The 72,089-nt window shown below is 42.5% G+C and overlaps 1 protein-coding gene across 1 annotated transcript; it reads left to right on the top strand.

The window, feature by feature from the left end:
- The first annotated feature begins 17,128 nt into the window (after positions 1 to 17,128).
- On the top strand, positions 17,129 to 63,360 carry scn4aa (sodium channel, voltage-gated, type IV, alpha, a). Its single transcript, XM_036946594.1, has 23 exons — positions 17,129 to 17,374; positions 17,575 to 17,703; positions 18,298 to 18,389; positions 19,163 to 19,435; positions 19,546 to 19,609; positions 19,917 to 20,058; positions 20,303 to 20,500; positions 33,575 to 33,760; positions 34,567 to 34,675; positions 38,452 to 38,690; positions 38,960 to 39,133; positions 39,319 to 39,675; positions 52,271 to 52,702; positions 52,995 to 53,124; positions 55,185 to 55,339; positions 55,449 to 55,622; positions 55,914 to 56,036; positions 56,771 to 57,052; positions 57,380 to 57,433; positions 57,772 to 57,909; positions 60,065 to 60,166; positions 60,631 to 60,901; positions 61,140 to 63,360. Exons 1-23 carry the CDS (start codon positions 17,295 to 17,297, stop codon positions 62,561 to 62,563), a joined length of 5,328 nt encoding a protein of 1,775 aa, XP_036802489.1. The 5' UTR covers positions 17,129 to 17,294; the 3' UTR covers positions 62,564 to 63,360.
- The last annotated feature ends 8,729 nt before the right edge of the window (positions 63,361 to 72,089 follow it).

The raw sequence follows: 72,089 nt of genomic DNA, 5'->3' as shown, positions 1-72,089 counted from the left end.
GTGGCAGGGTCTACAGTCAATCACGGACTACAAGAAGAAATCCAGCCCAGTCACGGACCAGGATGTCCTGCTCCCAGGCAGACTAAATAACTTTTTTGCCCGCTTTGAGGACAATACAGTGCCACTGACACGGCCTGCAACGAAAACATGCGGACTCTCCTTCACTGCAGCCGAGGTGAGTAAGACATTTAAACGTGTTAACCCTCGCAAGGCTGCAGGCCCAGACGGCATCCCCAGCCGCGCCCTCAGAGCATGCGCAGACCAGCTGGCCGGTGTGTTTACGGACATATTCAATCAATCCCTATACCAGTCTGCTGTTCCCACATGCTTCAAGAGGGCCACCATTGTTCCTGTTCCCAAGAAAGCTAAGGTAACTGAGCTAAACGACTACCGCCCCGTAGTACTCACTTCCATCATCATGAAGTGCTTTGAGAGACTAGTCAAGGACCTTATCACCTCCACCCTACCCGACACCCTAGACCCACTCCAATTTGCTTACCGCCCAAATAGGTCCACAGACGATGCAATCTCAACCACACTGCACACTGCCCTAACCCATCTGGACAAGAGGAATACCTATGTGAGAATGCTGTTCATCGACTACAGCTCGGCATTCAACCCCATAGTACCCTCCAAGCTCGTCATCAAGCTCGAGACCCTGGGTCTCGACCCCGCCCTGTGCAACTGGGTACTGGACTTCCTGACGGGCCACCCCCAGGTGGTGAGGGTAGGCAACAACATCTCCACCCCGCTGATCCTCAACACTGGGGCCCCACAAGGGTGCGTTCTGAGCCCTCTCCTGTACTCCCTGTTCACCCACGACTGCGTGGCCACGCACGCCTCCAACTCAATCATCAAGTTTGCGGACGACACAACAGTGGTAGGCTTGATTACCAACAACGACGAGACGGCCTACAGGGAGGAGGTGAGGGCCCTCTGAGTGTGGTGTCAGGAAAATAACCTCACACTCAACGTCAACAAAACTAAGGAGATGATTGTGGACTTCAGGAAACAGCAGAGGGAACACCCCCCTATCCACATCGATGGAACAGTAGTGGAGAGGGTAGCAAGTTTTAAGTTCCTCGGCATACACATCACAGACAAACTGAATTGGTCCACTCACACAGACAGCATCGTGAAGAAGGCGCAGCAGCGCCTCTTCAACCTCAGGAGGCTGAAGAAATTCGGTTTGTCACCAAAAGCACTCACAAACTTCTACAGATGCACAATCGAGAGCATCCTGGCGGGCTGTATCACCGCCTGGTACGGCAACTGCTCCGCCCACAACCGTAAGGCTCTCCAGAGGGTAGTGAGGTCTGCACAACGCATCACCGGGGGCAAACTACCTGCCCTCCAGGACACCTACACCACCCAAGATCATCAAGGACATCAACCACCCGGAGCCACTGCCTGTTCACCCCACTATCATCCAGAAGGCGAGGTCAGTACAGGTGCATCAAAGCTGGGACCGAGAGACTGAAAAACAGCTTCTATCTCAAGGCCATCAGACTGTTAAACAGGTACCACTAACATTGAGTGGCTGCTGCCAACACACTGACACTGACACTGACTCAACTCCAGCCACTTTAATAATGGGAATTGATGGGAAATGATGTAAATATATCACTAGCCACTTTAAACAATGCTACCTTATATAATGTTACTTACCGTACATTATTCATCTCATATGCATACGTATATACTGTACTCTATATCATCGACTGCATCCTTATGTAATACATGTATCACTAGCCACTTTAACTATGCCACTTTGTTTACATACTCACCTCATGTATATACTGTACTCGATACCATCTACTGTATCCTGCCTATGCTGCTCTGTACCATCACTCATTCATATATCCTTATGTACATATTCTTTATCCCCTTACACTGTGTATAAGACAGTAGTTTTGGAATTGTTAGTTAGATTACTTGTTGGTTATTACTGCATTGTCGGAACTAGAAGAACAAGCATTTCGCTACACTCGCATTAACATCTGCTAACCATGTGTATGTGACAAATACAATTTGATTTGATTTGAACCTGGTTGGTTAGCTACCTGCAGATTCATGAAGGGTAGTAACGTCATGAGTTGTGATTATGGTTCATTGTTTACCTAGCTAGCTAACTAATGTTAGCTGGCTGGCTCGCTAGCTAACATTACATGTATGATCTTATTATTTGTATCTTAGAGCTATGTGCCTGGCTAGCTAGAGCCTAATGTTAGCTAGCTAACTTTGAACTTGGTTGGTTAGCTACCTGCAGATTCAGGCAGGGTAGTATCGTCATGAGTTGTGATTATGGTTAATTGTTTACCTAGCTAGCTAGCTAGCTACATGTCTTAACAAAAGACTCCACTATGCAAGTAACCATTTCGGGGGAAGTAACCATTGCGTTCATAAATTCAGTCTGGCCATCTATTCCGATTTCAGAGCACTCTCGTCTGAGTGTGCCAGAGACCGCAGAAAAACTGATGAATTTACGAATGCTCAACACCCGTTGAATATGGCTGGTGTCAGTAAACTCATCGGCCAGAGCGTTCGGTGTGTGCTCAATGCGAAACGCTCTGAATTTACGAAAGGACAATCTGAGTCACCACCACTCTGGATAACATGAAAGCCTAACTAGCTCTGCTATGGTGAGTAATGTTCAGTGTGTTGTTCTCTCTCACTTAGATGACTGAAAGTAGCTAGCAAGTTAGCTTGACTGCTGTTGTTAGTACATTTGGATCAAGCCTTAAAGAGATGGGTGTGGCTAAAGCTTAAGAGGGTGTGAATGATACTGAATGGGTGTAAAAAAAAGAAGGGCTCAAAAGTGAGTTTGTAAGTTTATCAACTCAACTGTAGTGTATGATATACAATTTTGTAGCTCTGAGTCTCTACTTTTATCCAATGTAAAAAACACAATTTCAAATTTTGAGCCGGTCGGTCACATATGGACTTGGTCTTTTACCAAATAGGGCTATCTTCTGTATACCTTGTCTGTATACCCCTACCTTGTCACAACACAAGTGATTGGCTCAAACGCATTAAGGAGGAAATAAATTCCACAAATTAACTTAAGGCACACCTGTGAATTGAAATGCATTCCAGGTGACTACCTCTGGTTGAGCCAATTTGAAGCTGGTTGAGAGAATGCCAAGAGTGTGCAAAGCTGTCATTTAGGCAAAGGGTGCCAACTTTGAAGAATCTCAAATATAAAATATATTTTAATTTGTTTGACACTTTTTGGGTTAGTGCATGATTCCATATGTGTTATTTCATAGTTTGTCTTCACTATTCTACAATGTAGAAAATAGTAAAAATAAAGAAAAACCCTTGAATGAGCAGGTGTGTCCAAACCTTTGACTGGTACTGTATATACAGTGCCTTGCGAAAGTATTCGGCCCCCTTGAACTTTGCGACCTTTTGCCACATTTCAGGCTTCAAACATAAAGATATAAAACTGTATTTTTTTGTGAAGAATCAACAACAAGTGGGACACAATCATGAAGTGGAACGACATTTATTGGATATTTCAAACTTTTTTAACAAATCAAAAACTGAAAAATTGGGCGTGCAAAATTATTCAGCCCCTTTACTTTCAGTGCAGCAAACTCTCTCCAGAAGTTCAGTGAGGATCTCTGAATGATACAATGTTGACCTAAATGACTAATGATGATAAATACAATCCACCTGTGTGTAATCAAGTCTCTGTATAAATCGATCGATCGATCGATCGATCGAAAGATCCAATGTTGACCTAAATGACTAATGATGATAAATACAATCCACCGGTCCGAGATACTGTTGTGAAGAAGTTTAAAGCCGGATTTGGATGCAAAAAGATTTCCCAAGCTTTAAACATCCCAAGGAGCACTGTGCAAGCGATAATATTGAAATGGAAGGAGTATCAGACCACTGCAAATCTACCAAGACCTGGCCGTCCCTCTAAACTTTCAGCTCATACAAGGAGAAGACTGATCAGAGATGCAGCCAAGAGGCCCATGATCACTCTGGATGAACTGCAGAGATCTACAGCTGAGGTGGGAGACTCTGTCCATAGGACAACAATCAGTCGTATATTGCACAAATCTGGCCTTTATGGAAGAGTGGCAAGAAGAAAGCCATTTCTTAAAGATATCCATAAAAAGTGTCGTTTAAAGTTTGCCACAAGCCACGTGGGAGACACACCAAACATGTGGAAGAAGGTGCTCTGGTCAGATGAAACCAAAATTGAACTTTTTGGCAACAATGCAAAATGTTATGTTTGGCGTAAAAGCAACACAGCTCATCACCCTGAACACTGTCAAACATGCAGAACTAGGATTCTGTATTTTTTTGTGAAGAATCAACAACAAGTGGGACACAATCATGAAGTGGAACGACATTTATTGGATATTTCAAACTTTTTTAACAAATCAAAAACTGAAATTGGGCGTGCAAAATTATTCAGCCCCCTTAAGTTAATACTTTGTAGCGCCACCTTTTGCTGCGATTACAGCTGTAAGTCGCTTGGGGTATGTCTCTATCAGTTTTGCACATCGAGAGACTGAAATTTTTTCCCATTCCTCCTTGCAAAACAGCTCGAGCTCAGTGAGGTTGGATGGAGAGCATTTGTGAACAGCAGTTTTCAGTTCTTTCCACAGATTCTCGATTGGATTCAGGTCTGGACTTTGACTTGGCCATTCTAACACCTGGATATGTTTATTTTTGAACCATTCCATTGTAGATTTTGCTTTATGTTTTGCATCATTGTCTTGTTGGAAGACAAATCTCCGTCCCAGTCTCAGGTCTTTTGCAGACTCCATCAGGTTTTCTTCCAGAATGGTCCTGTATTTGGCTCCATCCATCTTCCCATCAATTTTAACCATCTTCCCTGTCCCTGCTGAAGAAAAGCAGGCCCAAACCATGATGCTGCCACCACCATGTTTGACAGTGGGGATGGTGTGTTCAGGGTGATGAGCTGTGTTGCTTTTACGCCAAACATAACGTTTTGCATTGTTGCCAAAAAGTTCAATTTTGGTTTCATCTGACCAGAGCACCTTCTTCCGCATGTTTGGTGTGTCTCCCACGTGGCTTGTGGCAAACTTCTTGGCTGCATCTCTGATCAGTCTTCTCCTTGTATGAGCTGAACGTTTAGAGGGACGGCCAGGTCTTGGTAGATTTGCAGTGGTCTGATACTCCTTCCATTTCAATATTATCGCTTGCACAGTGCTCCTTGGGATGTTTAAAGCTTGGGAAATCTTTTTGTATCAAATTCCGGCTTTATACTTCTTCACAACAGTATCTCGGACCTGCCTGGTGTGTTCCTTGTTCTTCATGTTCTTCACGCTTTTAACGGACCTCTGAGACTATCACAGTGCAGATGCATTTATACAGAGACTTGATTACACACAGGTGGATTGTATTTATCATCATTAGTCATTTAGGTCAACATTGTATCATTCAGAGATCCTCACTGAACTTCTGGAGAGAGTTTGCTGCACTGAAAGTAAAGGGGCTGAATAATTTTGCACGCCCAATTTTTCAGTTTTTGAATTGTTAAAAAAGTTAGAAATATCCAATAAATGTCATTCCACTTCATGATTGTGTCCCACTTGTTGTTGATTCTTCACAAAAAAATACAGTTTTATATCTTTATGTTTGAAGCCTGAAATGTGGCAAAAGGTCGCAAAGTTCAAGGGGGGCGAATACTTTCGCAAGGCACTGTATATTAGCAACTGGGACTGAGGAGCAGGCCGTTTACTCTGGGCACCTTTCATCCAAGCTACTCAATACTGCCCCTGCAGCCATAAGTAGTTAATGTGAGTTTACACTCTAGCCAGACACCTCGGTATTTGTAGTTGCCCACATATTCTAAGTCAGAACCGTCCAGAGTATTGATGCTAGACGGGTGGGCAGGTGAGGGCAGCAATCGGTTGAAGAGCATGCATTTAGTTCTACTTGCATTTAAGAGCAGTTGGAGGCCATGGAAGGAGAGTTGCATGGCATTGAAGCTTGTCTGGAGGTTAGTTAATAGTGTCCAAAGAAGGGCCATAAGTATACAGAATGGTGTCGTCTGCGTAGAGGTGGATCAGAGAATCACCAGCAGTAAGAGCGACATCATTGATGTATACAGAGAAAAGAGTCGGTCCGAGAATTGTACCCTGTGGCACCCCCATAGAGACTGCCAAATGTCCGGACAACAGGCCCTCAGGTTTGACCCACTGAACTCTGTCTGAGAAGTAGTTGGTGAACCAGGCGAGGCAGTCATTTGAGAAACCAAGGCTGTTGAGTCTGCCGATGAGAATTTGGTGATTGACAAAGTCGAAAGCCTTGGCCAGGTCGATGAATACAGCTGCACAGTATTGTCTTTTATCGATGGCAGTTATGATATCGTTTAGGACCTTGAGCGTGGCTGAGGTGCACCCATGACCAGCTCGGAAACCAGATTGCATAGCGGAGAAGGTACGGTGGGATTCGAAAGACCGTGGCAGCTTTCCAATCTTTGGGGATCTCAGACGATACGAAAGAGAGGTTGAACAGGCAAGTAATGAGGGTTTCAACAATTGTGGTGGATATTTTTTAGAAAGAGAGAGTCCAGATTGTCTAGCCCAGCTGATTTGTAGGGGTCCAGATTTTGCAGCTCTTTCAGAACATCAGCTATCTGGATTTGGGTGAAGGAGAAATGTGGGAGGCTTGGGCAATTTGCTGTGGGGGGTGCAGAGCTGTTGACAAGGGTAGGGGTAGCCAGGTGGAAAGCATGGCCAGCTATGGAAAAATGCATATTGAAATTCTAATTTATCATGGATTTATCGGTGGTGACAGTGTTTCCTAGCCTCAGTGCAGTGGGCAGCTGGGAGGAGGTGCTCTTATTCTCCATGGACTTTAGTGTCCCAGAACTTTTCGAAGTTTGTGCTACAAGATCCAAATTTCTGTTTGAAAAAGCTAGCCTTTGCTTTCCTAGCTGCCTGTGTATATTGTGTATATTAAGATATTGACTGTGGTTCATATGCTATCCCAAAACAGCATAGTGGGCTAATCGCAAACATGTCCTAATACACTTTTTTTGCAGACAAGATTAGCAAATGTAGGCATGAAATGGAAACAACAAACACTGAGCCTTCATACCCATGCACAACAGACCAAATAATTAAAGTGCAACTTAATATTGGAAAGGTGTTCCTAATATTTGGTATATTCAGTGTATATACTGTATATTGATGGGGGGGGGGGGGGGAGTAACACCTGACTGAATAGTTTTCGGTTGGTTGAATTAGTTTAAATCCATATCATCTAATATCATTTTTTTAACGTTCAGAGACGGTTGAGAAACAAATGAACATATTACTGGTCCTATCAGGAGCTTAAAGGTCAACTGCCCCTTCTGTGGTTTTAAATGACTTTATGTACCATCGATATGCGGCAGAACCCTCGACCTTCAGGCCCGAAGTCCAGCGCGTTATCGACTGTGCCCCAAAAGCTGTGCCCCTCCGCGCTTGTAAACCCAGGGTCGTTACAAAATTATAGTGTCAAAATGTATTACAAAGTGCAAATAGGATAATTATGGTCATAAAGTCAGTCTCGTCCAAAACATAGTTTTGTAATTGAATTCGTCATGATTTACTGGATGGTTGGGTATGGATTATGATCATGCCCACTTTTGCCAATTATGCCAAATTGCAGAGAAAACTAATTGTAGTCCGCATCCAGCTGCCATGTGGACATGTGTTGTCAAGGCTGCATATGGGTGGAACGCACATTTCGCTCTGCAATTATGAGTGAAAATGGGCTTCCATAAAGTTGGTGCAAACTTCCAATACATTTCAACAATATTGCCAGGAGTGGATTACATTCGACACGGTCACTTCTGCTGCCTGTCTACCGTCGAACCACTGCACTGGTGTTGGTGAGTACGTTAGCTAAATTAGATAATTGGTGCTAGTTAGCTAGTAGCTACTTTTGGTTATTCAACATTATTTGATGATGCTAGCGAACCAGGCTAGCTAAAATGCCACAGATGAAAGGGGAATGGTACTGTAGCTAGCTAAATACAAGAAGCTAATGAGATGTAGCATGTCAGAGGAAAATTGTGCATAGCTCACATTAGCTAGCTACCTTGCTAACAACAGCTAACTGTAGCCCATTGACATGTAGGGTCAATACAGGGCAGGCACTTGGATACTAGCTTGCTAGCTAATCATAGGATGTAGCCAGCTTACTTTCGATAATGTTTCAAATCTAGCTAACACTAGCCAAGTCATTTCAACTCAGACAGATATAAGTACCCCGGATTTGCAAGTTAGGTAGCTAACTAGCTAGCATTCGGGGGCTTCGTCTGCTTAACCAAAATCAACAGGCCTGTTCTCTTAAAAGTTTGTATTTTCTTTGGCAAAAATAAATGAATTATGTTACTTGCCTACTACAAATATGGCTCTGTCAGCGAATACAAAACGTATCAGCAAGCATTCAGCATCGTACACAGCTGGTTGCATAGTAACACTGTCAGATTCACCTGCCTGAATCTGTTCTGTAGTTGCAGTCCTTCTATTAGCATATAAATTACTTCCAAACGATAACTTTTTTTATTCTCTCACTATATGTTTATTGAGTGATGATATTTGATTTCATCCACAGGCTACGTACAAGACCTGGTTGATTTGTAGTTCAGCAATGTTGTTGGAACCCCCTCTGCCATATCAGGAGCTGTTACAGAAGGCTGAGGCCCATACACCAGTCCTGCTTGAGAGTAATGGAGGACACTTGAATCAGGTTGGTCACATTTGATCTGGTCAATGGTCAAAATACTATCAGTCCTGGAATTCACCTAACCACCATTGATAATGTAATCAGTGCTCTGTGTATATGTGTGTCTTGTACTGTACGTTGTAAGAAAGCTGCCCCCTTCCAATGGACTATTGGGCCCAGAGTGAGTAATGCCAACAAGTCAGTGACATGCTGGCACGTGTCCCTTGTGAATCAGGATCTCTGATTGGCTATTTCAACTGTGTATTTACTGTTGGCTTCCATGACTGTATGGTGACAGTATTTCTCTCCCTCCCTCTGTGATATAGGAGCTGGGTCGGATATAGGAGCCGTAGTCGGGCTTCTGCATGACCAGTATCTGTGATGAGAGGGACCTGGAGCTGATCTACGCTGCCATGCCAATCAGGCGTTGGCAAACGCCTCAAAAGGGACAAACAAACAGTGATTACTAATAAGACAGTACATCATATCACCCTTTCAATGTGTCACTCATCAACTCTTCCTTGGTTTTCTACAGATGGGAAGAAGAGTTGCTTTTCAGATGGAGTCCTCTGACTGAAAGACAGGTTAATACTGATGTCAGAATTGGGAGAGACCTTGCAACTCAGCATAACATTTTTACAAGACATCTATTACTTTTTGTCTTTTTTTATTAGATAATCTATTGGTACTAGCAGAACACTGCTTCTACAGTATTATGTAAAGTAAGGTTTATTCTACATGGAACTGTTACACTTGAATGTTATCAAAATACTTTGTTTAGAATATCTACAAAAGTTCAGCAATTGAACTCTTCTCATATTACTCTGTAGGCTACTGCCTGATGAATTGTCAGTTACCTACTGAGTAGTATGAGTGCGCCATCCTCCTGCATCTCACATCTGCCTGTACTGTAGTTATTGAACTGCTGGACCCATTGGTTGAGGCAAAATCTGTCATATCCAGGTTGGAGTATCATGCACTCCACCCCTCCTGCCACCTGACTTTACCTATCCATAACCTGTAATACATTACATAGATGGAAGGAACTTCATCACCCAGAGAGCTGTGCATGTCAGTGTGTGGTTAGATAGCCAAATCCTTAGATATGGCTAAATAGAATGCTGTTCTGGTTAGACAGCTGAAATTGTACTCTACACACAACTTTTTTTATTTGCTAGGTAAGTGTAGGCATACTATCTTTATATGCACATCAATATGATATTTACAGCATAACATGTTTTGTCTTTGTAACATGAACACCCATCGGTTTTTGTTGATTAATGCATGTACAGTACACTCAAGCTGGGCAATGTTTGTGCAATATTCACATGTAGCCTACACCTGTTGTAGGGATATTAGTAGTTCTGGGATTTGTCCCCTGGGAAAGATCTAACAGCGGACATAAGGAGAGAGGAGACAACTAGTCAGTTAGAATATTGTGTTGTAGGACAGCTGAGCTGACTCAAGAACGGGCCTTCAACACGCTGTTAATATAGTTTCCATGGTAACATGTATCTACATGACGTGATGAAACTGCTTTGCAAGCTACTTTCGTAGCAAGGTGTTATAGAAGGATTGTCTCATGAAACAAATTCCAGACACTGGCTCTTGCTATCTTGCCATAACTGATTTGACAGAGAAATATCAGCTAGATAGGATGGCCAGCTGCAGCTATCACCAAATCTATGCTAGCTAGCTGCTGTCAGCTTGGCACAGGGTTAGCGCTGACTCTTGAGATGGCGAGTCAATCAGGAGGGGAGAAGTCCTCAACTTCAAAACGTTCTCTCCATAGCAACGCTATCTTAGCTAACCTTTCTCTACCCACTACTGCCCTTGTTTTTTTTGTGCTTGAATGGCAAAGAAACAAGCATGTCAAACCACACCCCTAGACAACTCTCATTTGCCCTCAGCCATGGCCGCTTGCATTTCCTAATGACCATTGATGGAACACAAGGCCAAATCAGGAAGTGCAGTAGCTCTTTAACCTTAGCTTCTCCAGAGAAAAGCAGACTGGCCGCTGAACACGATGTTGTGCTAGCATGTAAGCAATGCCAATTGGCCTGGATACTGGCCGCCTGCTAAGTTAATAAGTAATATGAGGGGGTGGGGGTTACATTGAGACTGGATCTAGATCAAGGCAATGAAGCCTGGGATCGTTACCAACTCGCAGACACACACACTCTTAGAAAAAAGGTGCTATATAGAGCCTAAAAGGGTTCTTTGCCTGTCCGCACAGGAGAACCCTTTGAAGAACCATTTTTGGTTCCAGGTAGAACTCTTCTGGGTTCCATGTAAAATCCTTACCGCAGAGGGTTCTACATGGAACCCAAAAGACTTCTACCTGGAACCAAAAAAGGTTATCCTATGGGGACAGCCAAAGAACCCTTTTGGAACCCATGTTTCTTAGAGTGTACCACATACTGTACATACAATCAGTGCTTAACTTGTGCCCCTAGACAACTCTCATTTGCCCTCAGCCATGGCCGCTTGCATTTCCTAATGACCATTGATGGAACACAAGGCCAAATCAGGAAGTGCAGTAGCTCTTTAACCTTAGCTTCTCCAGAGAAAAGCAGACTGGCCGCTGAACACGATGTTGTGCTAGCATGTAAGCAATGCCAATTGGCCTGGAACCCTTTGAAGAACCATTTTTGGTTCCAGGTAGAACTCTTCTGGGTTCCATGTAAAATCCTTACCGCAGAGGGTTCTACATGGAACCCAAAAGACTTCTACCTGGAACCAAAAAAGGTTATCCTATGGGGACAGCCAAAGAACCCTTTTGGAACCCATGTTTCTTAGAGTGTACCACATACTGTACATACAATCAGTGCTTAACTTGGGCCCCTAGACAACTCTCATTTGCCCTCAGCCATGGCCGCTTGCATTTCCTAATGACCATTGATGGAACACAAGGCCAAATCAGGAAGTGCAGTAGCTCTTTAACCTTAGCTTCTCCAGAGAAAAGCAGACTGGCCGCTGAACACGATGTAGAACAGAGGGTTCTACATGGAACCCAAAAGACTTCTACCTGGAACCAAAAAAGGTTATCCTATGGGGACAGCCAAAGAACCCTTTTGGAACCCATGTTTCTTAGAGTGTACCACATACTGTACATACAATCAGTGCTTAACTTGGGCAGGAGCTGAGTACCAGCACCTCACATTTTTTACTGCTTAAATTCCTTCACCTCTTATAGAATATTAGCTCAAAAGTATTGTGGAGTTCCTGCACCTAAATAGAATACTCTTTCCCACACGGGCTCACGCTTATACACACATACCTCCCTGCACATATACACACAATCATGATACTTACAAGTGTGTAAGTATGTAACTAATCTTTGTATTTGGTTTCTCAACTACAAAGAGTATCGACGCCAATGGTAAAGGACTTGGCAACCATGGATCCCAAGCAATGATTAGGAAACATTTCAGATTTGATGTTCTGGTTGTGTGCTGTTAATGAAAGGTATACTGAAAATAATTGCTACTGTGAGAGTATGCATAAGATATATGTCCAGACTGTGGGACATCTACATAAGTACAGCAATGGCCTCAGTGTCATGTTTTAAGGTACCAAAGAGAAGTTAATGTGTTGAATAAAACAGTGTAACAGAGGTGGTTCAGTGAAACATGCTCATGTGATCAGTACACCATTTTTATGGGGACTGGATCTAGATCAAGGCATTCAAGCCTGGGATCGTTACCAAGTCGCAGACAAATATACCACATATGCTCAGTGCTTGATTTGGGCAGGAGCTCACCGGAGCTGTGTACCGGCACCTCACATTTTTTTTTACTGCTTGAGTTCCTGCACCTCTTATAGAATATTAGCTCAAAAGTATTGTGGGGTTCCTGCACCTAAATATAAACAGTATCGGCACACAAAATGAGTACCAGCACCTATTTCAGTCCAAGTCAAGCACTGCATGCACTCTTTCACACATGGGCACACACTTATACACACATATGTCCCTGCACATATACACAGATAAGCATGATACTTACAAGTAAGTGCGTAATTAATCTTTGTATTTTGTTTCTCAACTGCAAAAAGTATCGATGCCAATGGTAAAGGACTTGACACCATGTATCCCAAGCAACGATTTCATCCCAAATGTGGATGGGCCTACCCATTAGGCAACATTTCAGATTTGATGTTCTGGTTGTGTACTGTTAATCAAAGGTATACTGAAAATAATTGCTACTGTGAGAGTATGCATAAGATATATGTCCAGACTGTGTGACATTTACACAAATATAGCAATGGCATCAATGTCATGTTTTAAGGTAGCAAACAGAAGTTAATGTTTCGACACTAGTGTAATGGAAGTGGTTCAGTGAAACATGCTCATGTAATGAGTAAATTTGCCTAAGATCTAAAGTCTTGCATTAACTCCCTGAGCTTATAGGCTTAAGCCCTGCAGCTAATACAGTCATGTGTCACACAGACGACCCAGGTTCAATAGCTGATCAGTGGCATTGGTGGGGTGACCGGGATTTGGTCAGCTGATGTCTGTCAACTCCTTGGGTTGTTACGGAGAGAAGGAGGAGGTCAAAGGGGGAGTGAAGTGTAACAAAGACGGAAGTGGTTTTTCTCACAGAAGACTGGCATGCTGATACACACACTGTCTACCCTAGCATAATCTAATGAGATGGTATGTCCTTGCCTGAAGTTTACTCCCCGAGCTAATTCCTAGGCTCAATCGGCTAATGCAGTGGTGTGGCACGCAGACACAGGTTCAATAACTGGTCAGTGGCATTGTTGGGATGACCTGGATTTGGTCACTTAATACCTGTCAGCTGCTGGGGTTGTTCTGTAGAGGAGGAGGTCAAAGGTGGTGAAGTGTAACATAGGAGGGTTGGTGAACCACGATCGTGTGATGAGGAATCGTGTCTGAGACTTTACAATTTGTGTTACATTTTTGAGCCAATACCTAGGATTTAGCTCAGCAGCCTTTGTCGTTTTATGGCATGCAGACAACCAATGTTCGATACACCACACTTTGCTAGTGTGAATGACTGGGTATCTAGTGTGCACTAGAAACTGAACTGGGTTCAGAATACTACTTGAAATCATTTCAAATACTTTCACTGTGCTCGATTGAGCGTGCCTGTTGGAATGGAACTAATAGAGCCGGTGGAAAAGTTCCAAAAGTTCCAACCCCTTCCCCGCCCCCCTGGCACTCCTGGCTGGCTGAAGCAAACGCTCAAATTATTTAAATGATTTCAAATAGTGTATGAACCCAGGTTTGACTAGAAACACCAGAGTGTTGCAATCTTGTCTCTCCCTCTCTTATCCTGGCTCACTATATAGAGACCCTTGTGTGAAAGTATCTCTTTTCACTGTCTCTCCTTCTCTAAAAATACCCTTATTGCATGGTTTCCTCCTGTAAAAGTTCCCCCTCTGTTTCTCTGCTCACTCCAGGACAGTGTTGTTCAACTCCTGGCGACCCACAGTGTTTTGTTCCAGCCCAGTTCCAGCCCAGTAACACCTGATTCAACTAATCACCTAATTTAAGACCCTTAATTAGTTAAAATCAGGTGTGTTAGCACTGGGCAGGAACAAAAGCATACATACCTTGTGGGTCCTCAGGACCACGATTGAAGAACACTGCTCTAGAAAGAACCAGCTATGGCTATGACTCCATAGAGATGTGTTCTATTTAATTCTGTGGATGACTCTCACCCTCGCTCTTTCTCTTTCTATAGCTCACTCTAGACTAGAGCGATTCTGGTGTGGTGGTATCTCTTCGCAATGCGAAGATGGCACCCCTGCTCCCTCCCACAGGCGCTGATGCGTTCCGCCGCTTCACCCCGGAATCCCTGGCAGAGATTGAGAGGCTCATGGAGGACAAGAGAATAGCCGCGGAAGTAGAGGGGTACGTAGGTGATGGGCCGTCGGAGCCCAGCAAAGACCTGGAAGCCGGCAAGAGTCTGCCCATGATCTTTGGAGACGCCCCAACAGAGATGCTTAACACACCACTGGAGGACATAGACCCCTTCTACAAAGCACAGAAGGTCAGTCCAGGACACCTCAAGCTCACCTAGCAATTTCACTGGACTGTAATAAATAAACATATTTTTGTTTTAGTACCTTTAAAAAAAAATGTTATTTACATAGTCATGACTCAAGCAAAGCAGACTTATCCCGAAGATACTATATTTAGACATATCATGACAGCTGACTTAACATAGTCGTGGCCAAAAATGTTGAGAATGACACAAATATTAATTTCCACAAAGTTTTCTGCTTCAGTGTCTTTAGATATTTTTGTCAGATTTTACTATGGAATACTGAAGTATAATTACAAGCATTTCATAAGTGTCCAAGGCTTTTATTGACAATTACATTAAGTTGATCCAAAGAGTCAATATTTGCAGTGTTGGCCCTTCTTTTTCAAGACCTCTGCAATCCGCCCTGGCATGCTGTCAATTAACTTCGGGGCCACATCCTGACTGATGGTTGCCCATTCTTGCATAATCAATACTTGGAGTTTAACAGAATTTGTGTTTTTTTGTTTGTCCACCCGCCTCTTGAGGATTGACCACAAATTCTCAATGGGATTAAGGTCTGGGGAGTTTCCTGGCCATGGACCCAAAATATCAATGTTTTGTTCCCCGAGCCACTTAGTTATCACTTTTGCCTTATGGCAAGGTGCTCCATCATGCTGGAAAAGGCATTGTTTGTCACCAAACTGTTCCTGGATGTTTGGGAGAAGTTGCTCTTGGAGGATGTGCTGGTACCATTCTTTATTCATGGTTGTGTTCTTAGGCAAAATTGTGAGTGAGCCCACTCCCTTGGCTGAGAAGCAACCCCACACATGAATGGTCTCAGGATGCTTTACTGTTGGCATAACACAGGACTGATGGTAGCACTCACCTTGTCTTCTCCGGACAAGCTTTTTTCCGGATGCCCCAAACAATCGGAAATGGGATTCATCAGAGAAAATGACTTTACCCCAGTCCTCAGCAGTCCAATCCCTGTACCTTTTGCAGAATATCAGTCGGTCCCTGATATTTTGCCTGGAGAGAAGTGGCTTCTTTGCTGCCCTTCTTGACACCAGTCCATCCTCAAAGTCTTCACCTCACTGTGCGTGCAGATGCACTCACACCTGCCTGCTGCTATTCCTAAGCAAGCTCTGTACTGGTGGTGCCCCGATCCCACAGCTGAATCAATTTTAGGAGACGGTCCTGGCACTTGCTGGACTTTCTTGGGCGCCCTGAAGCCTTCTTCACAACAATTGAACCACTCTCCTTGAAGTTCTTGATGATACAATAAATGGTTGATTTAGGTGCAATCTTACTGGCAGAAATATCCTTGCCTGTGAAGCCCTTTTTGTGCAAAGCAATGATGACGGTGTGTGTTTCCTTGCAGGTAACCATGATTGACAGAGGAAGAACAATGATTCCAAGCACCACCCTCCTTTTGAAGCTTCCAGTCTGTTATTCGAACTCAATCAGCATGACAGAGTGATCTCCAGCCTTGTCCTCGTCAACACTCACACCTGTGTTAACGAGAGAATCACTGAGATGATGTCAGCTGGTCCTTTTGTGGCAGGGCTGAAATGCAGTGGAAATGTTTTTTGGGGGATTCAGTTCCTTTGCATGACAAATAGGGACTTTGCAATTAATTGCAATTTATCTGATCACTCTTCATAACATTCTGGAGTATATGCAAATTGCCATCTTGCAAACTGAGGCAGCAGACTTTGTGAAAATTAATAGTTGTGTCATTCTCAAAACTTTTGGCCACGACTGTACATGTGTTGCACACTAAGGCCCCAATTTAATCACTTGCCAATAAAGGAAAACCACACTACGGGTTCACGAGATTCACAAGGTTCTCAATCGTTAATGCTGCTTCTGAGGTGTTAACTTCAGGCATTCAAAGAGACACACCCCACACACACTGTTCTTTCAGGGACATTGTCATTGGATATTGCCACCAAACCAAGCCTGTCCTTTAAAATTCTGGGTGAAACCTACAGTGTGGTTTTCCTTTATCTGTGATAGAATGAATTGGGGGCTAAAAGGGATTAGCGAACTAGGATGCTAGCCTGGATTAGCTTGCTGGAGTGTCACTGCAATATGACAGGTTGGATGACTTGACAAATATGATTCCATAAGTTGTCCGGAGTGCATGTAATATCCTTTACCACCATGTAAGCTTTGTGCAGAGTTTAATCGTTATTATTTACAATTTGTTACTTTAGTCCTTCACTTAGCAGTGCGGTAATGTCTTTTCATGTTGTGTTTTTCCAGACCTTTATCGTGATCACCAAAGGAAACACAATCTTCAGGTTCAATGCTGAATCAGCTTGCTACATTCTAAGCCCCTTCAATCATCTTAGAAGAGGAGCCATTAAAATTCTCATACATTCATATCCTTTTTAATGTAGGGACTCTAGCTGCCCTGTGTAGGGAAGGGGGGATTGTAAGAAGGATGGTCTTATATTGTTGTGTACTGTATATAAAGCTGTACCCCAACAGGGTTTCGCAACCTTTGATGTTACTATTGTATTTTTCAGTACAATCAGTGTGCCCGCCGGTTTGCCTTGACTCTATATTAAGTTATTTAGCATGTTCATCATGATTACCATTCTGTCGAACTGCTTTTTTATGACGATGAGCGACCCACCGTCATGGAGTAAAACTGTTGAGTAAGTATACCAACCTGTGCTGAATTTCAGAATTGATTCCTGAAAGGGCTATTGCACGCGTCACTGTTTTACCACGATATCTAATGGTTCAAAGTGTCTTAAGTCATGTAAACAATGAATTATCTCTGAATTACAATGTAGCTCACCGAGAGAGAATTGCAGAAGTAGTGCATTGGAAAGATAGTGTTTTCTCATTGCAGGTATGTTTTTACTGGTATTTATACCTTTGAGGCCTCATGCAAAGTGTTGTCAAGAGGCTTTGTTGTCGGCCCTTTTACATTCCTTCGAGATCCATGGAATTGGCTGGATTTCATGGTGATCAGCATGGCGTGAGTACCTAAACACCCGACTGGCTCTCAACCCTCTTTCACTAATGATATAATTGTTAGCAAACTGGAATGGTTAGTAAATGTTTTATAACACATTTTATACATCCAGCCTTTATTTATCCAAGTAAGTAAATTGATAAATTCTTATTTTTGCAATGACCCCCCTGGCCACATTATATTTAAGAAATACATTCTGTGCATTTTTGCCAAAAACATTTAAATACATTCATGATTAAATCTTAGAAAAACAAATGTAAAACATTTGAAAACATACCCAATAATAATGCTAAAAATAATCTAATAGTTTGTATATACAACACGTCTTGTTGCGAGATGGATAAATGGTTTTGGCCACCCTCTCAAGCAGTGCGTCCATTTGGCCCAAGAATTGGACCAATATAAAAATAGACTCTATAAAAAAAAAAAGATATCATATACCACAGCAAACACCATGTCTGATGTTTTGTGTACTATTTTGTAACGTTTTTTAACACACAAGACGTTCTTCAGTGACAGGTCCACTGTTGTCCACTGTCAGTCAGTCCACAATTAAATCATGTTAATATATTGCTTGTACTGTGTGTCTCTCCACAGGTACGTCACAGAGTTTGTTGATCTAGGCAACGTGTCAGCCCTTAGGACGTTCCGTGTACTCCGAGCCCTTAAAACAATCACTGTGATTCCTGGTATGTTTTCATCCAGCCTGGTCTCATTGTCCCAGATTTACATGTACTATCTTAATTAGTATGATATGTTGCTTTCGGAATGGTTACATGAAACAGAAGGTCACTGAAGGAAAAAACTAAAGTAGGGTGGTTGGTCGAGGTGGATGGGCAGGCGTATAACGCGAACTTCTAGCAACCCCAAAGGTTGCGTGTTCGAATCTCATCATGTTTCAAATTTAGCGTTTTAGCTAAGTAGTAACTTGGAACTACACAAATGTTTTGCTACTTTGCAACTACTTAGCACGTTAGCTAATCCTAATCCTAACTTTAACCCTTTAACCTAACTCTCAACCGTTTCCCACCTAACTAACATTAGCCACAGCAAATTGGAATTCGCGATATATCATACGTTTAGCAGATTTGTATTTACCATGTTACCTCTACCCGAGTCCAGGTTGTTTCATCTGCAGCTCTTGTTGAGACTCGCCAAACTGATGTCAATATCAAAATGTTTCCTTGATATGTCTTCAATTAATTGACCTGGTTTGAATGCACACGTTCAGACTTATTGAACTATTGACACTGTGATGTCAGATAATAATAGTAATAGTATCCAAAGCAACTTACTGTTTACACAGTCAAATATATAGTATGGGTGGCCAATTCAGGAAACAAACCCATAACCTTGGTGTTGACAGCACCATGCTGAAACCAGTAAGCCATCAGAGCCACTATGCACGATCTGGTTTATCCCGGCCTGCAGATGTGTCACTGACGTGCATCCATTTGACCAGGATTAAAAACCATCGTGGGCGCCCTGGTCCAGTCTGTAAAGAAAATGGTAGACGTGATGATCCTCACTGTGTTCGCCCTGGCCGTGTTTGCGCTCATCGGCCTGCAACTCTTCATGGGAAATTTGCGCAACAAGTGTGTCCGATGGCCCATCCTCAACTCAACGGTGTTCGACGATTACAACTCCACCTTGTCGCTTGACGCCACCATGGGTTTTGGCGAAACAGCAAATTCCACCGTTCCTGTCGATTTCAAGGAGTACATCAGCAATATAGGTGCGTTTGAACCACTGAGACAAGTCATCTGTTCCTCTACTTCAGGCTGATGTGACGGTATGAACAGTACTTTTAGTTTGTGTTTGATTTGCTCTGTCTTTCGGCTATAGAGAACCACTACTATTTGGAAGGTAGTCTGGATGCTCTTCTCTGCGGAAACAGCTCTGATGCTGGGTATGTTACTTTGTGATAACACAAATGGCACAATGATACAAAGATGAGTTATGAATGTATTTCTTACATTTAGTAAAGCAATATCAGGGTTTTGATGGAAGGATGCACACCACTGTGGGCAAACAGAACACTATTGGAAAAGTAGTCAAATGTTATGTAAGCTATACACACAATACAACTATCAGATATAAGTTATGCTCTTGTCTCTGACAAGCAGCATTCTAGATGTTGAGGATTGTGTGGTCAGGGAGGGGTGGCCGGCTGTGTGCAAACTGATTCTTCACCCGCTACCCACCACTGTTGATAGGAAGTGCCCAGAAGGATTCACGTGCATAAAGGCTGGGCGAAACCCCAACTACGGCTACACCAGCTACGACTCCTTCGGCTGGGCCTTCTTGTCCCTCTTCAGACTCATGACGCAGGACTACTGGGAGAACCTGTTCCAACTGGTTGGTACTTACAATATATAATATAGTATAGAATGATACATTGTTTCATAGGTACAAATTTAAGCCTTAAGTTAGACTTTTCCTGGACTTTGTCCTGTAAAAATGTGAGCGCTCTCCATTCCTCGAAAGGGACTGCAGGGAGTGTGCCTAAAAGGAATTTCATGAGGTTTACTACAAACTGCATGTTGACTTCCCATTTTGTGTCATCCTCCAAACTTGTCTTTGCATGCCTCTTCGTATGCAGACACTTCGAGCAGCGGGGAAGACGTACATGATCTTCTTTGTGCTGGTCATCTTCCTGGGTTCCTTCTACCTCATCAACCTCATCCTGGCCGTGGTTGCCATGGCCTACGATGAGCAGAATGAGGCCACTCTGAAAGAGGCGCAGGATAAGGAGGAGGAGTTTCAGAGGCTTCTGGAGCAATACAGGATCCAAGCCCAGGTCAGGTGACAGCTACTGCATATCCTCATGACAAAACAGGCCAAATCACACTACTACCTTAGAGCTATGGCAGACTTTGTTAGTGATCCCTCTAAATTCTGGAAAAGAAAGTAGTTTTAGACTCCTCCGTATTTACTGAAAAAGTTAAGATTTGGTCATATTGGCGGTCATAATGGTCTTGGTGAGTTAGTTGACTGTTCTTCCCACATAGAGCCTCCAGTTGCCTCGATGGATGATCAGTCAACCTCACATGACTTGGGAAATGGTAGTCAGAGTTTTCCTTTTTGGCAATTCACAGAAACAAAAGTTATTGCTGCCTTATTAGCTATGGACACAAAGGGTGGTGTCACGTTCTGATCTTTATTTTCCTTTGTTTTGTCTTTATTTAGTATGGTCAGGGCGTGAGTTGGGGTGGGCAGTCTATGTTTTGTGTTTCTATGTTTAGGTTTCTGTTTCGGCCTAGTATGGTTCTCAATCAGAGGCAGGTGTCGTTAGTTGTCTCTGATTGAGAATCATACTTAGGTAGCCTGGGTTTCACTGTTGGTTTGTTTCCATGTCTGTGTTTGTCACCACACGGGACTGTTTCGGCTTGGTTTTCGTTCATGTTCACATTTATTGTTTTGTAGTTCTTAGTGTTCAGTTTATGTTTTATAATAAACGATATGGACACTTACCACGCTGCGTTTTGGTCTGATCCCTGCTACACCTCCTCTTCAGAAGAAGAGGAGGAAATCTGCCGTTACAGGTGGTGGTAGTAGTGATCTTGATAATTATCAACCAATTTCCAGGCTCCCTTGTCTTGCTAAAGTCCTGGAATCATTGGTCAAGAAAAATCTATGGTATTTTCTATTGGTAAATGGTATTCTTAAGGTTAATGAATCCGGATTCAGACCTAAACATAGTACCACTACATCTGCCATGCTTGTTTTAATTATATTGCAAATGCCAAAGATGATAGAAAGAATTGTGCTGCAATGTTTGTAGACTTGTCAAAAGCTTTTGCTATTGTAGACCATGCTATTCTGTTGAATAAGTTGCCCTTGAAAGGGTTGGATAATAATGCTGGCCGATGGTTTCTTATTTCAATGACAGAACTCAGGCCATCAAGGTTGATTGGGTCAAATCTGAGTTCCTTGAGTTGCATAAAGGGGTGCCTCAAGGTTTGATACTCAGCTCACTACTGTTTACAATCTAAATAAATAACATTGGTAATGCTGTAAAAAAACATTTTTATTTGTATGCCGATAGTGTTGTGTTCCATCGGTTGGCCAAGCCTTTTCAAATTTGACATCGGATTTTCTAGCACTGCAGAGGTCACTAATTGGATCTAAAGTTAGTGCTAAATGCAAACAAAAATAAATGCATGCTTTTTTTCTAGCCCCCATAACCCAGATTGAAATGAATTTGTAATGACTAGTTTGAACGGTACACAAATTGAGCAAATTCATTCCTACAAATATCTTGGTATCTGGCTTGATGAAAAACGAATAAAAAAAAAACATGTCACTGAGCTGGTCAAGAAGTTAAAGCTCAAGGCTCGTTTCTTTTACAGAAAGAAAGCATGCCTGACTTTTTTTTTAATAGGAAGGAAATCGTCCAGGCCACTTTTGTCTATTTTAGATTATAAGGACATTATGTATTTGCATGTAGCATCATCTACACTTAAACCACTAGATGCTGTTTTTCATTGTGCCCTTAGGTTTATTACTGGTGATGGTTATAGAACTCACCATTGTGTTTTGTATCAAAACGTTTGTTGGGCCTCTTTCTATGTAAGGAGAGAGCAGAATTCTCTTCTGTTTATTTACAAAGCACTCATACAGAAACGTCCTATGTATCTATCATTATTAATTAAATGTGGACTTACAAATGAACAAACACAGGCTTAGATAACACTGGAGGTCCCTTCAGTCTCCAGAGTTGGGTAAAGATGCTTTTAGGTTTTTTTGCGCCCTTTATGGGGAACAACTCACAGAGATCTCTGAAATTAGATGTTCTGGTTCCCCTTGGTCAGTTCAGAGAAATTATCAGAGACCTCTATGTTGATAAAAAAATTAAAAATATCTTAATTTGTTTTGTAATTTTGTATTGTATATATGTTTTATGTATTTTACACGGGTCTCGTCTCAGTATGACTTCCCTGTAAAAGTTTTAAAATAATTTTAAAAGATATGAGAAATTATGACTTCAAACTGAACACGATGTAAATACAATTTTTGAAGCCTCTCAGTATATATGGAATAATGTACATATCATTAGGTTGGGGCAATCGACTGATGGTATATTGAATGGCTACCAAATAGGATAGCTTGGACTTACTTTCTCTTTGTGTCAGGGATGCTGGCCCACTAAACCCAAAGTATTATCCTTGGGTTGCACATTTAATCAAATTCACATCAAAATCGCAATATTGACATGTGCAATAGTGTAAATCAATTTGAATTCAATACCTTTTTGACAGAATCCCTTTTGATTTAAACAACACTTTCCATATGTGTTTACCCAGGGAAGAAGTAGACAGCAAGTGATTTTTGGACCTGAATGCCAAAACATTTAGGAGATAGAGGTGCTCAAAGTTGACCCATTTTGTATACACCACCATACCATGAGACATCCATGTATTTAGCATTGGAAAAGATCAGTGGTGGAAAAAGTACCCGACTGTCATACTTGAGTAAAAGTAAAGATACCTTAATAGAAAATGACTCAAGTAAAAGTCACCCAGTAAATTTCTACTTGAGTAAAAGTCTAAAAGTATTTGGTTTAAAATATACAGTGGGGCAAAAAAAGTATTTAGTCAGCCACCAGTTGTGCAAGTTCTCCCACTTAAAAAGATGAGAGGCCTGTAATTTTCATCATAGGTACACTTCAACTATGACAGACAAAATGAGAGAAAAAAAATCCAGAAAATCACATTGTAGGATTTTTAATGAATTTATTTGCAAATTATTTTTATTTCACCTTTATTTAACCAGGTAGGCTAGTTGAGAACAAGTTCTCATTTGCAACTGCGACCTGGCCAAGATATAGCATAGCAGTGTGAACAGACAACACAGAGTTACACATGGAGTAAACAATTAACAAGTCAATAATACAGTAGAAAAAAGGAGAGTCTATATACATTGTGTGCAAAAGGCATGAGGAGGTAGGCGAATAATTACAATTTTGCAGATTAACACTGGAGTGATAAATGATCAGATGGTCATGTACAGGTAGAGATATTGGTGTGCAAAACAGCAGAAAATAAAATAAATAAAAACAGAATGGGGATGAGGTAGGTAAAAATGGGTGGGCTATTTACCGATAGACTATGGTTAGCTGCTCAGATAGCAGATGTTTGAAGTTGGTGAGGGAGATAAAAGTCTTCAACTTCAGCGATTTTTGCAATTCGTTCCAGTCACAGGCAGCAGAGAACTGGAACGAAAGGCGGCCAAATGAGGTGTTGGCTTTAGGGATGATCAGTGAGATACACCTGCTGGAGCGCGTGTTACGGGTGGGTGTTGCCATCGTGACCAGTGAACTGAGATAAGGCGGAGCTTTACCTAGCATGGACTTGTAGATGACCTGGAGCCAGTGGGTTTGGCGACGAATATGTAGCGAGGGCCAGCCGACTAGAGCATACAGGTCGCAGTGGTGGGTGGTATAAGGTGCTTTAGTGACAAAACGGATGGCACTGTGATAAACTGCATCCAGTTTGCTGAGTAGAGTGTTGGAAGCAATTTTGTAGATGACATCGCCAAAGTCGAGGATCGGTAGGATAGTCAGTTTTACTAGGGTAAGTTTGACGGCGTGAGTGAAGGAGGCTTTGTTGCGGAATAGAAAGCCGACTCTAGATTTGATTTTCGATTGGAGATGTTTGATATGAGTGGAAGGATAGTTTACGGTCTAGCCAGACACCTAGGTACTTATAGATGTCCACATATTCAAGGTCGGAACCATCCAGGGTGGTGATTCAGGCGTGCGGGTGCAGGCAGCGAACGGTTGAAAAGCATGCATTTGGTTTTACTAGCGTTTAAGAGCAGTTGGAGGCCACGGAAGGAGTGTTGTATGGCATTGAAGCTTGTTTGGAGGTTAGATAGGACAGTGTCCAAGGACGGGCCGGAAGTATATAGAATGGTGTCGTCTGTGTAGAGGTGGATCAGGGAATCGCCCGCAGCAAGAGCAACATCATTGATATATACAGAGAAGAGTCGGCCCGAGAATTGAACCCTGTGGCACCCCCATAGAGACTGCCAGAGGACCAGACAGCATGCCTTCCGATTTGACACACTGAACTCTGTCTGCAAAGTAGTTGGTGAACCAGGCAAGGCAGTCATCAGAAAAGCCGAGGCTACTGAGTCTGCCGATAAGAATATGGTGATTGACAGAGTCGAAAGCCTTGGCAAGGTCGATGAAGACGGCTGCACAGTACTGTCTTTTATCGATGCCGGTTATGATATCGTTTAGTACCTTGAGCGTGGCTGAGGTGCACCCGTGACCGGCTCGGAAACCAGATTGCACAGCGGAGAAGGTACGTTGGGATTCGAGATGGTCAGTGACCTGTTTGTTGACTTAGCTTTCGAAGACCTTAGATAGGCAGGGCAGGATGGATATAGGTCTGTAACAGTTTGGGTCCAGGGTGTCTCCCCCTTTGAAGAGGGGGATGACTGCGGCAGCTTTCCAATCCTTGGGGATCTCAGACAATATGAAAGAGAGGTTGAACAGGCTGGTAATAGGGGTTGCAACAATGGCGGCGGATAGTTTCAGAAATAGAGGGTCCAGATTGTCAAGCCCAGCTGATTTGTACGGGTCCAGGTTTTGCAGCTCTTTCAGAACATCTGCTATCTGGATTTGGGTAAAGGAGAACCTGGAGAGGCTTGGGCGAGTAGCTGCGGGGGGGGGGCGGAGCTCTTGGCCGAGGTTGGAGTAGCCAGGCGGAAGGCATGGCCAGCCGTTGAGAAATGCTTGTTGAAGTTTTCGATAATCATGGATTTATCGGTGGTGACCGTGTTACCTTGCCTCATTGCAGTGGGCAGCTGGGAGGAGGTGCTCTTGTTCTCCATGGACTTCACAGTGTCCCAGGACTTTTTGGAGTTGGAGCTACAAGATGCAAATTTCTGCCTGAAGAAGCTGGCCTTAGCTTTCCTGACTGACTGCGTGTATTGGTTCCTGACTTCCCTGAACAGTTGCATATCGTGGGGACTATTCAATGCTATTGCAGTCCGCCACAGGATGTTTTTGTGCTGGTCGAGGGCAGTCAGATCTGGAGTGAACCAAGGGCTATATCTGTTCTTAGTTCTGCATTTTTTGAAAAGTGCATGCTTATCTAAAATGGTGAGGAAGTTACTTTTAAAGAATGACCAGGCATCCTCAACTGACGGGATGAGGTCAATGTCCTTCCAGGATACCCGGGCCAGGTCGATTAGAAAGGCCTGCTCACAGAAGTGTTTTAGGGAGCGTTTGACAGTGATGAGGGGTGGTCGTTTGACTGCGGCTCCGTAGTGGATACAGGCAATGAGACAGTGATTGCTGAGATCCTGGTTGAAGACAGCGGAGGTGTATTTGGAGGGCCAGTTGGTCAGGATGACATCTATGAGGGTGCCCTTGTTTACAGATTTAGGGTTGTACCTGGTGGGTTCCTTGATGATTTGTGTGAGATTGAGGGCATCTAGCTTAGATTGTAGGACTGCCGGGGTGTTAAGCATATCCCAGTTTAGGTCACCTAACAGAACAAACTCTGAAGCTAGATGGGGGGCGATCAATTTACAAATGGTGTCCAGGGCACAGCTGGGAGCTGAGGGGGGTCGGTAGCAGGCGGCAACAGTGAGAGACTTATTTCTGGAGAGAGTAATTTTTTAAATTAGTAGTTCGAACTGTTTGGGTATGGACCTGGAAAGTATGACATTACTTTGCAGGCTATCTCTGCAGTAGACTGCAACTCCTCCCCCTTTGGCGGTTCTATCTTGACGGAAAATGTTATAGTTGGGTATGGAAATCTCAGAATTTTTGGTGGCATTCCTGAGCCAGGATTCAGACACGGCAAGGACATCAGGGTTAGCAGAGTGTGCTAAAGCAGTGAGTAAAACAAACTTAGGGAGGAGGCTTCTGATGTTGACATGCATGAAACCAAGTCTTTTTCGATCACAGAAGTCAACAAATGAGGGTGCCTGGGGACATGCAGGGCCTGGGTTTACCTCCACATCACCCGCGGAACAGAGGAGGAGTAGTATGAGGGTGCGGCTAAAGGCTATCAAAACTGGTCGCCTAGAGCGTTGGGGACAGAGAGTAAAAGGAGCAGATTTCTGGGCATGGTAGAATATATTCAGGGCATAATGCGCAGACATGGTTATGGTGGGGTGCGGGTACAGCGGAGGTAAGCCCAGGCACTGGGTGATGATGAGAGAGGTTGTATCGCTGGACATGCTGGTTGTAATGGGTGAGGTCACCGCATGTGTGGGAGGTGGGACAAAGGAGGTATCAGGGGTATGAAGAGTGGAACTAGGGGCTCCATTGTAAACTAAAACAATGATAACTAACCTGAACAACAGTATACAAGGCATATTGACATTTGAGAGAGACATACAGCGAGGCATACAGTAATCACAGGTGTTGAATTGAGAGAGCTAGCTAAACAGTAGGTGAGACAACAACAGCTAATAAGCTAGCCCAACAACAGCAGGTAAAATGGCGTTGACTAGGCAGGGAGGGTCGGATTAACTACACACAGAGCCTGAGTGCAGCTGGGGCCGACAGATAAAACATAAACAAGCAGAATGGAGTACCGTGATTAATGGACAGTCCAGCATGCATCAGCTATGTAGCCAAGTGATCAGTGTCCAGGGGGCAGCGGTGGATGGGACTGGCGAGTATTATCCAGGTTAAAAAAAACTGGCTGGCTGTGCAGAAGGTAAAGCCGCTAGAAGTGGCTAACAATGACTAAATAGCTTGTAGCTAGTTAGCTGGTTAGCTTCTGGAAGTTCTTGAATGTGTTCTAAAAATTAAAAATAATAGCGATTCCGTATCACAGTGGGTGGGGCAGGTTACCGGAAGGTATAATCGAATTAAAAATCGAAAAGAGATTGAAAGTAAATATGGGTCCAGTGAGTGGTTGGGCTGGCTGGGGACGCGGCGATTCAGACAGTTAGCAGGCCTGTGCTAACAGGCTAACAGATTAGTAGGCCGGGGCTGAGCAAGGTAGCAGTTAGCGGACCGGGGCTAAACAAGCTAGCAGTTAGCAGGCCGAATTAGCAAGCAAGCAGATAGCAAGGGCTAGAAAGTTAGTCTTTGGGGGACGTCGTGATGGGGTGAGTCTTTTTATGCCTCTTCATGCAGTGACATCGATAGACCGGTCGTGGGTCCAGATATTGTAGCCCAGGAGTATGCTTCGGTGGTAGCACAGGAGCTCTGGCCGGGCTACCTTCAAGCTAAGTGGATGGAAACGCTAGGCAGGAGTAATCATCCGGGGTTGCGGTTAGCTAGTTGTGAAGATCCAGCTGAAAATGTTCCGCTTGCGGTGGGAATCCGGTGGGAATCCGGGGATAATAAAAAATAATAATAGGTCCGTTATGCTCTGGTTAGAGTCGCGTTGTTCGAACTGGCCAGAGCTTTCCGAGCTAAAGGTTAGCTGATGACCAGTTAGCTGATGACCGCTAGCAATGGTTTGCTGGTAGTTAGCTGGCTAGCTTCAGTTGAGGGGGTTCCGGATCCGAAGTAAATATAAGTACTTTAGAAAAAAAAAGCACATCCGCGCTACATTGGGTGAGGCGGGTTGCAGGAGAGTATTTCGAAGTTGAGGTTTAGCAAAATGTTTTAAAAGATATGCAAAGAGAAATATGTAAAAAACGATATATACAAGGCGACACGACAAGACGTCCGACTGCTACTCCATCTTGGTGGAAAATAAGTATTTGGTCAATAACAAAAGTGAATCTCAATACTTGTTATATACCCTTTGTTGGCAATGACAGAGGTCAAACGTTTTCTGTAAGTCTTCACAAGGTTTTCACACACAGTTGCTGGTATTTTGGCCCATTCCTCCATGCAGATCTCCTCTAGAGCAGTGATGTTTTGGGGCTGTTGCTGGGCAACACGGACTTTCAACTCCCTCCAAAGATTTTCTATGGGGTTGAGATGTGGAGACTGGCTAGGCCACTCCAGGACCTTGAAATGCTTCTTACGAAGCCACTCCTTCGTTGCCTGAGCGGTGTGTTTGGGATCATTGTCATGCTGAAAGACCCAGCCACGTTTCATCTTCAATGCCCTTGCTGATGGAAGGAGGTTTTCACTCAAAATCTCACGATACATGGCCTCATTCATTCTTTCCTTTACACGGATCAGTCGTCCTGGTCCCTTTGCAGAAAAACAGCCCCAAAGCATGATGTTTCCAACCCCATGCTTCACAGTAGGTATGGTGTTCTTTGGATGCAACTCAGCATTCTTTGTCCTCCAAACACGACGAGTTGAGTTTTTACCAAAATGTTCTATTTTGGTTTCTTCTGACCATATGACATTCTCCCAATCTTCTTTTGGATCATCCAACTTCTCTCTAGCAAACTTCAGACAGGCCTGGACTTTTACTGGCTTAAGCAGGGGGACACGTCTGGCACTGCAGGATTTGAGTCCCTGGCGGTGTAGTGTGTTACTGATGGTAGTAAGTTACTTTGGTCCCAGCTCTCTGCAGGTCATTCACTAGGTCCCCCCGTGTGGTTCTGGGATTTTTGCTCACCGTTCTTGTGATCATTTTGACCCCACGCGGTGAGATCTTGCGTGGAGCCCCAGATCGCGGGAGATTATCAGTGGTCTTGTATATCTTCCATTTCCTAATAATTGCTCCCACAGTTGATTTCTTCAAACCAAGCTGCTTACCAATTGCAGATTCAGTCTTCCCAGCCTGGTGCAGGTCTACAATTTTATTTCTGGTGTCCTTTGACAGCTCTTTGGGCTTGGCCATAGTGGAGTTTGGAGTGTGACTGTTTGAGGTTGTGGACAGGTGTCTTTTATACTGATAACAAGTTCAAACATGTGCCATTAATACAGGTAACGAGTGGAGGACAGAGGAGCCTCTTAAAACCTCTTAAGGATAGGGGGCAGCATTTTCACTTTTGGATAAATAGCATGCACAATTTCAACTTCCTGCTACTCATGCCAGGAATATATTATATGCATATGATTAGTAGGTGTGGATAGAAAACACTCTGAAGTTTCTAAACTGTTTCAATCATGTCTGTGACTATAACAGAAGTTATGTAGCAGGCAAAACCCAGAGGAATAACTGTTCCGTTTTTCTTTTTTTTTTTGCCTCTGACCGTTCCCTCAGTTGTCTTTGCCAAGATATATTTGATAGCGACCATTTTACAGTTCCTACGACTTCCATGGGATGTCACCAGTCTTTGGAATTTGGTTGAAGTTAATCATTGGTGCAACGAACATCCTGGAACACTGTTGAGAGTTACGCAAGACGAAAAAAGGTGCATGGTTTGTTTACTTGCTCTATTGAATATAGATTGCCCCGTCTACAATTTGATCGATTATTAACTTTTAAAAATACCTAAAGTGGTATTACAAAAGTAGTTTGAAATATTTTGGCAAAGTTTATAGGCAACTTTTGAAATGTTTTGTAGTGTCATTGTGTTTTGGCAAGCTGTTTTTTTCCGGATCAAACGTGCTTTATAAATGGACATTTTGGGTATACATGGACGGAATTAATCGAAAAAAAGGACCAATTGTGATGTTTATGGGACATATTGTAGTGCCAACAAAGAAGCTCGTCAAAGGTAATGCATGTTTTATATTTTATTTCAGCGTTTTGTGTAGCGCCTGCTACGCTAGTTCTTTTGTTTACTACTGGTTCAGATGGGTGCATGCTATCAGATAATAGCTTCTCATGCTTTCGCCGAAAACAACATTTTTTTTTAAATCTGACATGTTGGCTGGATTCACAACGAGTGTAGCTGTAATTGAGTATCTGGCGCTCTGCATTTCCCCAGGCAATTGGCCAGTTGAGACGCTAGCGTCTCCATATCCTTTTAAAGAAGAAGTTACAGGTCTGTGAGAGCCAGAAATCTTGCTCGTTTGTAGGTGACCAAATACTTATTTTCCACCATAATTTGCAAATAAATTCATAAAAAATCCTACAATGTGATTTTCTGGATTTTTTTTTCTCATTTTGTCTGTCATAGTTGAAGTGTACCTATGATGAATATTACAGGCCTCTCATCTTTTTAAGTGGGAGAACTTGCACAATTGGTGGCTGACTAAATAATTTTTTCCACATTGTACTTAAGTATCAAAAGTAAAAGTATATTCCATTTCAAATTCCTTATATTAAGCAAACCAGATGGAACCATTATTTTATTTATTTTTATTTACGGAAAGCCATGAGGACACCCCAACATTCAGACATAATTTACAAACGAAGCATGTGTGTTTAGTGAGTCTGCCAGGTCAGAGGCAGTAGGGATGACCAGGGACGTTCGGTTTATTACTTGCGTGAATTAGACTAATTTCCTGTCATGCTAAGCATTCAAAATATAACGAGTACTTTTGGGTGTCAAGGAAAAGGAATGGAGTAAAAAGTACAATATTTTCTTAAGGAATGTAGCAATGGAATGTAAAAGTAAAATGTAAAAGTAGTTAATGTAAAAGTAGTTAAAAATATAAATAGTAAAGTACAGATACCCCCAAAATCTACTTAAGTAGTACTTTACACTATTTTTACTTAAGTAGTTTGATATCATTTAAAAGCTTACAGAGTTGTCAGACTATTGTATACATTTTTTTTAAATAAAATTGTTTTAATAAAAAATATTACAGATTTGAACCTTTTTAACGTCAATTATCAAAAAACATGTAAACTCACGCTGGGGTTTTTGTGTTGTGCTGTGCCCACCATTGGTTGAAACACAACACTGTGTCATTTCAGTCATAGAACTAGAATTCATAGAAATGGACCTATCCTGTCAGACCACTGCAATTTAGCTGGTACACCATTGAATTTAAATTGGATCTTTAATTACTACCACAAAGACGGCCGCCGGTCCACCCACCGTTGAATGTCAACTTAAATAGTCACGTCTATTCTATTATTTCTATATCTATAATTTCAATAGTTCAACAGTATAGTTTTAAACAGATATTCCCATTCAAGTCAACGTTTTCTGCGTGAACCTCCAACAATCTCTGTGTTCAATTTTGAAAGTTGAAATGTCAATTTTATTCCAATTTAGTCAGCCAAAACACCCAACCTGTAATGAAGAGCATGTTGTGTATCAAACGATGGCGGGCACAACACAAAACCTCAGATGAGGTAAAATAGGGTCTAAGCTACAACATGTGAATATGTATGTGAATATGAAAAAAAAAGGAGTTTGTTTTTTCTGGTAAAATGACAATTTGTACAAAAAAAGTTTTTTCAAGAAATTAAATAGTTTAACAAACCTGTTTGTAAGCTTTTAAATGGTATCACTCTCAACCGTTTATCTTTTCCAGTGTTTAAAGGTCAGCAAAATAGGTCAACTTTGAGCACTTTTGTCTCTTGAGCACTTCTACAATAGGCAAATACAGTATGTATGGAAGTTTTTGTTCCAATCAAAAGGGGGTGCTGTCGAAAAGTGACTGAATTCAAATCGGTTTACCCAATATCCATATCGCAAGAGATGTCCATATCGGAATGTTTTGAAACACCACTCAGCAGCGTGTAAATGTAAAAAAAAAATGTGTTTACTCTTTTTCGTCTCTCTCTTCCTCTCTCCTCTTGCGGCTTGTTCCCACACACCAAGCCACGCCCCCTGTCACTTAAGCAGCACAATTCCTCCTCCTCGCTGTTAGATTCACTTATATTCACTATACGTTTGCATGCTTTTCTGTTAGGTCAAATGCAGTCAAGAGATTGTTCCAAACAAGACAAATACTGCTTTCCACTTTGCGTTTTAACATAAATCATTATATTTCTATGTTCTGAGCTACACTGAGTAAACAAAACATTTAGAACACCTGCTCTTTTCATGACAGGTAAATCTAGTTGAAAGCTAGGATCCCTTATTGATGTCACTTATTGAATCCACTTCAACCAGTGTAGATGAAGGGGAGAAGACAGGTTAAATAAGGATTTTTAAGCCTTGAGACAATTGAGACGTGGATTGTGTATATGTGCCATTCAGAGGGTGAATGGGCAAGACAAGAGATTTAAGTCCCTTTAAACAGGGTATGGTAGTAGGTGCCAGGCGCATTGGTTTGAGTGTGTCACGAACTGCAACGCTGGTGGGTTTTTCATGGTCAACAGTTTCCTGTGTGTATTAAGAATGGTTCACCACCCAAAGGATATCCAGCCAACTGTGGGAAGCATTGGAGTCAACATGGGCCAGCATCCCTGCAGAACGCTTTACACCTTGTAGAGCCCATGCCCAATGAATTCAGGCTTTTCTGAGGGCGAAAGGGGGTGCAACCTAATATTTGGAAGGTGTTTCGAATGTTTTGTACACTCAATGTATAGTTTACTTATCCAAGTCAAATCGCAATATTTGGTAGCAATTTGAAAAAAAGTATAGCAATTCAAATTTTTGCCCATATCATGCAGCCCTCACTGGCATAACAAGATTTCTATGGACCCCGCAAGGTCAAAGTTCACCCCTAATCAACTACCAATAGATTTTTTTTGAATATACAACTGTCCTGTATAGCCTACCTGAACCTGCATGACATGAGCCCACCTCACTCTACCAGCTTGGACAGAAATACAATCCACCCTCAAAACACTAGCTTACTAGGGATTGTTTCATCATGCAGTCTAGCCTCCTATCTTTAACTATATACCATTTAGCTACTACAAAGGTTTTATAAAAATTACACTTAAAATAGCCTAACAATTAGGAAATGTTTTTTTGCTTGAGGATAAATTCAGCCACTATGTATTGTTTTGTCTTGCTAATAGGCTACACAAATGGGCTGCAATATCCAAGGTAAATTAAATCATATTCAGTTAAACTTTTTGACTGCATTTTTGTGTGCAAATGTTTTCACCACGGCCTGTCCAGTAGGCCAGTGGCTGCCCTACTTTACACAATTAACTCTGATCGATGTATCATTGGTGTTTCACAGGAGCAAGCTGATGCTGCTGCTGGAAGTCAGGCGACCCTGACAAGTCGGAAAGAGCTTAGTCATCACTCTGGGTCATACGGGGGCTCTGCGGATGACGAGCAGAGCCTCGGAGATGATGTTATCAAGGACTGTAATGGGAGAATCGTGCCCCGTCTGGCCATCGTTCCAGTGTCCTCTGAGTCGGAGGTCAGTGTGACCTCTCCTTGCTAATGTTTATCTTATCAGGTCAACGTTGATAGGTCAGAATGGGTCCACAGTGGTGGGAGTGCAGTTTGTTTTGTCTCATTATTTTACAAATTCACATCAAACGCAGGTTGTTTTGGCTATTGGTCTTTGTTGTCTTGTGTACACAACCCTTCTATCGTAAGAGTTCAGTGACACCTAACATGCTTACCAGACCGTATGTATACATGTGGTCTGGTAAAACAAATTATATTTTTAAATGTCAAAACAAACTCTGAACCAATTATATTAAATTTGGGGCCAGGTCGAAAACATTTATGGCGAATTTAGCTAGCTAGCTTGCTGTTGCTAACTAATTTGTCCTGGGATATAAACATTGGGTTGTTATTTTACCTGAAATGCACAAGGTCCTCTACTTCGACAATTAATCCACAGATAAAACGGTCAACCAAATTCCTTTCTCGTCATCTCTCCTCCTTCCTGGCAACCAAATTGAATGTGCATTACTACAACCGACTGGAGTGTGGACCTCAGTTCATCTTTCAATCACCCACATGGGTATATGCTCCTAAAAACCAATGAGGAGATTTGGGAGGCAGGACTTGCAGCGCGTTGAGCGCCACAAATAGAACCAAGTTCTATTTTAGCGCCCGGCTACGCAGACGCTCGCTAATGCGTGCTAGTAGTGTGGGTGCAATGATTAAATAACATGTATGTGTACATTTATTTTGTAAGGCTTGCGCACGCGGTGTAGACAGCATGTAAGATGTTTAGTGGCCAGTGATGATGAGACTTCACCCCCCCCGCAGTCGGTTCCAGAGGACGAGCTCAAAGAGGACAGCATGCTCCATCTGGAGCAGCCAGGCCTGAAGAACAGATCGGCGAGTGCTGTTAGTGTTCTCACCACCGTCATGGAGGGTAAGAGAGCGACACATAGTGATGGTCATGATTATGACGACAACAATGGTGAAAATGCTGATAATGATGACATGATTCTTGAATGATAGGATTACCATTGTGATATCATCAACAATGACTGATATCATTTTAATTCAGGATTTGTTTCGGGAGAGAGTAAAATGCAGCCCTGCATTGATAATTGTATTCTGAACAAAAATATAAACGCAACATACAACAATTTAAAATATGTTGCTGAGTTACAGTTCATAAAAGGAAATGAGTCAATTGAAATAAATTCATTCGGCCCTAATCTATAGATTTCACATGACTAGGCAGGGGCGCCGCCATGGATGGGCCTGGGAGGGAAGCCAATCAGAGAGTTTTTCCCCATTAAAGGGGATGCCGCAGGTGAAGATTTGGAGGTCCTGTGCTAGCATAGTTACACATGGTCTGCGGTTGGATGTCCTGTCAAATTCTCTAAAACGACTTTGGAGGTGGTGGCTTATGGTTGACGCATTAAAATGGAATTCCCTAGCAACAGCTCTGGTCAACATTCTGCAGTCATCATGACAATTGCACATTCCCTCAACTTGAGTCTGTGGCATTGTGTTGTGTGACAAAACTGCATATTTTAGTGCAGCCTTTTATTGTCCCCAGCACAAGGTGCTGTTTAATCAGCTTCTTGATATGCCACACCTGTCAGGTGGATGAATTATCTTGACAAAGGATCGAATGCTTACTAACAGGAATGTGAACAAATTTGTGCACAAAATTTCAGAAATAATCGTTTTGTGTGTATGGAGAATTTCTGGGATCTTCTTTCAGCTCATGGAACATGGGATCAACACTTTGCATGTTGCGTTTATATTGTTGGTCAGTGTATTTTCAGAAAAAAATGTCCCTATAGATCCATTCATAAGGCATACAAATATTTGTTTTTTGTCTACTTCAACTACTATCATATATATATATATATATATATATATATATATATATATATATATATATATATATATATACAGTGCCTTGCGAAAGTATTCGGCCCCCTTGAACTTTGTGACCTTTTGACACATTTCAGGCTTCAAACATAAAGATATAAAACTGTATTTTTTTGTGAAGAATCAACAACAAGTGGGACACAATCATAAAGTGGAACAACATTTATTGGATATTTCAAGGGGTTCGAATACAAAGTTCAAGGGGGCCGAATACTTTCGCAAGGCACTGTATATATACACACACACACACACACACACACACACACACACAGTGGGGCAAAAAAGTATTTAGTCAGCCACCAATTGTGCAAGTTACCCCACTTAAAAAGATGAGAGAGGCTTGTAATGTTCATCATAGGTACACTTCAACTATGACAGACAAAATGAGAAAATAAATTCCAGAAAATCACATTGTAGGATTTTTAATGAATTTATTTGCTAATTATGGTGGAAAATAAGTATTTGGTCACCTACAAACAAGCACGATTTTTGGCTCTCACAGACCTGTAACTTCTTCTTTAAGAGGCTCCTCTGTCCTCCACTCGTTACCTGTATTAATGGCACATGTTTGAACTTATTATCAGAATAAAAGACACCTGTCCACAACCTCAAAACAGTCACACTCCAACTCCACTATTGCCAAGACCAAAGAGCTGTCAAAGAACACCAGAAACAAAATTGTAGACCTGCACCAGGCTGGGAAGACTGAATCTGCAATAGGTAAGCAGCTTGGTTTGAAGAAATCAACTGTGGGAGCAATTATTAGGAAATGGAAGACATACAAGACCACTGATAATCTCCCTCGATCTGGGGCTCCACGCAAGATCTCATCCCGTGGGGTCAAAATGATCACAAGAACGTTGAGCAAAAATCCCAGAACCACACGGGGGGACCTAGTGAATGACCTGCAGAGAGCTGGGACCAAAGTAACAAAGCCTACCATCAGTAACACACTACGCCGCCAGGGACTCAAATCCTGCAGTGCCAGACGTGTCCCCCTGCTTAAGCCAGTACATGTCCAGGCCCGTCTGAAGTTTGCTAGAGAGCATTTGGATGATCCAGAAGAAGATTGGGAGAATGTCATATGGTCAGATGAAACCAAAATATAACTTTTTGGTAAAAACTCAACTCGTCAAACACCATACCTACTGTGAAGCATGGGGTTGGAAACATCATGCTTTGGGGCTGTTTTTCTGCAAAGGGACCAGGACGACTGATCTGTGTAAAGGAAAGAATGAATGGGGCCATGTATCGTGAGATTTTGAGTGAAAACCTCCTTCCCTCAGCAAGGGCATTGAAGATGAAACGTGGCTGGGTCTTTCAGCATGACAATGATCCCAAACACACCGCTCAGGCAACGAAGGAGTGGCTTCGTAAGAAGCATTTCAAGGTCCTGGAGTGGCCTAGCCAGTCTCCACATCTCAACCCCATAGAAAATCTTTGGAGGGAGTTGAAAGTCCGTGTTGCCCAGCAACAGTCCCAAAACATCACTGCTCTAGAGGAGATCTGCATGGAGGAATGGGCCAAAATACCAGCAACAGTGTGTGAAAACCTTGTGAAGACTTACAGAAAACGTTTGACCTCTGTCTTTGCCAACAGAGGGCATATAACAAAGTATTGAGAAACTTTTGTTATTGCCCAAATACTTCTTTTCCACCATAATTTGCAAATAAATTCATTAAAAATCCTACAATGTAATTTTCAGGATTTTTTTTCTCATTTTGTCTGTCATAGTTGAAGTGTACCTATGATGAAAATTACAGGCCTCTCTCATATTGGTAAGTGGGAGAACTAGCACAATTTTTGGCTGCCTAAATACTTTTTTGCCCCACTGTATGTATTCATTTATATATATATATATATATATATATATATATATATATATATATATATATATATATATATATATATATATATATATATATATATATATATATATATATATATATGTGTATGTGTGTATGTATATACATGCCATGAAATGTACTGTGTGTCATTGGTCTGTTTCTTGCCTGTGAGACAAACATAACCATCCACAGTAGGAGACATGTCAAGTCCCTCAGGCAAGTTTAGAAATACACTAGGCTTAGTTGGGAGTGGATGCAATCTTCGCTCTAATGTGAAGTGTAATTGCCTAGCTTATCATGTGGTTGTAGACATGGCCTTCTGACCCCCCCCCCCCCCCCCCCCCACCTCTCATTACAGTAGCATTGTCTGAAGTGTGTCACACACAGAGCAGCCAATCACATTGTGTATGTGAGTGAGGGGGGAGAGAGCCCTGTTAATGTACAGTTGCATGCCCTCTTGGTGCTAAGCTTGAGCTATTTCAGCCTTCCAGGGCGGGCTGGCACCACGGGCATGAATTCTGGTGTTACCCACCGTTGCATTTCATTTACTTGTTGTTTTTGTTTAGAACAGACAGATGGCCCATATTTGTACACATTTAACGACACATGAATGTCACCAATGCATGTTCTTAAACTCAAAGAGCGTTGAACTAGGGCAATGAATGACAAATGTCCCTAATTCTGTCAATCATCCACTCATCCCCTCCTGTCACTTTTTAGAGCAGGACATTTTGCTCGAATGCCAGATCAATATTCTAGGGGTGTCTTAGTAGTCTTGGGTAACTTTGTTTCGTTGTCTTTTTTTACTTCATAACAACGGCAAGAGGGATGAATTGTAGAGTTTTCAGCCATAATTCCAAATCATATAAAAAATGTTTGTTTGTTATTATGTTTCTATTAAACATTATTATTGAACTGGTCATCTAAACCTTCCCTCTCTTTCTAATAGAGCTGGAAGACGCCCAGAAGCCTTGTCCACCCGGCTGGTACAAGTTTGCCGACATCTTCCTGAAGTGGGACTGTTGCGTGCCCTGGGTATGGTTGAAGAAGTGGTTGCTCTTTATTGTGATGGACCCCTTCGTGGACCTAGGCATCACCATCTGCATTGTGCTCAACACCCTCTTCATGGCCATGGAGCACTACCCCATGAGCCCACAGTTTGACCACATGCTCTCCGTGGGGAACCTGGTAACAACTTTTAAATGGGTAGTTTAGAAGTAGATGTTAGGTGTTTAAAGCTAGCTGTATTGCTAGCTCAAACTTGCATTGCTACTCTCGCTTCCTTATTATAACTCCGTGACATAAAATTTCAGGTGTTATGTTGTTCGCTTGAATCGGATATTACTTAGTCTTTTCTTGTGTTGATGAGAACATATCTTAACATCCGAGTTAAGGTATTTGACATGATGTATCCAAATGACAACTTGTTTATATTTCTGATATGAATCCCCCTCTAGGTTTTCACTGGGATCTTCACAGCAGAGATGGTCTTCAAGCTTTGCGCCATGGATCCGTACTACTACTTCCAGGTCGGCTGGAACATTTTCGACAGTATCATTGTCACGTTCAGTCTGGTGGAGTTAGGTCTAGCCAATGTCCAAGGCCTGTCCGTTCTCAGGTCTTTCCGTTTGGTAAGACACACTGATTTCCAGTCAATTCATGTCTGTGAAATAGTATTCGTAGATTCACTTTATTGTACTCATTTAGTTTACAGGGACAATGTACAACAATGGAACTTGCATCAAGAGCACATCAAGCCATGAAAAATGCAATTTGTGTGTTGTCTGTCTGTTAATGTACTATGTGTTGGAGGCAGCTGCGTGTCTTCAAACTAGCCAAGTCGTGGCCCACGCTCAACATGCTGATCAAGATTATTGGCAACTCTGTGGGCGCTCTGGGCAACCTGACCTTGGTGCTGGCCATCATCGTCTTCATCTTCGCCGTGGTGGGCATGCAGCTCTTTGGCAAGAGCTACAAGGAATGCGTGTGTAAGATTGCCACCGACTGCGAGTTGCCACGTTGGCACATGCACGACTTCTTCCACTCATTCCTCATCGTGTTTCGCATCCTGTGCGGGGAGTGGATCGAGACCATGTGGGACTGTATGGAGGTGGCCGGAGCCGGGATGTGCCTGGTGGTCTTCATGATGGTCATGGTCATCGGAAACCTGGTGGTGAGTGCAGCAGACACCCAACTGTAAACCTAATCCCTAAACCTAACCCTCATCCTAAAAGCTGCGGTTGTGAGAAATAGCACCACGGACGTCCCTCCAACATTCTTATTGTTTTTGTTACCGAGCTCAGGAGGGTCGCGGAACATGGTCCAAAAAATTTGCAGTGCATATTGTGCTCTTCTATTGCATGTGCAATGTCAGAGGGGGAAAAAGTTTGTTGTTTTCATTAACTTCTTTGTAATATCACAAACGGGCGTAGCCATTTCACCATAGAGTCGATGCCCACTCCCGTGTGGGAATCTAATTTGCGTGATAAATGAAATCCCCCTCAAAATCAGTCTGTTTATGCTAGAGATACCAGCGTCTCAACCCACCGTATCCGCCGATGTCAGCCTCCCGCACCTGCGGTGGAAGGTGGCAGAGCTACAGTGGTGTTTGTCAGACCAGGAAACGTTCCCGAAAAATTGGTTTTCATGGAAACGTCCACAGAGTACAAATGGTTTGGGCAAGAAACTATGTTAGGACTCACTATGGAAAGGTGAGATGCTCTCAAATATGTACATATCAGTTGTTTTTGCTCTACGACGCTCAAGCCTCACAAGACTCGTCTGAAGGTAACCTAGTACCAGACTGAAAAATGTATGGAAGTGAGTAGGGAATTTACACATGTATACGGGTAATACATGTATTTTGTTTCCAGAGCTTACTTATATCTCTCAAATATAGGACAGACACTGTCTTATCTAGTTACGTAAAGACTATCCCTTTAATTAGGGTTGTATGGAAGCATAAATAGATTTTCAATGTGAGGGCACAAATCTTTTAAGTATAGTGAACATTCTAGAGATCCTAGATAATGCCTCTCAACAACACACGCGGTCCCCAACTGTGAACATCTGTCACTACTGTCAACTTGTAAATCTCCGTAACAGTTATTTGAAATCTCTGCAGACCTAACGATTATAGTATTGTAATGCTCAGTCAATCCAGGAGATATTGTGCACACAGCTGATGGAGAGTCTATTTTTGGCCCCCTAGAGACACCAAGAACAGACACACTACATGGCCAAAAGTATGTGGGCACCCCTTCAAATTTGTGGATACGGGTATATTCAGCCACACCCGTTGCTGACAGGTGTACGAAATAGAGCACACAGCCATGCAATCTCCATAGACAACCAGTAGAATGGACTTACTGAAGAGCTGTGACTTTCAACGTAGCACCGTCATAGGATGCCACCTTTCCAACAAATTGTTGAATTTTTGCCCTGCCTAGAGCTACCCTGGTCAACTCTTAGTGCTGTTATTGTGAAGTGGAAGCGTCTAGAAGCAACAAAGGCTCAGCCGTGAACTGGTAGGCCACGCAAGCTCACAGAACGGGACCACCACGTAACGAGTAAAAATACATTTTGGAATTGCTAATGAGGAGTTAATCAACAAACCATATAAGAGTGGGGAATATACAGTGGTTGACGGCCTAGGAACAGTGGGTTCTGCCTGTTCAGGGGCAGAACGACAGATTTGTAAGTTGTCAGCTCGGGGGTTTGAACTCGCAACCTTCCGGTTACTAGTCACACGCTCTAACCACTAGGCTACCCTGCCGCCCCGGCAACAATGGCTGACAGTTAAATAACGTGCCATAGATTTCTGCGGCGCCCTGCATGCTGTGCTGCAGTACGCTGCAACTTTTAAAGGAAGAACCACTGTACAATAAGAGGAGGCACTCCCATTTACAGTACAGTATTTGGAATGGTGTTTTCAACCTTTTCTGGGTTAGTTCTCCAGTCTTTGGCAAGGTGTGGCACAACTCTTGATTATGTGATGTTACAACATACCTTGTCATGTTTCAGAACACCTCAGGATGAATGTTTCAGTGTTCAGTGTTTCAATACTTCAGTAGAGTTAAGGTCTCGTCTCCTTTAAGGTGGTGGCAGCTCAAAAAAATGCACTTCATTTTAACAGTGTAGTGTCTAAGTTACAATATATGCTGTTGGTCTGGAAGACACAGCAGCCATAGGCAGCAGGGGACTTGGATGAGGGTTGGGGGGGGGTGAGACACAAAAAAAGCCATGTTAGTGTTGGCGCGAGAACCCAGTGCTTTTGTTAGCTCGTCGGGATGAGAATAGCCATTTCCGCTTGATTCTATTAATAACCACCAGAGAGAGGAAATGCATTTGGCCTCACGCCGCAAATATTGTGCTTGTGTGATCAGCTGCTAACAGCTCATCTGCATGTCCTTGTTCTGGAAGATGAGTAAAGACCGGGACAGGGCCTCCCATCCAGCACCCCATCATAGGTGGAGTGGATTGCCTTAGCCACCACTTGTGGTTCCATGCAATACCAAGGCATCTAAGCCAACCACTATCAGTAGTGTCCCTCTACAAATCCTGTAATCATATTACACTATATTACAATATACCAGATCATTTCTATTAGGGCTGTCAAAAAATCCAGAATTTGCTCAAAGTGAGCTGTAGATTAATAATGCTCAAAGCACGGGCCTCCTGAGTGGCGCACTGGTCTAAGGCACTGCATCACAGTACTAGCTGTGCCACTAGAGATCTTGGTTCAAGTCCAGGCTCTGTCGCAGCCAGCCTCGGCCGGGAGACCCAAGGGGCGGTGCACAATTGGCCCAGAGTAGTCCGGGTTAGGGGAGGGTTTGGCCGGCAGGGATGTTCTTGTCCCATCACGCACTATCCACTCCTGTGGTGGGCCGGGCGCAATGCACGCTGATATGGTCGTCAGGTGTACGGTGTTTCCTCCGAGACATTGGTGTAGCTGGCTTCCGGGTTAAGCGGGCATCCCAAGTCTGTACGGGAGTTGCAGCGATGTAACAAGAATACCAATTGGATACCATGAAAAAGGGGTAAAACAATATATTTAAAAAAAATCTCAAAGCGCATAAAAAGCAAAACAAACAAAAAACGAATTTACAATATTTTTTTTCTTCTAAAGTAACGGGAAGCATAATTAGGTAAATTCATAAAGAACACATTTTTTTACCTCCAATGTAGGGTGTCCAATTAAAAGCTCATCTTTTGACCAATGGTCAAATAATATGTTAATTGTGTATGTAATTCTCTAAGAAAACCAATGGTCCAAAACTCATGTCTCGATCATAATCAAATTGATTTATAAAGCCCTTTTTACATCAGCCGATGTCAAAGTGCTGTACAGAAACCCAGCCTAAAACCCCAAACAGCAAGCAATGCAGATGTAGAAGCACGGTGGCTAGGAAAAACTCCCTAGAAAGGTAGGAACCTAGGAAGAAACCTAGAGAGGAACCAGGCTCTGAGGGGTGGCCAGTCCTCTTCTGGCTGTTCTGGTTGGAGATTATAACAGTACATGGCCAAGATGTTCAAATGTTCATAGATGACCAGCAGGGTCAGATAATAATAATCACAGTGGTTGTAGAGGGTGCAACAGGTCAGCACCTGTGGACAGCAAGGAGTCATCAGGCCAGGTAGTCCTGAGGCATGGTCCTAGGGCTTAGGTCCTCGGAGAGAGAGAAGGAGAAAGAGAGAATTAGAGGGAGCATACTTAAATTCAGACAGGACACCAGATAAGACAGGAGAAATACTCCAGATACAACAGACTGACCCTAGCCCCCCGACACAAACTATTGCAGCATAAATACTGGAGGTTGAGACAGGAGGGGTCGGGAGACACTGTGGCCCCGTCCGACGATACCTCCGGAAAGGGTGAAACAGGCAGGATATAACCCCACCCACTTTTCCAAAGCACAGCCCCCACACCACTAGAGGGATATCTTCAACCACCAACTTACTACCCTGAGACAAGGTCGAGTATAGCCCACGAAGATCTCCCCCACGGCACGAACCCGAGGGGGGCGCCAACCCGGCAGGAAGATCACGTCAGTGACTCAACCCACTCAAGTGACGCACCCATCCTAGGGACAGCATGGAAGAGCACCAGTAAGCCAGTGACTCAGCCCCGTAATAGGGTTAGAGGCAGAGAATCCCAGTGGAGAGAGGGAATCTGTTCAAAAGTTATTGGAGTGTTAACCCTTGTGGGACAGTCAGAATTATGGTGATTAAATCAATGGAGGCCAGAGGAAAAAAGTGGTCAAAAATATGGAAAATTTAGTAATGTCAGCTAGGCTGGATTCTGAAAGAATTAAGGCTACTGGCTACCTGACATACTCACTTTCCCGATGAACTCATCTTTCATGTTGAATTCACAGGACATAAAACAATATATAGAGAGGTAAGACGGATATCAATTTTGAGACATGACATGTAGAATTTTAGTATACGTTTCTCATATTAATTAGAAAGTCCTGTTCTCTTTTGAAGATTTCTTACAAAAACAAGTGTGCCTCTGTGAAATGGCAATGGAGCACTAAGTGTAATACAAGCTTTTTATTTTCAAAGCCTCTTACATTTATTTCAACTCGTATCATGGTAATTTAGGTTTTTGTTAACCAGGTAAACAACTTTGAAGACGACCACCACAAAATCCTCAAAAGTTGTTGCTTAGTAACCTGCACCTCCATGTCAACAGTGCTTGGTGCTTATTATGGGATAGACTAGATAAGTTACGAAATCTAACTTTTTGGATATAATGTTAGAGAAAGACCCCACTGAATTATTGAGGACATGAATAATCACATTTGCCTTGTTAAAATGTATTTTATAACATAAGAAATGTTAATTTAATCACAAGTTCGTTTTCAATACCTCTAGGTAGAGTTGGTAGACACCTTACTTGATTGTCAACTTGTTTTTGCATTGCATTGTAGATTTTATCTGTACAGATTATGTATTTGGGATATTTTCAGACTGCGATTAATCATCATTAAAATAATATTTAAGCACTTAAATTACAAAAAGTTTAGTTAAAATCCTTAAGAATCTAAGTAACATAATTTAAAAAATCCCCATCAAAATCCGTCAGTTTAAGGTAGAGATATCAGTTTTTTTTGTTGCATCTCAATCCACCGTGTCGGCCAACCGCATCTGTGGTGGAAGGTTGCGAGCTACAGCGGTGTTTGTCAGACCATGAGACCACGGTCTTCTCACAAAAACATCTGTAGCGTCCGAACGGTTTGGCCTAGAGAAACTATTATGACTACTATGGAAAGGGGAGACTCTTTTGTTGATTTGTTACCCATTCAAATTAATGGAAGCATGAAGGTAGTTTGGCGCCAACAACAATAAGGGGTTAAATAAGTGTCCGAATACAGGGGAGGTGCCCGAAAACTTGCCTGTTTTATAGAGTTTGCTAGAGGGCACACCTTCCACGAGTGCCCTCTCTCCACCTCCATTACCTCAGAATGGGAGAATTCTGAACAGTTCTCTCACATGAAAACCAGTGATGAAGGCCCACTTTCCACATTACCTCTACTATAACTTACATAAAAGCCTTGTATGAGAGACACAGTCTGCCAAAACATATTGTTTGTGTTTTGATGCTGCATTGTACATGCACTAAACCCCCCCCCCCAAAATGTTTTCACAACCCTCTCTTAAAAACACAATTATTCAGATTGCAGAACCACTTTGGATGTTTCCACTTTGGATGTATCATAATACACATTCAGTTTACATTCAAACAACCACCAAACACCAGATCTCAGTTCAGTTTCATGACATTTCGTGGTTTTACTGCACAATAATGGTGTTTTGAGTCATTCTATTTATTAATCGGCGGAGGGGGGGGCTTCTATCTATTTAAGTCAAATGACTTGAGCCAGCAAACAGTGGTTCTGACCTTGGGTATCTGCTAAGACCCAGCTTAAGTGAGCCCCCTGGCACGGACGGAACAAACACGGACAGCTGAACGGCGCACGGCGAGAGGGGCTCGGGGATCAGATCCAAGAGAGAGAGACGTCTGCAGAATGCATCACTAATTGATGGGGAAGGTAATCAAATGTCCCATCACACGAACACACGCTGTATGGAATATGGGGGAGGTTCCTTTTGAGTACAGTTGCGACTTACGAGCACAATAACGGTAGGCCGCTCCAAGTGGCAGCCAATAATGTATATTATGGTTGGTCATCATCTCGATTTGAACTCTTTGTCGGCTCCCCTCCAGCCTGTTTCTCCCCCGATGTCTCTCCTACAAGCCCTGTATTTGCTCCAAGAGACTACTTCTACCATTCTCAGTCCAGTTTGCCCCCCCCCCCAAGTCCTTTTTTTCTTTGTGGTGTTATGTTATCAACAAGTTAGCCCGTTGTCAGCCCTATGTCTCAACACATTTTGTGATTCCCTCCACAGCCCTATCCACCGCTACCGTAGCCCTTCATTTCTAGCCCTTTCGAGCCCCCTGTGCTGCTAACCCCCTTAAGCCTTGTGTTTCTGCCCCTCTCAGCCCTTTCCCAGGGCCTCTGGCTGATTCACAGCTCCTTACAGAGGAATGAGAGAGATCAGCCTTGCCCAGTCCACCATGTAACCATGATCTACATCTTAATCTGAGAAATAAGAACCCAGGTATGGTCTAACGGGGTTTAGACACTAAAGATAGCCACCTCCAGAAGAATCGCAGGCAACATTATATTGTCACCACCGAACGACATCAACTTTATACGCGTTATGTATACGAGACGCACAAGGTTTATGATTAAACGGATTCACTTTATTTTACAGCACGAGGCTTGGTGACACGTGTCTCACAAACGTTCCTGTTTAGGAGGCACTTGAAATTAGTGTAAGTTTGCTTCTCTTCATTATCTCGATCTCTCTCATTAACATTTGAGTCATTTAGCAGATGCTCTTATCCAGAGAGACTTACAGTTAATGCATTCTTCTTAAGATGGCTAGGTGGGACAACCACTTATCACAGTCCTTGTAAGCACATTTTCCTTAATAAAGTAGCTATTAAGTGTGAGTGTTAGTACATGCAAGGCAATCTTTTAAGAGATAGGGTTTCAGATGTTTTCGGAAGATGGGCAGGGACTCTGCTGTTCTAGCTTCAGGGGGAAGCTGGTTCCACCATTGGGGTGCCAGGACAGAGAAGAGCTTGAACTGGACAGAGCGGGCAGCAAACCCCTGCTTCTTATCCAGAACGATGCAGCCCACCTGGTCTTCAAACTTCCGAAGTTCTACCATATCCCCCCGCTACTTCTCACACTCCACTGGCTTCCAGTCAAAGCTCGCATCCATTACAAGACCGTAGTAGTTGCCTATTCAAAAGAATACAAAAACACAACCATGAGGCTAAGCATTTCCTAATCGAAATGTACAACTATGACTTCCCATTGCAAAAGCATTTCACGTTTAGCACACAAAGTATCCGCTGACCGAAAGTTTAAATGCAACAAGTTATTTTCAAAGAGATGGATAACAGCAAGCGCCTTGTGATAAAAAAACACACTTCCACTCACCAGATGATCATTTGAAACTCAGCTTGTCGTTGAAAGTTATTCTTGAAAAGGGAGAAGCTAACAAATTAGCAACAACTTCCTCTTCAATAACACCTGCTGCAGCCACTGCAAACCTAGCCTACTAGACCGTGGATAAACTGGAAAACTACTGCTCGCTGTTGTGCAAGGACCTGTTGGCCTTTGAGAAGGCAAATGTTTCCATACATTTTTTGGTAGCCAATGGCTGACTTAGCTAGCTATATTTATCTCCCCAGAGACCAAAAAGGAAAAATCCTGATTGGATCTTTTTTTCTCTTCAGTGTTAACCCTTTTCAACAAAAACTGAATAGATTAAATCAGAACGTCATTGAAAATAATAATGTAATTAGAGGTATTATTATAGGAGGCACTCAATGTTCCCCGCTGTGTTTGGGTTAGTAATAATTTGTAGAGTGGCTCTATTTTCCCCCAGCATTCAGCATTTCACCATTCTTAATGTCTAAAGAATCCATATGTTGTTCTGAAATATGAATACAGAAATACTGGACATTTCAAACTCTTATTATGGTGATGATTTGACAAAATTACAATCATGGTCTTGAATTGGACTCACATTTTCCTGGTCTCAGCCTTGGCTTGGTCTCTGACCCTTTGTCTCCCTCCTGGTCTTGGTCTTGACTCGTTCTCACCCCCTCCGGTCTTGGTCTTGACTCGTTCTCACCCCCTCCGGTCTTGGTCTTGACTCGGACTCGATTTGCTCCGGTCTTTGTCTTGAACCAGTCCCACTTTAGGTGGTCTCGAACACAACACTGGCGGAGAGCCTCCATGACACGGAGAAGAGCAGTCTCGGTTGAGTGACCCGTCTCGAAGCCTGACTGGTTATGGTTAAGAAGATCGTTCTGAGAGAAATAGCGAGAGAGTTAGTCAGCGACAGCACGCTCAAGTGTTTTGGAAAGAAAAGAAAGAAGGGACTCAAGTGTTGATTTCTTGAGAAGGGGATCGACTCGGGCAATTTTTAAGTCCGAGGGGAAGCAGTCAATGGTCAGGGATGAGTTGATGAGGGATGTGAGGAATGGGAGAAGGTATCCATAGATGGTCTTGAGGAGGGATGTGAGGAATGGGAGAAGGTATCCATAGATGGTCTTGAGGAGGGAATGAGGTTGAGCGGGCAGGTTGTCGTGTGGTCAGACCTCACTAATCAAATAAAATGTGTTTTATATAGCCCTTCGTACATCAGCTGATATCTCAAAGTGCTGTACAGAAACCCAGCCTAAAACCCCAAACAGCAAGCAATGCAGGTGTAGAAGCACGGTGGCTAGGAACAACTCCCTAGAAAGGCCAAAACCTAGGAAGAAACCTAGAGAGGAACCAAGCTATGTGGGGTGGCCAGTCCTCTTCTGGCTGTGCCGGGTGGAGATTATAACAGAACATGGCCAAGATGTTCAAATGTTCATAAATGACCAGCATGGTCAAATAATAATAATCACATGCAGAACAGTTGAAACTGGAGCAGCAGCAAGGCCAGGTGGACTGGGGACAGCAAGGAGTCATCATGCCAGGTAGTCCTGAGGCATGGTCCTAGGGCTCAGGTCCTCCGAGAGAGAGAAAGAAAGAGAGAATTAGAGAGAGCATACTTAAATTCGCACAGGACACCGGATAGGACAGGGGAATTACTCCAGATATGACAAACTGACCCTAGCCCCCCGACACAAACTACTGCAGCATAAATACTGGAGGCTGAGAAAGGAGGGGTCAGGAGACACTGTGGCCCCATCCGATGACACACCCGGACAGGGCCAAACAGGAAGGATATAGCCCCACCCACTTTGCCAAAGCACAGCCCCCACACCACTAGAGGGATATCTTCAACCACCAACTTACCATCCTGAGACAAGGCCGAGTATTGCCCACAAAGATCTCCGCCACGGAACAACCCAAGTGGGAGCGCCAACCCAGACAGGAAGATCACATCAGTGACTCAACCCACTCAAGTGACGCACCCCTCCTAGGGACAGCATGAAAGAGCACCAGTAAGCCAGTGACTCAGCCCCTGTAATAGGGTTAGAGGCAGAGAATCCCAGTGGAAAGAGGGGAACCGGCCAGGCAGAGACAGCAAGAGCGGTTCGTTGCTCCAGAGCCTTTCCGTTCACCTTCACACTCCTGGGCCAGACTACACTCAATCATATGACCCACTGAAGAGAAGAGTCTTCAGTAAAGACTTAAAGGTTGAGACCGAGTTTGTGTCTCTCACATGGGTAGGCAGACCATTCCATAAAAATGGAGCTCTATAGGAGAAAGCCCTGCCTCCAGCTGTTTGCTTAGAAATTCTAGGGACAATTAGGAGGCATGCGTCTTGTGACCGTAGCGTACGTGTAGGTATGTACGGCAGGACCAAATCAGAGAGATAGGTAGGAGCAAGCCCATATAATGCTTTGTAGGTTAGCAGTAAAACCTTGAAATCAGCTCTTGCCTTGACAGGAAGCCAGTGTAGGGAGGCTAGTACTGGAGTAATATGATCAAAATGTTTGGTTCTAGTCAGGATTCTAGCAGCCGTGTTTAGCACTAACTGAAGTTTATTTAGTGCTTTATCCGGGTAGCTGGAAAGTAGAGCATTGCAGTAGTCTAACCTAGAAGTAGCAAAAGCATGGATACATTTTTCTGCATCATTTTTGGACAGAAAGTTTCTGATTTTTGCAATGTTACGTAGATGGAAAAAAGCTGTCCTTGAAACAGTCTTGATATGTTCGTCAAAAGAGAGATCAGGGTCCAGAGTAACGCAGAGGTCCTTCACAGTTTTATTTGAGACGACTGTACAACCATTAAGATTAATTGTCAGATTCAACAGAAGATATCTTTGTTTCTTGGGACCTAGAACAAGCATCTCTGTTTTGTCCGAGTTTAAAAGTAGAAAGTTTGCAGCCATCCACTTCCTTATGTCTGAAACACAGACTTCTAGCGAGGACAATTTTGGGTCTTCACCATGTTTCATTGAAATGTACAGCTGTGTATCATCCGCATAGCAGTGAAAGTTAACATTATGTTTTCGAATGACATCCCCAAGAGGTAAAATATATAGTGAAAACAATAGTGGTCCTAAAACGGAACCTTGAGGAACCCCTGAAATTTACAGTTGATTTGTCAGAGGGCAAACCATTCACAGAGACAAACTGATATCTTTCCGACAGATAAGATCTAAACCAGGCCAGAACTTGTCCATGTAGACCAATTTGGGTTTCCAATCTCTCCAAAAGAAAGTGGTGATCGATGGTATTAAAAGCAGCACTAAGGTCTAGGAGCACAAGGACAGATGCAGAGCCTCGGTCTGATGCCATTAATAGGTAATTTACCACCTTCACAAGTGCAGTCTCAGTGCTATGATGGGGTCTGAAACCAGACTGAAGCATTTCGTATACATTGTTTGTCTTCAGGAAGGCAGTGAGTTGCTGCGCAACAGCCTTTTCTACATTTTTTTGAGAGGAATGGAAGATTCAATATAGGCTGATAGTTTTTTTAGATTGTTTTTTCATATTTTCTGGGTCAAGGTTTGGCTTTTTCAAGAGAGGCTTTATTACTGCCACTTTTAGTGAGTTTGGTACACATCCGGTGGATAGAGAGCCATTTATGTTCAACATAGGAGGGCCAAGCACAGGAAGGAGCTCTTTCAGTAGTTTAGTTGGAATAGGGTCCAGTATGCAGCTTGAAGGTTTAGAGGCCATGATTATTTTCATCATTGTGTCAAGAGATATAGTACTAAAACACTTGAGTGTCTCTCTTGATCCTAGGACCTGGCAGTTGTGTAGACTCAGAACAACTGAGCTTTGAAGGAATATGCAGATTTAAAGAGGAGTCCGTAATTTGCTTTCTAATAATCATGATCTTTTCCTCAAAGAAGTTCATGAATTTATTACTGCTGAAGTGAAAGCCATCCTCTCTTGGGGAATGCTGCTTTTTAGTTAACTTTGCGACAGTATCAAAAAGGAATTTCGGATTGTTCTTATTTTCCTCAATCAAGTTGGAAAAATAGGATGATCGAGCAGCAGTAAGGGCTCTTCGATACTGCACGGTACTGTCTTTCCAAGCTAGTCGGAAGACTTCCGTTCCAATTTTCTGGAAACTTGCTTCAGAGCTCGGGTATTTTCTGTATACCAGGGAGCTAGTTTCTTATGACAAATGTTTTTAATTTTTAGTGGTGAAACTGCATCTAGGGTATTGCGCAAGGTTAAATTGAGTTCCTCAGTTGGGTGGTTAACTGATTTTTGTCCTCTGACATCCTTGGGTAGACAGAGGGAGTCTGGAAGGACATCAAGGAATCTTTGTATTGTCTGTGAATTTATAGCATGACTTTTGATGTTCCTTGGTTGGGGTCTGAGCAGATTATTTGTTGCAATTGCAAACGTAAGAAAATGGTGTCCGATAGTCCAGGATTATGAGGAAAAACATTAAGATCCACAACATTTATTCCATGGGACAAAACTAGGTCCAGAGTATGACAGTGAGTAGGTCCAGAGACATGTTGGACAAAACCCACTGAGTCGATGATGGCTCCGAAAGCCTTTTGGAGTGGGTCTGTGGACTTTTCCATGTGAATATTAAAGTCACCAAAGATTAGAATATTATCTGCTATGACTACAAGGTCCAATAGGAATTCAGAGAACTCAATGAGGAACGCTGTATATGGCCCAGGAGGCCTGTAAACAGTAGCTATAAAAAGTGATTTTATTAGTTGCAGGATTTTATCTGAAGAGAGAGGGGAGAAAGAGGTCAAGGCATTGGGTAGTTCTATGTGAGTGGGACCAGTGGACTCAGTAGGCTGATTTAAAGAGTAGACGTTGTCAACCTTCTTTTCAAAGTGGTTGACAAAGTAATCCGCAGAGAGGGAGCAGGGAGGGGGATGGAAGATAGAAAATAGTTTCTTAGGGTTAGAGGCAGAAGCCTGAAATTTAGAGTGATAGAAAGTGCCTTTAGCAGTGCATACAGAGGAAGAGAAGGTAGAGAGGAGCGAGTGGAAGGACGATAGGTCCCACGGAAGTTTAGTTCTCCTCCATTCTTTGCTCACCTGCCTGTAAGCTCGCAGTAAGTCACTAAGCCATGAAGCAGAATAGAATAGATGTGTCTTTTGGCAGTCTTTTAATTCTCCCAGGACACCTCCCTTAAACGCACAAGGCTTGGAGTAGCTGGGAGTAAAGTAGGATCAGATTCCCCACACTGCCCTGTCAGACACCTTCTCTCTAACTTTCAAAGAGAACTGCCACCTCTACCTCCCTGTAGGTGCTGAACCTCTTCCTGGCCTTGCTGCTCAGCTCATTCAGTGGAGACAACCTGTCCAGTGATGACGACGGTGAGATGAACAACCTCCAGATCGCCATCGGCAGGATCAACTGGGGCATCGACTGGGTGAAAGCCTCTGTCCGCCACATGGTCCTGCAGCTACTGGGCAAAAAGGCCACCGGGGACAAGGAAGGGGGTGAGGGGATCGAAGGAAACCCCGAAAAGGAGACCTTTGCACTAAACCACTTAGACACGTGCCAGGATTCCAAGATGGCCGATGGGATGACCAACTGTGTGGACGGGCTTCAGGCAGACGGCGAGATGAGCCTCAATGTGCCCATTGCCCAGGGGGAGACGGACTTTGAGAACGATGATGACTACAGTGGGTCTTTTACATCAGATGAAGAAAATGGACAGGGTGATCACTTGAAGGTACAGTATGATGGCAAACTGAAGACGATAATTGTACTCTGCTTTATCTATGAACTAATAATTGTAAGTTAATAAACTACTTATAAACCCTTCATAAATCTTTCAAGTATACCATGTAAAGTGTTATCTGGATATTTAAGCAAACAAGTATAAGAATCAGGACAAATCTCACTTAGTTCTTCAATCCGAGTTCACAATCCTACATGAGTTAAATTTCTCCTCTCTCTCCTATCCTGAAGTCGTGGCTGACATTTTGTCTCAGCCACTCAGTCTCTTTCCTCCCCATCCATAGTTGTGGGGTGCAGTGGGTGACGAGTCCTCGGTGTGCAGCACGGTGGACTATGTACCTGAACCAGAGCCTGTGGAAGAGGAGGAAGAGGAGGAGCCAGAGCCAGAGGAACCAGAAGCTTGCTTCACTGATGGTACACAGGAAATACTGTCCCCTGCTTAAATAGATCTGGGTTGGGTTTCCTGATTTTCATGGTCTTTACAATGTATTGTTACTAAATTACAAAAATGCAACGCTAATATCAAGTGTTTGATGTCTAATTTTCTTGTGGAAATATCTGTAAACTTTGTCCCATATCACACAAATTGGCACATCAGCATTCACAGAGAGAGAGTTACTACAGTGCCTTGCGAAAGTATTCGGCCCCCTTGAACTTTGCGACCTTTTGCCACATTTCAGGCTTCAAACATAAAGAAATAAAACTGTATTTTTTGTGAAGAATCAACAACAAGTGGGACACAATCATGAAGTGGAACGACATTTATTGGATATTTCAAACTTTTTTAACAAATCAAAAACTGAAAAATTGGGCGTGCAAAATTATTCAGCCCCCTTAAGTTAATACTTTGTAGCGCCACCTTTTGCTGCGATTACAGCTGTAAGTCGCTTGGGGTATGTCTCTATCAGTTTTGCACATCGAGAGACTGAAATTTTTTCCCATTCCTCCTTGCAAAACAGCTCGAGCTCAGTGAGGTTGGATGGAGAGCATTTGCGAACAGCAGTTTTCAGTTCTTTCCACAGATTCTTGATTGGATTCAGGTCTGGACTTTGACTTGGCCATTCTAACACCTGGATATGTTTATTTTTGAACCATTCCATTGTAGATTTTGCTTTATGTTTTGGATCATTGTCTTGTTGGAAGACAAATCTCCGTCCCAGTCTCAGGTCTTTTGCAGACTCCATCAGGTTTTCTTCCAGAATGGTCCTGTATTTGGCGCCATCCATCTTCCCATCAATTTTAACCATCTTCCCTGTCCCTGCTGAAGAAAAGCAGGCCCAAACCATGATGCTGCCACCACCATGTTTGACAGTGGGGATGGTGTGTTCAGCTGTGTTGCTTTTACGCCAAACATAACGTTTTGCATTGTTGCCAAAAAGTTCAATTTTGGTTTCATCTGACCAGAGCACCTTCTTCCACATGTTTGGTGTGTCTCCCAGGTGGCTTGTGGCAAACTTTAAACGACACTTTTTATGGATATCTTTAAGAAATGGCTTTCTTCTTGCCACTCTTCCATAAAGGCCAGATTTGTGCAATATACGACTGATTGTTGTCCTATGGACAGAGTCTCCCACCTCAGCTGTAGATCTCTGCAGTTCATCCAGAGTGATCATGGGCCTCTTGGCTGCATCTCTGATCTGTCTTCTCCTTGTATGAGCTGAAAGTTTAGAGGGACGGCCAGGTCTTGGTAGATTTGCAGTGGTCTGATACTCCTTCCATTTCAATATTATCGCTTGCACAGTGCTCCTTGGGATGTTTAAAGCTTGGGAAATCTTTTTGTATCCAAATCCGGCTTTAAACTTCTTCACAACAGTATCTCGGACCTGCCTGGTGTGTTCCTTGTTCTTCATGATGCTCTCTGCGCTTTTGACGGACCTCTGAGACTATCACAGTGCAGGTCCATTTATACGGAGACTTGATTACACACAGGTGGATTGTATTTATCATCATTAGTCATTTAGGTAAACATTGGATCATTCAGAGATCCTCACTGAACTTCTGGAGAGAGTTTGCTGCACTGAAAGTAAAGGGGCTGAATAATTTTGCACGCCCAATTTTTCAGTTTGTGATTTGTTAAAAAAGTTTGAAATATCCAATAAATGTCGTTCCACTTCATGATTGTGTCCCACTTGTTGTTGATTCTTCACAAAAAAATACAGTTTTATATCTTTATGTTTGAAGCCTGAAATGTGGCAAAAGGTCGCAAAGTTCAAGGGGGCCCAATACTTTCGCAAGGCACTGTATATTCTATTTCATTTAAGATGGGACCATAGAGTTTGGAGTCACAGCTTAATAATGTCAGTAAAGTGATTGCCATGATTCGTCACATCTTTTATTTGCGGGATTGTCCAACTCGCTCAGGACCTGGCTAGACTTTAGGCTATGCTACACAGACAGCACCTCGGGGGGCAAGTGAAACAGTCCAAATGAAGCGTACAAAAACACCATGTTGGCATTTCTCTCGCTCTCTCCAGGCTGTATCGCTCGATGGCCGTGTCTGACATTTGACGTCTCTCAGGGCAGAGGCAAGAAGTGGTGGAACCTCCGCAGGACCTGTTTCACCATCGTGGAACACGACTACTTTGAGACCTTCATAGTCTTCATGATCCTCCTAAGCAGTGGAGCTCTGGTGAGTGAGTCCCTGGTCGTTGACCTATTTACAGTTGATACTCCATTACTCTGGGAAGGCCACTGGTTATATATATTGAGATCCATTTTCTTTGGCTCACTTCTGATAGGCTTTTGAGGATATTTACATTGAGAGGAGAAGAACTATCAAAATCATCCTGGAGTATGCAGACAAAGTCTTCACCTATGTCTTTATCATTGAGATGCTCTTAAAATGGGTGGCGTACGGCTTCAAGACCTACTTCACCAACGCTTGGTGTTGGCTGGACTTCCTAATTGTGGATGTAAGTTTCCATTGAATTGTTTTTGGAGTGATATTTACACAGAATGAAACGTGGGTTAAGCAATGTTACAACTATTATCACTGTTGTGGGCGAGCTCCATAATACATGTACGTGAAAATCAAGGAAGACATTGACATTTGTGTTACCTTGTATTCTCCGCAAGTAATTGATTTTTTTTGTTATCCTGCTTGGCAGAAAATACAAGACCTTAAATTTGTAAAGTTTTGGTCATTCGAACAAGCATATAACGAGATGTTGGGTGACTACAATGACGTTACAATCCTGCCTCAGGTTTCCTTAGTCACTTTAGGAGCTAACTGGATGGGCTACTCTGAACTTGGACCAATCAAGTCTCTTAGAACACTCAGGGCTCTAAGGCCACTTCGAGCCCTGTCAAGATTTGAGGGAATGAGGGTGAGTAACTGTTTCAAACCTATCAGTACAACACTTAAATATCCACGCAGACAGAGAAAGACACACCGACAGAAATGCTGATACAGACAATCCTAAACGTATACACACACTGACACATCTCTGACAGTGACGTCTTGTGACAGAGTTGACTGTGGTTAGCTATGACTATTGCGATTGAGGTGATGGTCATGACTGACTGTTAGGATGTAGGTGGCGTTAGGGGTCATCACTGACTATTGTGACGGAGGTGACTACTTGTGACAAGTGTATTATTCTCATGACTTACTACTGTGACAGAGCTGGCGTTAGTGGTCGTGACTGACTATTTTGACTGCAGGGAGCATGTCTTACTATTGGGACAGAGGTGACTGCAGTGGTCATAAATTACTATTGTGACCGAGGTGATGTTAGTGGTCATCATGACTGACTATTGTGACGAAGGTGGTGTTAGCTGTCTTGACTGACTATTTTGACTGCAGGGAGCATGTCTTACTATTGGGACAGAGGTGACTGCAGTAGTCATATAAATTACTATTGTGACCGAGGTGATGTTAGTGGTCATCATGACTGACTATTGTGACGAAGGTGGTGTTAGCTGTCTTGACTGACTATTTTGACTGCAGGGAGCATGACTTAGTGTTGGGTGGCGGTGACTGCAGTGGTCATGGCTGACTATTGTAACGGAGGTGACTTTAATGGTTTTGACTGCACTGTGTCCTGTCTATGGGAGGAAGGTGGTGGTAAACGCTCTTGTCGGCGCCATCCCCTCCATCTTCAACGTGCTGCTGGTGTGCCTCATCTTCTGGCTCATCTTCAGCATCATGGGGGTCAACCTGTTTGCCGGAAAGTTCTACCGCTGCATCAACACCACCACGGAGGAGCTGTTCCCCATCACCGAGGTCAACAACAGGAGTGACTGCCTTGCCCTGCAGCACGCCACCCAGGAAGCCCGCTGGGTCAACGTCAAAGTCAACTACGACAACGTGGGCTTGGGCTACCTCTCTCTGCTGCAAGTGGTGAGGGCCAGGGTTTCTAAGATGCATGGGTGCTGTGCGCTGGCTCTCAAGCTGTGGCCCAATCCTCCTCCTGGAGAGCTACCCTTCCTCCTGGCTTTTGCTCCAACCCTACTCTAGCACACCTGATTCAACTAATTAGCTGCTCACCAGGAACTCGATTAACTGAATCAAGTGTGTAACAACAGGTTTGGAGCAAATGCCTGCATACCCGGTAGCAAGAGACTTGGTCATCCCCTGGTCTACTAAAGTATTTAATATTGTTTCCTTCTCTGAGGGTGTTGGTGTACTCAAAAGTATCTGAAAAAAAAGTGCCCTATCTCTCTACAGGCCACATTTAAAGGCTGGATGGACATCATGTATGCTGCCGTGGACTCTCGAGAAGTAGGTACTTATATAAGATACTGTAATATAAACATTTGGTTTGGGGAGCAGTTATTACCACAGAATACAAAAGTCATAGCATTCATGAGTAAGCCATTGAAAAATGTGTATACATGCTTTATAAATGATCATAAATGTGATTCATGCTTGTGAATTGTAAACGCTTCAAAATGCTTTTATTAAAAGTGTATAGTTATACACAGTTGGTCAGATGTTATTCATGCTTATTCAGGAAAGTCATTTCAAAGTGTTACCGGACACATTGGTGGCAGTTGAATTGTTGTAAGTAAATCGTTTTTTTGTTTGTTTGACGAGCGAAACTATTTATGGTCCCCTAGGTGGAGGAGCAGCCCTCGTATGAGATCAACCTCTACATGTACATCTACTTTGTCATCTTCATCATCTTCGGCTCCTTCTTCACCCTCAATCTTTTCATTGGTGTCATTATTGACAATTTCAACCAGCAAAAGAAAAAGATAAGCGCCATCTCTTTTTTATTTATTTTTTACTAGTAAATAAAGTGATTAATAGATGACAGATATATATAGTTGGATATAGAAATCCCCGACAACTGGATGAGTCGCCATTTTGTAAAGGTTCGGAAATGACCCAACCATTATGCAGAAATGTTGAATATAATAGTAAACTACGTTCATATTATGTGAATAAAGGCAACAGGCCGTGTACGTCTCTGGAGGAATCTAGTCAAGGTAGCGAGCCTTACATCACCTCTCAGTAGGACAATAATGAACATGTCTAACTTGCGCCGTTATGCAATTATTAAGAGACAAGATACAAATAGCTTGTTCTAGCATTCACTTATTCAGGCAAGCACATCAGAGATGTCAATGTGGTACCCAAGCATATGCTATGTGTATAGTGTAAATAACAACTACCAATAGACCTACTAAATTATAAGCGTGTAGTTAATCAAATAATTGCTCTGTAAAACGAGAAATGCATTTACTCAATTCAACTAATATAATTTATTAGTCCCGAAATAATTAGTGTACATTAATAAAACATGATATTTTTTTGCAAATGTATTAAAAATAAGTATTCAGATCCTTTACTCACTACTTTGTTGAAGCACCTTTGGCAGTGATTGCAGCCTCAAGTCTTCTTGGGTATGATGCGACAAGCTTGACACATCTGTATTTGAGGAGTTTCTCCCATTCTTCTCTGCAGATTTTCTCAAGCTCTGTCAGGTTGGATGGGGAATGTCGCTGCACAGCTATTTTCTCTCCAGAGATGTTTGATCTTGTTCAAGTTCGGGCTCTTGCTGGGCCACTCATGGACATTTAGACACGTGTCCCGAAACCACTCCTGCGTTACCTTGGCTGTGTGCTTAGGGTCATTGTCCTGTTGGAAGGTGAACCTTCACCCCAGTCGGAGGTCCTGAGCACTCTGGAGTAGGTGTTCATCAAGGATCTCTCTGTACTTTGCTCCATTCATCTTTCCCTCAATCCTGACTAGTCTCCCAGTCCCTGCCGCTGAAAACCATTGGCACAGCATGATGCTGCCACCGCCATGCTTCACCGTAGGGATGATGCCAGCTTTCCTCCAGGCGTGACCCTTGGCATTCAAGCCAAGGAGTTCAATATTGGTTTCATCAGACAGGGGAATCTTGTTTCTCATGGTCTTGAGAGTCTGTAGGTGCCTTTTGGCAAGCTCCAAGCGGGCTGTCGTGCCTTTTACTGAGGAGTGGCTTTCGTCTGTCCACTCTACTATAAAGGCCTGATTGGTGGAGTACTGCAGAGATGGTTGTCCATCTGGAAGGTTCTCCCATCTCCACAGAGGAATTCTGGAGCTCTGTCAGAGTGACCATTGGGTTCTTGGTCACCTCCCTGACCAACGCCCTTCTCCTCCGATTGCTCAGTTTGGCATGGCGGCCAGCTCTAGGAAGAGTCTTGATGTTTCCAAACTTCTTCCATTTAAGAATGATGGGGGCCACTGTGTTCTTGGTAACCTTCAAATGCTGCAGAAATGTTTTGGTACCCTTACCCAGATCTGTGCCTCGACACAATCCCGTCTTGGAGCTTTACAGACAATTCCTTCGACGTCATGGCTTGGTTTTTGCTCTGATATGCACTGTCAACTGTGGGACCTTATATAGACAGATGTGTGCCTTTCCAAATCATGTCCAATCAATTGAATTTACCACAGGTGGACTCCAAGTTGTAGAAACATCTCAAGGATGATCAATTGAAACAGGATGCACCTGAGCTCAATTTCAAGTATCATTGCAAAGGGTCTGAATACTTATGTAAATAAGGTATTTCTGTCTTTTATTTTTAATAAATGTGCTAAAATGTCAAACTGTTTTCGCTTTGTCATTATGGGGTATTATTTGGTGAGGATTTTAGATTAAAGCTGTAACGTAACAAAATGTGGAAAAAGTGAAGGGGTCTGAATACTTTCTGAATGCACTGTATACTGTACAGATACTCTTCAAGAATCAAACTGTATTTATAACTATTTTAAAAGTCCAACAATTGATGTACCAATCGCAAATTGACTACAAATTTTAAAAAATCAAGATTGAATATATACAGTTTTAATTCATTTTGATATATACCTGTATACATGTAAATGCCCAGAATAATTGTTGATTTGATTTTGATCCTGCACTTTGGTGATGACATCTTTATGACAGAGGAGCAGAAGAAATATCATGAAGCCATGAAGAAACTTGGCTCGAAGAAGCCAGTGAAGCCTATCCCAAGGCCTACGGTATGCAACACATAAATGGCATTCGGTTATAGCCACACACTTATGCTACTCTCTCTAGTATTAAGATTCATTACATCTTTCTAATCCAAGACTAAATGTACTCTACATAAGCACCTTCAATAAATAAATTGCTGATTATAGGGATTACGTCATTTGATCAATGATCTTTTGTGTTGAAAGTGCATTTTTTATGTGTAGAATTTCAATGTCAATCTTTTGACCAGTAATTGTGTGATACATTTCATGTACAAGTAATAATTCAATTATGTTATGGGGCTAGAGTCTGCAGGTCCTGCTCTGAGTATACCACATACCCAGTGACATTAAAATGCGTGACTTTGCCATGACATCATCGTTGACCCACCTTAGCCTGTTCTACACAACATTGGCTTTAACACACCTAAGGAAATTTGTGTTTGTGTCTCCCTCGCTCTCTCTTTCATGTGACCCTCGGGCCCCTACAGAACATGATTCAAGGCGCTGTGTTTGACTTCATCACTCAGCAGTTCTTTGACATCTTCATCATGGTCCTCATCTGCCTCAACATGGTCACCATGATGGTGGAGACGGACGACCAAAGCGCGGAGAAGGAAAATGTCCTTTACAAAATCAACCTGGCCTTCATCGTCGTTTTCACCGGCGAGTGTCTGCTCAAGATGTTTGCCCTTCGCCATTACTTCTTCACCATCGGATGGAATATTTTTGATTTTGTCGTGGTCATCCTGTCCGTTGCGGGTTTGTACCTCAATATTCTTTACACTGTATACCTTATTGTATACTGTACATAGGATAAGTCATAGACAAGTTACTACAGGGTTGGGGTCAATTCCATTTAAAATCAAGTTGATTCAGAAAGTAAACCAAATTCCAATTGAAAAATGCCACACTGAAAAGCATTGAAGATGAGATATTTCGACAGTAGATGGAGAGGTGTGATTGGTCATTAACCATTGTTTATCTAATTTCCCTTCAGGTATAATGCTGTCGGACATCATAGAGAAGTACTTTGTGTCACCCACCTTGTTCAGGGTCATCAGGCTGGCTAGGATAGGCAGGGTCCTGCGTCTCATCAAAGGTGCCAAGGGCATTCGGACGCTCTTATTTGCGTTGATGATGTCACTCCCTGCCCTGTTCAACATCGGCCTCCTGCTCTTCCTCATCATGTTCATCTTCTCCATATTCGGCATGTCCAACTTTGCCTACGTCAAAAAACAGGCAGGCATCGACGACATCTTCAATTTCCAGACGTTCGGCAGCAGTATTATCTGCCTGTTTGAGATCACCACCTCTGCGGGTTGGGATGGTCTTCTGCTGCCAATTCTAAACAGCGGTCCTCCAGACTGCGACCCAGACATTGAGAACCCGGGCTCGGACGTTCGGGGCAACTGCGGCAACCCAGGCATGGGTATCATGTTCTTTTGCAGTTACATCATCATGTCCTTCCTGGTGGTGGTTAACATGTACATTGCCATCATCCTGGAGAACTTCAACACGGCCCAAGAGGAGAGCGGGGACCTGCTGTGCGAGGATGACTTTGTGATGTTCGACGAGACCTGGGAGAAGTTCGACCTGGAGGGCACGCAGTTCATCGAATATGCCAAGCTGTCAGAGTTTTGTGACACCCTGCAGGAACCCCTGCGTATCGCCAAGCCCAACCGGATCAAGCTGATCTCGATGGACCTGCCCCTGGTCACGGGCGATAAGATTCACTGCCTGGACATCCTGCTGGCCGTCACCCAGGAGGTGCTGGGCGAAGGGGTGGAGATGACGGCCATGAAGGTGAGCATCGAGGCCAAGTTCAACATGAACAACCCCACGACCGACTCCTACGAGCCCATCACCACCACGCTGCGGCGCAAGGAGGAGGAGGCAGCAGCCGTGATCATCCAGCGGGCTTACCGCAAGCACCTTCTCAAGCGCTCCATCCTGCATGCCTCCTTCATGCGCCGCTCCAAGAGGCAGATAAGGCGGGAGGAGAACGAGGAGCCCCCGGAGACGGAGGGACTTCTGGTGCGAAAGATGAACGTGCTCTATGGGAGCGACCTGGACCTTGCCGCAGAGATGGAATTGGCTGGGTTGCGAGCGCAACCCATATCGGCCCCTCTGGTGTCCAATAGGTCATCGGACCTCCCCAAGCAAACTCAGACCACCAGGCCGGAGCCTGGCAGACCACTCCTCTTGGTGGTCCCCGTTGAGGTCACCAGTGAGGTGGTGTTACACTCAGCCCCTGTGACGTCTGATCCGCCATTGGACCTCCCCGAGCAAACACAACCCACAGGGCTGGAACCTACCTGGCCGGAGCCTGCTGGGCCAAACCTCTTGGTGGTCCCCATAGAGGTCACCCCCTATTTGTGTAGCCGTGAGTCAATAGACAGCCTGCGAGAGTCGATTGTATAACAAAAAGCACTTGAGGGAATTCACCATGGTCTTCCTATTGTATTTTTCACAGATTTGGCGAGTAATTTTATGTGTTGGGAGTGTCGCCAATATAGTTGACGCTTCCACATAGCACTACTATGAAGTGATTACAAGTAGCTGATGGTTTAGGTATAATAATTAAAGTCAAGTTTATTGATCGTAATAGGGGGTCTCGTTTTCTATTTTTGTAAGGCCATTTCTAGAATTGATCTATATTTGACCACTGGACTGTTAGATAACTCTGTATTCTATTTTATACCTACAAACAATTCACAATCTCACAAAATATAAAATGTGTGATAATTAGTATCCATACATATCCCATAGGAATTGGGCATGTTTTTGACAGTGAACATTACCCACATCTAATTGTTTTGAAGGAATGCCTAAATGCCTTTATTGCCATAAAAACATTTCATACTCAGATCATGCCTTATTTTGACATTTTGGAATCACCTTATTTTGGGGGGGAAATCACCCAGATTCACCTGTGCCTACTCCAGTATGCCAAAGTGGATCAATTTTTTTTATTTTTTATTTTTTAACAAATGAATTAAAAATGAAAAGCTGAAATGTCTTCAGTCAATAAGTAACTTATTAATTATGGCAAGCCTAAATACGTTCAGGAGTAAAAATCTGTCAAAAGTCATAAAATATGTTGCATGGACTGTGTGCAATAATAGTTTAACAGGATTTTTTGGGATGACTACCCCATCTCTGTACCCCACACATACAATTATCTGTAAGGTCCCTCAGTCGAGCAGTGAATTTCAAACACAGATTCAACCACGAAGACCAGGGAGTTTTTCCAATACCTTGCAAAAAAGGGCACCTATTGGTAGATGGGTAATGAAATAAAAAGCAGACATGAAGATTTTAATTCCACTTTGGATGGTGCATCAATACCCTCAGTCACTACAAAGATACAGGTGTCCTTCCTAACTACTCCGGGATTTCACCATAAGGCCAATGGTGACTTTAAAACAGTTAAGAGTTTAATGGCTGTGATAGGACAAAACTGAGGATGGATCAACAACATTGTAGTTACTCCACAATACTAACTTAATTGACAGAGTGAAGAGAAGGAAGCCTTTACAGAATACAAATATTCCAAGACATGCATCCTTTTTGCAACAAGGCACAAAAGTAATACTGAAAAGATTGTGGCAAAGCAATTCACTTGATGTCATAAATACAAAGTGTTATGTTTGGGGCAAATCCAATACAACACATTACTGAGGACCACTCCAAATTTTCAAGCATAGTGGTGGCTGCATCATGTTATGGGTATCCTTGTAATCATTAAGGACGGGCGAGTTTTTCAGGATGAAAAAGAAAAGGAATGGAGCTATGCACCAGCCTAATCCTAGAGGAAAACCTAGTTCAGTCTGCTTTCCACCAGGCACTGGGGGATTAATTCACCTTTCAGCAGGACAATAACCAAATCTACACTGGAGTTGCTTACCAAGAAGACACTGAATGTTTCTGAGTGGCCGAATTACAGTTTTGACTTAACTCTGCTTCAAAATCTATGGCAAGACCTGAAAATTGTTTTCCAGCAGTCATCAACAACCAATTTGTCAGAACTTGAAGATTTTTGTAAAGAATAATGGGAAAATGTTGCACAATTCATGTGTGCAAAGCTCTTAGAGCCCTTACCCAGGAAGACTCACAGCTGTAATCGCTGCCAAAGGTGATTCTAACATGCATTGACTCAGGGGGTTGAATACTTATCTTATCAAGAAGTTATATTTCTTATATATATTTTTTTACAAATGTTAGCATTTTTCTTTCACTTTGACATTAGAGTGTTTTGTGTCGATCATTGACAAAAAATGACAAATCCATTTGAATCCCCCTTTGTAACATAACAAAATGTGGAAAAAGTCAAGGGGTGTGAATACATTCTGAAGGCACTGTATATCCCTCCAGTTCATGTTCAAGCAGAGGCACCCCCGTCTCAAGGCCCCTCGGAGGTGGCTGCATCACTGTGTCTAACAGGTCTACTGGTAATCATTTATTTTACAGTCCGGTATTGACCATTTAATTAATAAATGTCTTAATTAAAGTAAGTATAAATTAATTGAAATGGTAAGTACCCGTTTCAACCGGGATGTCACACAAATGATCCAAAATATTATATTTCTGGATTTTGTCTCTTCAGCTGTTAGTGTCATCTCCAAAATATATCTCCAAAATATATTTACGTACTGGGGTGGGTACCGGTTGGTTTACAAGGGAATAATTGTCAACTGAATGTTTACATGAGCCTTACGTGACACAACCGTGTACTGTTACTGGATGTCTGTCTGAAATGTCTCTGAGTGAGCCAATATAATTCTGTGTTGCAGTGGTGTGGATGTAGTTCATAATACGAGTGTGAGATCATGTGCAGTTTGTTTTATTGAGTTAATCAAAAATGTACATTTTTATTGACCAGGACCAGCCATGTAATCTTACCGGCACAATCGAGTCGTAGAACTATTCACTTAGCGCCTGATTCCAAGTTGGCTCCATTGAGCACCTGCGTAAGTCCCTCGTCTATTACTCTGCCTGCCCGGTGACTGTATATTCTTTGTTTTATTATTACGGCCAACAGACTATTGAATGATATAATTGTTTTGCTCTTCGGTCCCACTTTATTTAGTTAGTCCTCTATAGATGGTCTACACGTTCCAACTATCAGCAAAAGTTTCAACTTCAAGTCTGTTGACATGCAACAGTTCGCTGAGGTTTAGGTATAGGGTTAAATTTAGGTTAAGGGCTAGGTTAGGGTTAGTGGATATTGTTTGAACAATTTGTTGATAGTTCACAGCAGGCAAAATTGGTTGAAATGACGTCATTTCGACAAATTCTGTCCACTGGCTTAGTTGAACGTCCATTTGCCATCAGTATGGGATTATCCAAATAAACTGTTACCGGCTCCTCTCCACATGCTGCTAGATGCCACAAGACTTATCACACATTTTCTCATGAGCAAGACTGCGTATCAAACACCTACCTACCTGAAGAATTAGTCTGAATACCAACACCCTGGTGATGTTTGGCATTTTGTACTTCCAATTCCATTTTGCACAAGTTTATATCAAAGCTGACTTGCCCCCTTAGTGGGAAAACATGTTTGTAGAATATTAGCAAATGTATTAAAAATGAAATACAGAAATATATAATTGCCATAAGTATCCACACCCCTGAGTCAGTATTTGTAGAAGCACCTTTGGCAGCGATTACAGCTGTCAGTCTTTCTGGGTAAGCCTCTAAGAGCTTCCCACACCTGGGCTTGAAGAATTTTCAAAATTCTTCAAGCTCTGTCAAATTGATTGCTCATCATTGCTAAACAACAATTTTCAGGTCTTGCCATAGAATTTCCAGTAGATTTAAGTCAAAACTATAACTCGGCCAGTCAGGAACATTCACTGTCTTCTTGGTAAGCAACTCCACAGTGGATTTGGCCTTGTGTTTTAGGTTATTGTCCTTCTGAAAGGTGAATTCATCTCCCAGTGTCTAGTGGAAAGCAGATTGAACCATGTTTTCCTCTAGGATTTGGCCTATGCTTAGCTCCATTCCGTTTCTTTTATATCCTGAAACACTGCCCGGTCTCTAACGGTTACAAGGATACCCATAACATGATGCAGCCACCACTATGCTTGAAATTATAGAGAGTAGTACACAGTAATGTGTTTTATGTTCTGGACAAATGACTTTGTATTCAGGACAAAAAGTGAATTACTTTGCTACATGTTTTGCAGTATTACTTCAGTGCCTTGCTGCAAACAGGATTCATGTTTTGCAATATTTTTATTCTGTACTGGCTTCCTTCTCTTCACTCTGTCAATCAGGTTAGTATTGTGGAGTAACTACGGTGTTGTTGATCCACCCTCAGTTTTCTCCTATCACAGCCATTAAACTCTAACTGTTTTAAAGTCACCATTGTCCTTATGGTGAAATCCCTGAGTACTGTCCTTCCTCACCGGTATCTGAGTTAGGAACGATGCCTAGGGTTACCAACTTTCTCACTACCAAATAAGGGACAAAAGGTTGCGTGCCAGTGCACGGTGCCACGGGGGTACGGTGTTGTGTGAATGAATATACAGTGTATATTCTTATTCAATTGGAAAGGCAAAACATTTGTATATTCCATTTAGCCTATAGCTTTACTAAAACTGTATCGTTGTGTAAACATATGTGAATAAACCTCTAAATAAATGATAAAATAAATCCCATTTTGGACCTTTTTTACAGCAAAAAAATAACCTTTTCAAATGCAAAAGTGGAAAAGAGGGGCATGAGTCACTCACCAAGTCTACATATTTTTTGCTGCTCTTGACTGATTTCAAGCAGTCCTTGACTCTTGCATAGCCAGAGAGAAGTCATTATGTGACAAGTCACAGTTCCCAGATATTTGAATTTCTTTTTTCTTCAGCTCTGTGCTACAGCGGTTTCTTGAGTCTGACCATTTAATGGTCATCAGACAGAAAATCTTCTCTACAAAGGCATTTGAGTCTGGCACACTGAGGACCAATGAGACAATCCTGAACATGTTGATCAAGTTGGCTTTCCCTAGGTTTTGGAAAACTGCCACCTACTTCTCACTGCTACTTCTCACTGGTGGATTTTGTGGTATCCTGTCTGGCTTTCTGCATTTCCTCCCGCTAGCACAAAACTCTTCACAGAGTTGGTCCATACTGACTGTCATTTTGAGGGCCACCACCGCCTGCTCCAGGTCAGTGAAGGAGAGCTCACGAAGAATGCACCTTTAGCTAGCGTGGCCTTGTGCTTTTCTGTGGATGCATGCTGAGTTAGGTCATTCTCCCCTTCATGGCCAATTGAGAATTCCCGACACATAAAGTACAGAAAGCTTTCGTTGAGTCACCATTGACGGGCTTAACCCACGTCTTTTTACTTCACATTGTGCAGCTACAATAAACAGTCTTTTTTTGCATGTTTATCCATATTTCCTTGACAGACAGACTTTGCAGAAATTGGCGCGTTTACACTATACTGTGATTGGATGAATATACGGGACAAGGGAGGTCCCGTATGGAACAAAACAATTTAGCCCAATATAAGGGACATCCCGGCTAATACGGGACAGTTGGCAACCCTACTGGTGCCTGTATCTTTGTAGTGACTGGGTGTTTTGATACACCATCCAAAGGGTTCATTAATAACTTCACCATGCTCAAAAGGATATTCAATGTCTGATTTTTTATTTGTATTACCCGTCTACCAATAGGTGCAATAATTGGCGATGCATTGGAAAAACCACTTGGTCTTTGTGGTTGAATCTGCGTTTGAAATTCACTGCTCGACTGAGGGACCTTCCAATTATCTGTATGTGTTGTGTACAGAGATGAGGTAGTCAACAAAAAAATGGTTAAACACTACAGGATTATTGCACACAGTGGCTTGCTAAGCACATTTTTACCTCTGAACTTATTTAGGCTTGCCATAACACATGGGATGAATATTTATTGACTGAATACATTTCAGCTTTCAATTGGTTTCATCGTTTATTTTAAAAAATAGTATAAAAATATAATACAAAAAAAAAACATCATTCCACTTTGACATTATGGTATATTGTTTGTAGGCCAGTGACACATCTCTATTTAATCCAATCTAAATTCAGGGTGTAACACAACCAAATGTGTAAGAAGTCAGCAGGACAATAACCTAAAACACAAGGCCAAATATACACTGGAGTTGCTTACCAAGACAACGTTGAATGTTCACTTAAATTGACTCTCTGCCAAGACTGGAAAATGGATGTCTAGCAATGATCAACAACCACCTTGACAGAGCTTGAAGAATTTTAAAAGGAATAATGGGCATCTATTGTACAATTCATATGTGCAAAACTCTTACAGGCATACCCAGAAATACACACAGCTGTAATCACTGCCAAAGGCGAGTCTAACATGTATTTACTCAGGGGTGTGAATACATATCTAAATGAGATATTTCTGTATTTAATTTTCAATACATTTGCTAAAATTTCTAAAAACATGTTTTCACTTTGTCATTATGGGGTACTTTGTGTAGAAAAAAATCTATTTAATCAATTTTGAATTCAGGCTGTAGCACAACAAAATGTGAAATAAGTCAAGGGGTATGAATAATTTCTGAAGGCACGGGATGTGGACTTAACGCAACATTAGTCTGGAAGTCTGAACACAAATTTTGATTTTGGAGTGAGCTGTCCCTTTAAGTCTTTACTCATGTTGTTATGATAGCTGCACTTACTGTTGTGCACGTTGTAATTGAATGAAACAAATATCTTACCTGGAAAATGTATAAATGAATGAAATAAGCACTTTTGAAGTGTTAAGGTTTTCCGTGCTAGAGTGTAGGAAGTTGTTGACCGTGTCTCTCGTTCTAAACTACTTGGAATGGAAGTAGAGCACCTTTTTAGTGTGTGTTCAACTGCTTTAAACGTCGTCCCTGAAATGAATGTAGCAGCTGCCAGACCTTAACATATTTCTTAAATACTTCTTGTGAGGGGTCTCTTTTTCTTATGAAGAAACTGCAGTTGTGGCAGTAATTCCTATTACAAATACTAGAGATCTGCAGGGATGGTATCTGAGATGATATATCATCGCTGCAATACTTACATTGTTTGACAGCTTGCTCCTTAAATGGCAAAATCGAAATGAAATACATACTATATACCAATGTTTACATTTTCAATGTAGGGGGAGTCATATGCAAAACGTTAGTAGTAAGCTTATAATCAGTGTTGCCTGTATATACTTTTGGCTCAGTATTGGAGGTTCTCTTTTTTTTCTTGTGACTTTTTTCCCCCCCTTTGTATTATATTTAATGTATTTAATTAATGTACAATTTAACCATGTTACTTGAATAAAATATTTTAAAATGGGGGAAAAGGAAACGGGCTGCTTTCATATGTTTCAAACTGTTCTGAAGTATTTGGAATGGAATGTCAGGTTTAGGGATCAGGGTTACATAATTGTAACTGTAATTGTGACTGTGTGAATAATACTGTATGTTGCAATGCGGGCTTTCCCACAGTAATAAATGCACGCCCTCTATTGGTTGCCCTTACATAAGCACAGATGACACGCAATATGCAATTATTTGTTGTTTCACACCAGCTATTTTTAAGGTTACAAGATGTATTGGCCACAGGTAAAAAAAAATTAAAAAAAGATCTTCAGAATTGAAAAGCTGTTACTGAAATGTAGTTTGTGCCAAAACAATTCCCCCAAATGACAATGATTTCCATAATACATATTTACATTTCAATTTCTTTTCACCAATGTCGAATAAGTAAATAATCAATTAATTCAGCAACTTCCAAGTGCTTATTCAGGGGAGAGTGAGTAAAAATGTAAAGACAGCGGTTGAGATTGGAAATGGAAAACTGTGAATACCGGAAGACCGATTGTCACAGACTGTCAGGCTAGTTTCACCTTTCTGTTGGGATTAGATGCGTATTGAATGTCTTGTACTTACATACAACGTACCATGCTGAGGTTGCTGAAATTCCAGAGAACCTTTGTCATATAGCATTTATAGCCATGTAACTAAACACTGTTGGTGAGTAGCCTTTAAGGGAAATAACACATTCAAATCCAAGTCTGTCAGATATTTTTAAACCTCTATAGTAGTCTAATGTCAAGATGAAACCACATCCCATGACATTGGTTGTGTAGATCCAGCTATATGCCTCCAATGCACTTGAATGCTATAGATAAGTGCCAAATAGAACCAGGAAATTAGACATTGCTTATATTTTCTATTCATTTGTGATTGATGCAAATAGCTGGATCTGCTCAACCGATGTCGTGAGACATGGCTTCATCTTGACATTGCTCAACATTGAAAAAATCTGACCAACTTCAATTGAAACAGTTGAATAGGTTTTGTGTACTGTTATCCCCTCATAAAACCGAAACGCAACCACTTATATTTGTAGTCGCAACAGGGAACTGAGTATCCAACATCTTTAAAGAGGCTATAATTAACTTTTGCCTCTTGATAGTGCTCTTGAGCCAAAAGGGATTCCCTAAATTGGCTGAAATATTGCCCAGAAGTAACCATATTGGACAGAAAGGAGCACACATACCCAGGCCCATGAGCAAAATATTATATTATTAGCCTTAGGGATTTTTTGGTTTTATATATGTGTATATATACAGTATATGTGTATTTGAACAATACAGGTAATACTCAAGCGGAAATATGAAGTAAACATTTAGCAACTGCAATTCTGTACAGCCTCTTTATCGACAGCTTAATACTGTACATAGGCCCCCTCTTCCTTAACAGTTACGTGGGTAAAAGGGGGAACGTTCATCTGGATATGTACTTAGGAAATGAGTGCCCAGACAAAATGTCAGGGGCGGCCAGTGACCTTCAGCCTTCATGCCAGTTGGTGCTAATGTCTCTCCCAGGCTTCGCTCAGCGTGGTCACACTGGGCAATGCCTGCCATGCTTGTATACTGTTTAACACTCTTCTGAAGCAAGGGACAGACTATAAAAGATATACTGTTGGAGCTGGTTTCCTGGAGTCAGATTGAGCCTAGTGATGGGCTAAAAAAATCTATTCCAAAGGAGGATATCTGCTTTTTAGCACAGAACTAGGCTTAATCTGGGTCTGGGAAACTGACCTTATGTTGTTCTCTCGTTTAGTCTTCTTTCTGGAAAGGAAGATGGCTTAGTAAGGGGGTGGAAGATCATTAGATGTAGTAGGTTGTTGTTTTACTATGTGCCTATGGATACATACATACATACATACATACATACATACATACATACATACATACATACATAGTGCCTTGGGAAAGTATTCAGACCCCTTGACTTTTTGCTAGGTTACAGCCTTGTTCTAAAATGTATTTAAAAATATATATACAGTGCCTTGCGAAAGTATTCGGCCCCCTTGAACTTTGCGACCTTTTGCCACATTTCAGGCTTCAAACATAAAGATATAACACTGTATTTTTTTGTGAAGAATCAACAACAAGTGGGACACAATCATGAAGTGGAACGACATTTATTGGATATTTCAAACTTTTTTAACAAATCAAAAACTGAAAAATTGGGCGTGCAAAATTATTCAGCCCCCTTAAGTTAATACTTTGTAGCGCCACCTTTTGCTGCGATTACAGCTGTAAGTCGCTTGGGGTATGTCTCTATCAGTTTTGCACATCGAGAGACTGAAATTTTTTCCCATTCCTCCTTGCAAAACAGCTCGAGCTCAGTGAGGTTGGATGGAGAGCATTTGTGAACAGCAGTTTTCAGTTCTTTCCACAGATTCTCGATTGGATTCAGGTCTGGACTTTGACTTGGCCATTCTAACACCTGGATATGTTTATCTTTGAACAATTCCATTGTAGATTTTGCTTTATGTTTTGGATCATTGTCTTGTTGGAAGACAAATCTCCGTCCCAGTCTTTTGCAGACTCCATCAGGTTTTCTTCCAGAATGGTCCTGTATTTGGCTCCATCCATCTTCCCATCAATTTTAACCATCTTCCCTG

This window comes from Oncorhynchus mykiss, chromosome 16, assembly GCF_013265735.2.
Source record: "Oncorhynchus mykiss isolate Arlee chromosome 16, USDA_OmykA_1.1, whole genome shotgun sequence".
Lineage (NCBI taxonomy): Eukaryota > Metazoa > Chordata > Actinopteri > Salmoniformes > Salmonidae > Oncorhynchus > Oncorhynchus mykiss.
Note: the sequence above shows the minus strand (reverse complement) of the source record. Positions and strands in the feature narration are given on the sequence as shown.

Coding starts and splice junctions, on each gene's coding strand:
- scn4aa (XM_036946594.1), top strand. CDS start 17,295: ATGTTCATCATGATTACCATTCTGTCGAACTGCTTTTTTATGACGATG. Junction 18,390..19,162: donor AACAATCACTGTGATTCCTG/GTATGTTTTCAT, acceptor CCATTTGACCAG/GATTAAAAACCATCGTGGGC. Junction 60,167..60,630: donor AGCCTATCCCAAGGCCTACG/GTATGCAACACA, acceptor GGGCCCCTACAG/AACATGATTCAAGGCGCTGT.